The 69,943-nt window shown below is 52.7% G+C and overlaps 1 protein-coding gene across 2 annotated transcripts; it reads left to right on the plus strand.

Moving 5' to 3' along the window:
- Window positions 1-11,514: 11,514 nt before the first annotated feature.
- Window positions 11,515-37,710, plus strand: LOC146766952 (uncharacterized). Of its 2 annotated transcripts, none has more exons than XR_014956820.1 (2): window positions 11,515-25,626; window positions 37,354-37,710. XR_014956820.1 is itself a non-coding variant. In XM_085585497.1 (2 exons), the coding sequence occupies exon 2, from the start codon at window positions 30,948-30,950 to the stop codon at window positions 32,037-32,039; it is 1,092 nt and encodes a 363-aa protein (XP_085441623.1). In that variant the 5' UTR covers window positions 19,658-25,626; window positions 26,062-30,947; the 3' UTR covers window positions 32,040-34,253. The 2 variants fall into 2 exon arrangements, 1 of the variants encoding a protein (XP_085441623.1); XM_085585497.1 differs by lacking the exon at window positions 37,354-37,710 and adding an exon at window positions 26,062-34,253 and having other exon boundaries at window positions 19,658-25,626.
- The last annotated feature ends 32,233 nt before the right edge of the window (window positions 37,711-69,943 follow it).

Below are 69,943 nucleotides of genomic sequence, written 5' to 3' on the forward strand. Positions count from 1 at the left end.
TTTGGGGCAATTTCAGCTACTCTGAATATGAACACCATGTGAGCCAAGGGCAGTGATTTACAACTGAAGCAACAGAATTGTCTTACCAAATTGTTTATTGCCTGTCAGAAAGCTGGAATAAATGTGTCTTCTTCATCCAATTCTGTTGTGAAGTAGAACTCACTAGCTTAAGCCCCCATTTTGGGATGTGTCTGCCACCAGCTTACCTGCTGGGTGATGGCTCATTAAGCCATGAAACCTTAATTAGATTAAGCCAAGAGAACCAACAGCAATGACTTGCTAAAAGAGTTGCTGCTCTCCCAGAAGCTTTTCTGTTGCTTAGATAGGAAACTACTGGTTCACTTTTGTGGTGTGAAGCCTCTTCCTTAAACCAGTCTCTGTGCTGGAAGTTTGGAGTGTGCTAAATATATCTCCAGTTCCTAAAACACCTCCTTGGACCCACAGACAAGGAATCCTGATTTGTCTGTCAGACCGGCTGGCAGAAATGTTAGAATTAGTAGGCATTTGGTTGAAACTGATAGACTGGGGAGGAGCTAGTTTGGCATTTGTAGGGAGAAATCACACTTCACAAATCTATTACAACTATTTGAAGCGTCAGACAACTCTTAGCTAAGGCTGACAGAGTCAGTAGGCTTTTAAAAAGCCCCCTCCCCAGGAAGGAATGATTTTTCATCAATTACAAATGTGTAATAATAAGCAAACAAAGGACAAGAGGAAACACTTAGATTTTACAGAGAAGTGTTTTCCAAACATTCAGGAGGATTAGCTAGAGTTAAAGCTGACTGCAAAGAGATGTAGAAGGATGTCTTGGTACTGAGGGGTATTTGGGAAAATGGCAGATGAGACTGGATTTTGTCAAGTGCAAGGTAAAGCACACAGCAGAAAGGGAACCCAGCCACAAGAACACCCAGTTATCACTGCTCCAGAGAGTTTACTGTGGATCAGCCTGTACAAACATCAGCTTAGTGCTCACCAGAGACCAAAAGGCAGGACTTATCACAGACAAATAGTGAACAGCACAGAAAACACTCTATGTGATTAAATAAATCCCTGGGGTCAGGATTCTGTGTGCAGTCCTATTCATCTTCCTCAAGAAGCCTATAGAAAGCTATGGAGGAGGAAAACAAGTAAAGGAATAACTGCCCTAAGGGCATATGAGAGAGGTCTTTCAGTCACACACAGCATGGAGGAGATAATACCAAAACCCCTTGTCAGAGACTGAAAATTAAAGAGGATTCAGGTTTGGGAAGTGTCATTCATCCATGCTGCTGGCAGTCCCTGACCTGCTGCAAGGCGGCTGCAAGGAGAAGGACAGGGAGGGAGGGATCCCTGCAGGCTCCCCTCTTCCTACCTATGGTGTCTGGCTTTGGTGGTTTTCAACTTAACCTCCAAAGGACCTGTTCCCATGATACTTCCTATCCTCTGATATATTTTTAGCTGCCGCCAGGGTCCATTCAAATCTCTCTTCTAGCTGAAGACCTGACTGGCTTGGCCTGCTACAGCAGCATCTCCTAAAGATGATCCTCCCTTTTTCCAGCCCAAATTGCCCTTGGTCCTTCTTAGTCAGAGCCAGTGTCAGTGAAGTCACTTTAAGCCAAAGGGGCATTTTGCATGGAAAAGCCTTTGGGAATCAGCAAGCAACCTGTGCTAAAAGGCAGGTGGTGAGAAGCTAAAGGTAGTGCTGCCTTTTTGTGCACAGCTACAGGATGAAAGAGAGTCCCCTGGAGCAGGTATAGAACCTAGACTGATTTATAAATCAATCCACATCTTGGTTGGAATCACCTTTTCTGGTCAATGAGTTTTGGGTTAATTTAAATCTGGGCCCAGCCAGTACTTTTGTTTTATGAAACAAAAGCTGGATAAGGTTATCTACCCTTGTTCTCAGGCCAGTAGTTTAAACTCCCATCAGAGATCCTAGTGGGGAACTCTTCCTGAGAAATCCTAAAATCTGGTGATGGATGAACATATGCCATGAGCTGAGGATGGTTGTTTGTAGAGCAGTGAGTGAAATGTCTTTTGTGACCAATCACACTGTGAAAATCCATCAAGGCAAGCAGTAGATACTGGAAGAAGATCTGACCACATAGAAGAGTATTTGATGATGAGGGAGAGGTTTGGGGCTGTAATGGGGTGGGAATACTAATGAAACACAGTACCAGAGGAGAGAGCTGTCTTTCTGCAAGGATTCCAGCTATTTTTGTAGTGTGTCACCCACATCAGTGTTCACAGCATCCCAGCTGTGTCCTTACAGACCTCCAAAATCTACCATATAGAACCTTATTTTACAGAGCTTTTTCTAGTCCTTTTAAAAGAGTTGTTTACTTTTTCCAAAGAAAAATTCATACAAAATTTCACCACGGATATCCAAAGCCCTGAAATCCAAGGTTAAACGGCCAGGAAGCCTTGTTCCCAGCAAGCAGGTGCTTCAAGGCAGCAGAGGAAAGTATCTCAAACCATGAGCTAAGCTGGAGCACTGAGGCTGCACGGAGGAGGAAGGTATCCAGTGATTGTTGGAGAACAGCTTGTCTTGGTCACTGCCCAGGATGATTGCATGTTCAAGTTATTGCTCTTCCCAGATATGCAGCACGCACAGCCAGTCCCGGCCAAAATCAATTAGGGGCGATCACATCACACCACAGAAGGCACACACACTGTCAGCCTTCACTGAGGAGCAGAGCTGCTGATTAGCTCACGGAGGGTTTAGCAGGGAGAGCAGCGGGTGAAGAGTTCATGACAGATTATTTATGCATCGGATTTCCTCCCGTTCGCTGTTTGCAAATTGACCCTGACTTTCCCCAATCCTTTCATAGCTCACAACTACTTGGTGGCACAGCTCATATGAAAAGGCTCCATTTCTGAGCTGTTTTTTTTTTAATGACTCTTAATTCCTTCCACCCAAAGGTTTCAAAGGGTCTTGTACCATGATGGAGATGCTTAAGGAATCGAAATGATGAAATACATAAGGACCCAGCAGCCAAATGACAAGAACAGAACCACTCTACTGCTTTCTTTTGAGCCCCAGGGCTTTCACCCCTGCACTGGGCACCCACAACCCAAAAACATCCTTCAAGTGCCTTCCCACTGACCCCTATAGGTTTTGGGTCAAGGCTGGACCTCCTCACTTTGACACCACAACCTGCTTTCATACAAATGGGTGCTGAATTCACACATTCAGGGCCCCAGGTCTGAAAGCACTTCGGTCAAAACCCATTTCAGTCAGGAGAAATAGAGCAGAAAATCCTTTGGCCCTACTCAGAGATGAGGGAGAAGAGAGGATGAGCTGGGCAGGGACCCACATGTGCTTGAACAGAAAGCTCTGATGTTTCACAGACGTGGGGAGGAATTCTCTGAGACATGCAAGGCACAGCCTGGGCTGGGTGAGCTGCTCCAGCTCCTGCCTCAGGATAAATGCTTGCCTGGGAATTCCATGTGTTCATGCAGAAGGGACAGGAAAACCAGCCCTTTATCCTAAAGCCTGCCTGGGTTATCACTCATGATAATGTCACCTAATCCTCTGAAATCAGGATAAATAAAGCCTTCTAACGCTGACTTTGTGGTGTTAGTGAGTCAGGCATTACTTTATTCTTGGCCAAGGTTTGTGTGTGGGCCAACAAAATTCTGGCCTCCACACAAACACTGATACAAAACTTTTCCACTTATTTATACATTTCTGGCAAATAAAAAAATTAATGTTCATTGGTTCAAAATGACATCATTTATTAATTACTATTCTGTCCTCTATTGGTTATTGATTTTTCACTGTTCATGCTAATTACTCCATATTTTTAGTATGCTTTTCCTCCAGCAGGGACTTTCCAGCACACATATAGTGAGTCTTTATTAATATTTTCTATATATTCTGGTTTCTGCAATATGTCCTTGTGGTCCATAATTCTGCACTCCTTGTATCCAGTTTCAACAACACACCTCTCTTCTCCCAGGCTTTGTTCATTGAAGCATATCAGAGTTAGTTTATCAAAACTCTAAGTTTAAGTAGTTTTCCCCAAGCTCCAAAAGTAGCTTATGACAACTTTGCTAAATGCTGGCTAAGAGTAATTTAAGACTAGCACACTATTTTAAATTAATATAGACTGGTTATTAATAATTAAAACAATTACTTTGAAAGGTCACTAAAACCATTAATTAAAATTATTTTAAAGTTCTACTGTTTCTAACAATAATGCCCTTCTTGGCAGCACTGAGGAGTGACACCTGGGACAAAGCAGCTCCAAGGCTCCTGGCAGGGGTAGAGTGGCAGCTTCTCTTGGTGCTCCAGAGAAATTATGGACTAGACACAGCCACCTTTGTGGAGTGTCACAGTTGGGGGTCATTTTGATGAAAGTCTGGTTGCATCTGAGAAGTTCTAACTATCCCTGTGATGTGAAGGAGCAGCACACTGCCTGCAGCATGAAGAGAGTTCAGGCCACCCTGCCGCTAGCCCTGACTGCCCAAAAATTGTCCATCTCCATGGACAATGTATCTGTGATTGCCCTAACCCAGCCCTGAAGGCAAGGAGGTGCTGGAGACAGTCCTGGGGAGGCAAATTGCCAAACACAGCCCACCTGAGATGTTTTCTGAGGAGGTCTGGAGGAGCAGGAATGTGTTTGAGGACACCTGCCCTGGCTGCTAACTGGGGAGTTGATTCAGCTGTGTTGGGACCAGCATTCCCCAGCTGCTCCACCAGCACTTAGGCAGCTCTTCTGAGAGGGTGGGCCACCCTCTAATCCTTGCATCCTGCCTGTTCCCAGGAGCAGAGGGAGGAAATAACTGTCCCCAGTGGCACAGCTATGAGCAACAGCATGGGGATCATTGAGGTGTTGGAATTTCCATTTGTAGCAGGTATTCATCATCCTTCCGTGTTGGTTTTCTTTCTGTTGATAAGCAGGTGCTTTTAGTTTTTCCTGCTGCCTTTCTTGCAGAGGTCTGCCAGTCTTTAATCTGATGCTGAATTGCTGGTAACCAAGTGGCCAGTGTCCTGCTTGGACATTTAGGTGGTACAATGAGGCTGCTAAGGATAAAGGACTGGAAACTATAATTTCACTGTAAGAAGGTGGGGGAAAAGCCTTTTTGGTAGGTTGTGTGAGATCTCGGAGGCGTTTGCTGGGCTAAGGGGTCTTGGAGCACCTGGACCTGACCCCCCCAGAGGGTTTGAGTGGTGAGAGTGAGGTGTTCCCACCACTTTTGGGGTGCTGAGGGTGCCTCTTTCAGCCTCCCATGGAGGCAGAGCTGCTGTGTGGCTGGGGATGGTGCAGTTTTCCCAGATCCTCTGTAGGCATGGAGTGGTGTGTGAGTGCCAAGGAAGTGGAGTAAACACAGTAAAAGGGGCTGGCTGCTGTGGGAGGTGGGAACCATAGCCAGCCCCTGGGAGATGGCAATGTTTTCCAAAAGGGAAAGTTTTCAGTAGGATTTAAGAGCAAATAAAAGGAGCCCTTGAGGACTCACGAATCCTACAGAGCTGCAAGGTCAGGGAGAGAGAAAAGCAAGTTCTTGTATATTGTGGTGATAAATCAGATATAGGGAGGTGGAAGAAGTTGCTCATACTGGCAAGCCCTTCAAGGGCAAAGATTGCCCAAGTTCTTCTTAAAATATAAATAAGTTGTGTGGTTTTTTAGTGGATTTTTTAAAAGTATCCCAGCTGTTTTTGCAGGGAGTTCCTCTGTCAGGAAGTAATGAGATCTTGCTGCCTGATTGGTAAAACACACATAGTAAAGAGGTTTCATCTGTTGTGGTCTTCAGGGCATCACTGCTCTGCAATATACATATATATTAAAAAAAAATAAAATACTCTGCTGACTCATGCTCTGCTCTCTGGAAACTGCAGCCCTCTTGGCAATCCCCTTCTTCTCCACCCTCCACCCCTGGCATTATTTCCCTTTACAGCCATTTCCCAATTTTATTATTTTTTTTTTTTAAATCAAGCTACATCCAAAAGAGTATAGCTTGTGGAAAGCAGTGTTTGATCTCCTCTAATCCTATTTGGAACATATGGAAGACAACAGAAAAATCATGCCTGGATAAAAACCTTCCAATATCTCTAGCTGCCCGTGTTCTGTTGTACTGCACACAAATCTAACCATGTGCAAGGCAGACCTGAATGTGATTCTCCCTAATTACTCTTGCAAAGGGACTCAAAGAGAGTTCTGGTAAGAATCGTGAATGTTTCAAAGCTACTTCTATTTCAAAGCTTTCTGAAAAACAGTACAACTTAAAACATCCAATTGCTATTTTTCCTAAACAATACTATTTTGGAGTGGTTTTTTTCCTATTGAACTGCTGTTTTAACTTGGAATTTGTTTGCAAGATGAAGGCTAATCTATCCTAAGAGTTGCCAAATCAAGGCTTCTGATATTTTTTCCATTTGGAAGATTCTTTTCCCCCTTTTTTTCTGTGTTCTCAGTGCAAGCTAATGTGGAAAGTGCTCTGAGCATCTTTGCAACGTGGTTTGCTCAGAGGAGAAAAGACTTTCAGAACCAAGTTGTCTTTCCAGTGTCCTCACATCCATCATCTCTTTTCAGTCTGGTCTTCCATGTCTGTTCTAGCCACTGACTGCTGTTTCCAAAACAACAAGCCCCTTGGTGGTCAGGAATTCCTGGTCTGACTTGGTGGCCTCAGGCATCTCTGCTGGAAGCAGGATGGATAAGTGGTGGGAGGGGACAGTGCACTCTTAATCCCACCAAACATTAATAATGCTAGGTTTTTTATGAAAACATGAGAAAAAAACACAATAAGACTTATCATTTAAGAAGTGTGGGCAACAGGATAAGGGAGGGGTTTCTACCCCTCTACCCTGCTCAGGTGTTGCCAATAAAAATCCCTCATGTATTTTCTTCTAATAATGGCTAGAGGCTGTCCATTCTGTTCCTTGCCTACTTGGTTGTTGTGGGTTTGTTCTCTTAGACTTGTGATGTCCATGAATTCAGTTGGAAAGAGGAAAGTGATGCTCTCCACAGTATTTTGTGAAGTCAAGTACAAGCATATCCACTGACACCCCTGTTGCAAGTGTTTATATGTGCTCTTTGGGGCTATAATTCCGTTTCCTGAATTTTTCCCTTACTTAGGACCTGGAAATCACAGGATATCAAGGTAGGGGTTGTATTTCTCGTAGGATGCTTAGTATAGACCAATTTGTCTCTTAGTGCAGGTAATGAGGGTGAGTGATTTTAGAGGGGTTTGGGGAAGGCTTGTCAGGACTTTTTTGTATTTGTTTTGTTTTCTGTGGTAGTTGAGATTTGTGATGTTATGTAGACCTATTTGGCTGCTGTCCCCATCTTGTGGGGACATCTTGTCCCCATCTTTGTTGTACTTAGCTTGGTAAAAAAATTCCCATCCTGACAGAAGCAAGGAGGATTGGCAACAAGATTGACAGAAGCTGTACCTCCTGCCTTGTCTCAGAAAGGCTTCTTGTGAGAAACTGGGAAGAAAACCAAAGAGAGCCAGAAGTGCAGCTTCCAACCTGAGCACCCATAAACTGATCAGCAGAGTTCTTCCAGCTCATACAGGTTTGGACAGCTGGGAATTCTGGCCCCACACCTCCCTTCTGGAGCAGCAGCAAGCAGCCCCTTCAGCACTCCCTTGCCTGGGAAATTACAAGAACTTGGGCTCCCTCTGCACCCAAACACGTGGCTCCTCACAAGCATTTCAAGGGAAGGCAACTTAGGGAACACTGAGAGACTACTGAAATACTTCTAAACCTTTTTAGGTCTTTACTGGAGACAGAAGTGCAACAGCTCTGCAAGATCTTCCTCCATTTCTCAAAAACTTGGGTGCATCAAGCCTTACGTGTGGGACTGTGTGAAGCTGTCACAGTCTCCTGGGAAAGTCACTATTTTTCCATGACCTGAAGCACTTTTCATCTCTCTGCTTGCTGGGTTGTGAGTGTTCTAGGGCAGGCACCATATTGTTTTGTTCTGTTTCTTACAATACTTGGCAAAGAGCAAAGAGAAGGCTGTCTTGGCTCTTTACCAGGTCCCCAAAGTGCTAAAATATTACTAACCTTGTAATAAATCTCAAATTTTTATTATTGTCTCACACTCCACAGCTTATTTTGGCTCTGGAAATGTGCAAATTTGGACCAAAAAAATGTAAAAACTTGTTGAAGTGGAGCAAATGAGAGCACCCAGCTTCAGTCTCTTTAGCAAGACACAACTGTGAATCACTGTTCCTTGGGGAGAAGAGCACAGGATTTCCTGGAACCAAATTCAGGACTTGAGAGAGCTGTTTGATCTTCAACTGATGTTTTGTTTTTGTTTTCTAAGCAGCAATAACATCATTTTAAGCTATAAACAGACCATTTTCCCTTGTCCTTGAAGTGAGTCATTAATTAGTTAAGAACATGAATTAATTACTGCCTATGAATAATTAAAGGGGCCATATTTGTTTTATCTACAATGTTGTTTCTAGTGGTGCATTTTTATTAACAGTCTCTCAATATCCAGTTTTCCTTGTCCCCTTCAGGGTCAAAAATTCTCCTTAAAGTCTGGCATAACACCTGTGCCTGGGATGTAATGAAATGCAATCCTCAAGCTCACCCAGCCTGAGATATGCAAAATAATTACTCTTGGATGACAAAGAGAAGCCCTGAGGGCTGCGTTCACAAAAGGATGCCTTGTTTCTCTGGAAGGTTGGATCCCAGCCTGCCCTGCTCACCAGGAGCCACGCTGTTATCCTGGGCTGGGAATTGCAATGCATTGCCTGAAACTTTTGACAACTGCTTGGTCAGATTTGGTGGCTAAATAAATGGTTTGTCTAGTTAATTACTGGGATCTTGCTGATGGGGCTGTGCACGGTTCATGGTGAAAAGTTTATGTGCATGTTTCAAACTGCTAAAAGAGGACACTTCAGATGTCCTCAGATAAAAAATAACTTCTTTGATGGATATTCTCCTGGTAGACAAGCAGAGAAGAAACAAAAGCTAAGCCTGTGTGGGAGTGCCTGTCCTCCTGGGAAGACAATGCTTAGCTGGGCTCTTGCCTCTTCCCTCAGTGGCCACTGTCCTCTGTTGGGGCATATGACCCCAATCAGGCACCATGGTTTGTCCTTGGCATTAGATTTCTGTTACCTGGGAGTAGCAGTGAGTGAGATGTGCTGCACAGACAAGCAAACTTGCAGGAATAGATCCCTCTGCCACATCCCTTCACCAAACCTGAGCTGGAGAAGACCAGTGCTGGGTGAATAGAAAAGCTATTCCAGGTGTCACAGCATCTCTTAGTACCTCATCTTTATTTCTTTATCACAGCATGTTAAAAATGCTTCCCCCCACCCAAACTGGATATAAATCTGACAAATCCAAATGGGAAAATTAATCTGTTGGTTTCCTTTACTGAAGTGTTACAACTGCCTTGGTGATTGCAGATTGCTCTGGGTATTTTAGGGACTGGTTCTTGGCTGGTCTGGGCTATTCTTGGGCATTTGTCCTGTGTGCAGTCTGACCAGGTAACTGGGCAGCCTGGGAAAGTCCAGACACTTCTTTTTAAAAATGCAACTTTATCAGCTTTTCATCACTATGTCCTTGCCCCCTCTGGGTGCAGCTGGGATCTCAGGAGTGCCTGACTGCAGCTCATGTTCTGCAGCACAAGGATTTCTGCTCTTCAAGGGTGATGCCTTGGGGTTTGTTTGTGGTTTTGCTTCAGCCTTTGTCAACTTGTTCAAATGACATGTGGAGAACTATTTACCTTAAGTCCAGGCTGAATAGTAGATATTAAAATTTCTCTTTCCATTCTTTGGATTAACCTCTCCTCTTTCTTTCTTGTTCTGTCTCTGAAGTGGAACTATTTGGAGCTCTTTCCTGGCCTTAACTTGTATTTTCACAAAATTACAAAATGTTTCATTTCATGATGTATGTTTGGGAGGTGTGTTTTATTTTGGTTCCTTTTCTCTGTGACCAAGTGTGATCTGATTGTAATTTTGCGAGTGATGAGCTAAACCAGAGCTCCCTTCTCCCTTGCTGCCAGTCTGTGAAGGATTTGTTATGCCCAAGTGTCTGACAAATCCAGCCACTGCAAACAGGAAAAACTCCTTCCTTCCCATTTCTAGTGTCTCCCCTGGCCCTTTGTAATCACAGCACTTTGGATGTTTTGTTAAATGTAAATGTCAAATACACCCCACCCCAGCAGCCAGCCGAGACAAACATCTGGACAGAGCTTGCACAGATGTCCACTGGGCCTTTTTTGCTGAAGGTTTTTTTTCAGAGTAGTTTTTTCTTTTTCATATCCACTCTAAGAATTGTCAGGCTGGAAGTAGTGAAACGTGGCTGCCTGTCACCGTGTGTGATTTGTGTGGGCCTTGGTGGGACCGCAGGGAGCTCAAGGAGCGAGATCCTCCCTCCCAGTGACAGATCCAGCCCTTGCTCCAGGGTGTGCAGCTCTCTGGAAGGGCTGGGGAGGGCACTGCCCCTGGGACAGTGCCATGGGGCTGGGGAGGGCACTGCACTGCCCCTGGGACAGTGCCTGGCATGTCAGCACTGTGAGGTTGATCCAGAGGAGGTCTCGGGTAGCGAGGAGGCAGCAGAGCAGCAATCCAAGCAAATTTGAGACTCTGCCAGCTACTAGCAATGGAAGCCTTGCTGATAGGTGGCTATCAGCCCATCCTGCCTGGGTCAGCTTCCTGCAGGAGTGAGTCCTCCTTCCTGCTCCTGGCCCCAAGCACACTGCTCCCAAGAGAGCTGATTGCAGCTTGGCCCTAGAGGTGAGGAGATTACTCCAGCATCAGCTGGTGTCATGAGCTCACTCCCTAATACTTTTCCAGAAGCTTGAGATGTGTTTAGCAGGTAAGGGAGTGCTGGTGATTGCCATGATTTGCAAAACAAAAATATTCCTCTGCTGTTTAGTTCCTTCCACTTTGTTTGACTTGGAACTCAAGCCATATCAGCATCTCTTCATCTTCACCCTGGCTTTAAACTCACCCTATGAAATGGTAATGCTGGCTTTGCTGCCTGAGTTTGGGATCAGGGAAGCCAGAAGAGTCAAGGCAATTGAAAGCGTTCTGGAGAGCTTCCACAGCCCCAGAGGTCCAAAGGCCACTGACTCACCTCTGAGTGTGGGGTGGAAGAGCATTTGAGGCAGTTAAGGAGCTGGCTGTTTGGGCTGGTTTTTCTGCTGCTGTCTCCCTGGTCTCTTGGCAGATGTACTGACAGCCACTCAAGCAAAGGTTGTGACCTCTCTGTCCTCTCTCAGAGGTGTCTATGCTGCCAGGAGTCAATGTGGACTTGACCTCTGACTGGGAGCCTTGAATGCACAAGTCCTGAGAGCTGCACAGCAGATACCAATACCTGTTCTCAGCTGCAGCTTCTTCCTCCTCCCCCTCACACCCTCTTTGCTCTGGAGAAATTGCCTGAGGCCTTGAGCCAGAAGTGAATATTAAGAACAACAGCCCAGCAGCATGCTATGTGTTCCTGCTGTGCCCCAGGCCCTGGTGACAGTCCTTTGGGCCAGGGGAAGCACTGCTCAGGGCTGTATTTGCTGCTGTGTAGTTCAGTCTGGTGAGAGCAGATCCTTATATCCCAACCAGGAGGATGTGAAAATCACACCCTCCTGATGCCTCAGGTTTTAGCTATTATATTTTTCAGATTCTGTGCTGCTTTAGTGTGTACTTCTGAGCTTCATATTTGGGGATGATGAGCTCTCTTCATGGAGTAGGGCGACAAAACAATTCTTTCTCTAGCTGGGGACCAAGGACAAATGATCCAAATTTCAGGCCCAAGAACATAAACAGTGGTGGAAGGAAGCGAGAAAAACAAGCAGGATGGGACTTCATAGGCTAAAGCTGTAATTGGACTCCAATTAACTCCAACTAATTCCAATATGCAAACAGACCAGAACTTATAAAAGTGAGAGACCCTGTGACCAGTTGTCCGTTTTGTGACTATTTTGGATTTACCTGGGGTTTAGCCCTGGCCGGGCTCTTGCACTGTCCAAGGTGGATCCATTGAGGCCTTTTAATAAATCCCTGCTTTATTCTTTAACTGTCTGGCCTCTGTTCAAGGTCAGCCTTCACAAGGCATCATCCCCATCCCCTTTTGTCTAATGAAAGCTTCCCAGTAGCTTGTGTGGGATGTGAGGAGTTTGACAGGGACTCCCAGGTGATGGTTGCTGCCTGACACTGTCCCAGCTCTGCTGTCCCAGCCAGCCATGACCCCCTCAAGCTGCATGTATGTGTTGGGGATGTTCCAGCCTCTGCCTGGGAAGAACCTCTCCCATTTATCACTGTGGAAAATATGTGCTTTTCTTCCTGAAAGCAACACTTTGCTGCTCTCTGGGGAGAGCTGAGCATGAAGGGCTGTTGACAAGTGTGAGCAGTGATATTACTGCCTTCCTCCTCCTATGGAGGAACGTGCTTGGGCTGGACTGAGTCTGGACACAAGAAATGAGGATGGGCCTTTTCCTTGTGTTCTCTGAGTGGCTGGGGAGGAGACGTGGCTGCACTCCCTTTATCCAACCCAGTTGTCAAACATTATTACCTCAGCCCAACTTCCAGAAAAATGCATCGTTCCCATGGGGCTCCACGGAGCACCTTGGCCTGAGCACAGCTGAAAACACGTGAGCATCTGCTTCCAAGAGACTCTTGGACCTTCTGTTTCCTCATGTGCTACTGCAAGCACAAATGAAAAAATAATTTATGAAATCCTTCTTTAAAATCTTGTTTTAATGTGGTATTTGTAGGCTTTACCCAGCATTTAGGAATAGCAGAAACTGGGGATGTTGCCCTAAGTTTTCTTCTTTATCACAGATTTCCTTGGTAAACCTGCTCAATTTTGCTTCCCCTATAAAATATGAGGAAGGATAAATGCTTTCTCTTCTTACAGATACTGTAAGGCCCCACACCAGGAGATACTACAGGCTGTGACAACCAGCTCTGTGTGCTGAGAGGTTCCTAAACAAAGCAGCTTGTCCCACCCTGGGACAAGGGGAAGCAGAAATTACACTGGCCTGGAAAGCAGGACAGGGCTGGCTGCCATTTGTGTGGGGCCTCTGCACTTGGTGTGAGTGCAGCTGACAAAATTCATGCAAGGACTGGGCTTGACAGCTCCTACAAAGCTCTTCAAATGAGGAAGTGAAATGAAAAAACTGGGTGAGGGAGGTTAGATTGAAAACCATCACTTATTTCTGTCCCCGGTTCAATGTGGATCCAACATAGGGTGGTTCTTACATCCTCTAAAGCTAAGGTGCTTCCTATTCACCACCTTCAATGCAGTTCTGAGAAGGGAGTCACCAAGAACCTCACTGTAAATCAATAAACTGTGAGTATCCATTTGATCATGACTTTTTGGTCTTCAGTGGGACTGGCCATGCAAGTAAAACTTCCCTGAGAATCACAAGACCTGAGGCTGAAAGTGCTCTATCACAGAACAGTGTTTCTATTGTGAGTGCAACCACAAAACAACATGAAACTCATCTCCTGATGATGAGCTGTGTGGGTGTTCTTGTTTTTAAACACAGATTTCCATATGCAAGAGGTGTGGGCAGTTCCCACTTCATTTATCTTTGCTATTGAGTTCATGTGCAAACAATCCAGATTCCAGATATGTTATTTCATGGTGATAACAGGAATAGGTTCCCAAAGTACAGAACTCCTTAAAGCAGGGTTAAGTGACCCTAAAACTTTGAGGAGCACATTCTGAACTGGTGCAAACTGAAATGAATGGGATTTTTCCTGACTCTGGCTATATGTTGATTAAACAAGCAACTGCAGTCAGAATTTTCAGTGTCCTTTGCAAAACTAAGGGATTTTTTTGGGAGGGAAACAATGAAAGGTCTCATTTTCCACCATGCTTTTCAAACAATTGGGTAAAACATCTGAAAAGTGAAGATTTTTATCATAAACTATTGTTCTTGGCTGATTCTCGTATTCTCCTTCCAGCATGTAGCTCTTGCTCGGTGTTTTTTCCTGTATCTGTGCTATGCAGATGACGTTATTGTGATTAAATGAGAGAACACAAGGAAAAACTGAGTTAGCTGAGTAGGAAATTGTGTGTCTGCCCCTATGTGCCAGGCAGGTCTTAGTGAGCTTTTGGATCTTCTTAGTCCATGGTTCTCCAAGGCTGAAGCTTCCAACAATACCCACTCTTGCTGTTGTTCCAATGGTGAGTAACTCTAGGGATGGATGTATGGGGGAAAATCAGTTGAAAATCTACTCAGGAACATCTTGTGTGTTCACGTTGTGGGTACAGGACTCATCAAATGTGTCCCAAACACAAAAACCATCTCTCCAGTTGTGTGTCCTATCCCCTGGAAGCTTTCTCTGAAGCTAGAGGAACCTGGATTCGATCTATGATTTAAAGGAGTCTTTTCCAAAGCTTGGTGGAAAGGCAGAGGGGCACGTGGGGGAGGAAAGGAAGGTTCTGGGTATGCTGAACCTGAAGGGGGAACCCAAAGCTTCAGGGTGCCCAATTTACTGTCACGAGAGGCTGCTTTTGCCAGAGCAGTTTCCCCATCTGTCAGTGAATCTGGGGGCTGCTTCTCTGCCCTCTAACTCCTTCTACCAACTTGTCCAGCCCACCTGATTTCATAATCAGCCCTCTGCATGTCCAGCCCTGTCTGTGGCACTCCTGGGAAGGATTAATCCTTATTGCCTTCCTTCTGCTCACAGCAGCAGTGCCCAAGGAAGGACAATTTCAAACAGGCTAAAAGGGAGAGGAGATTGTCACAATTCAGATGTCCAACTGCCCTTCTAGGCAGCTCAGCTGAAGAGTGGAAAGGGTTACAAGAGCAGCAAGGAAAGCTGTGGAGTAGTTCCCTGGCACTTTAAAGCCAGGCCTATCACAGAGTTTAAGTCCTGGCTCTCAAGCCCTTTGGAGGAACAAAGAAGACCTCCACCAGCAGTGGATCAGCTTTCCATATGTCCAGGCAACAGCCACAAGTTCATGGGCAGAAAGGATCTTTCCTCTGTAGCAAAAGCTTAAGAACAAAATGCATGAGTGAGAAACATAAGGTTTTTCAAACTTAAAGCTTTTCCTCTACTTTCAAAACTAAAACTAAGCCAAGTGATGAATTTTTTCCACTGTATTTTTAAATGGATCCCTTTCTCATAGCTCCATTTCCTGAACTGATTCAATTTCTCAGGGTCATCCTAAGGCTGCGGATCCTTGTGGTATCACTCTTCCAAGCAGCCTCCCTGGCCCAGTGGGCCTGCATCTGAAATTTGGGATGGAAGCCAAGAAGCAGTGATAGCTTGTCCCTGTGCCAAGCTGTGATTTTCTTATTATTGCCAGTACCTGCAGCTATCCCTTCCTGTGCCTTGGGCCTCGCAGACCAGCACTTGTGACTCTCAACTGAAAATGGAAATTTGACCTCATGGTTCAAGGTTCAGAAGTTAATCCTGAGACACCATGATTGTATTTGCTGTCTCAGGGTCTGTGGAGCACCTGGCAGGATGGCATTCGCTCCTTGGCTGGGTAACTTTAGCTACTGGGTAGTTTCTCTAACTCATTTAAGAGGTTGGAGCTGCCCTTTGCAAGTGCCAAGCTCCATTCAGAGCACCAGAAATTGGTGTGACAGCCTTAAAGAGCCATGGGATAAATTAGTCCCTCACTGCAGAGAGGGGCTGAATGATTTCTTTGTACTGGTTAACTCTAAACACTTCTATTTATTCTTTACTGACCCTCTTCTCCCCATTATTCTCCCTTGTTCTCCAAATGAGTCCAAAACAAAGACTCAAACCAGGAACTGCAGCAGGGGTGAAAGCTGAGAGCCTGGGTCTGGCTGTCATGGAAGAAATCAATTGGCCTTTGTACTCCGGAGATAAATAGCACAGGGGGATAAGGCTTTGTAGCTGAAGATTGTAAGTTCACAAACATTATCTGCTTTGAGAAAAGCAAATATTTGATCAATCACACTGGATGGAAACTTGGGGGGGTATGTACACAATCTTGAATTTGTGCTGTCATTGTTAGATGTGGTCAGGGCTGTCTCTGGCTTGAACTGGTGTGTGAAGGGTCGAGTCAGCAGGATGTGAACTGCCTCTGATAGAGGAGGGTAAAATGTTCAGCATTTAGAAGGCCAACAAGCCCAAAATTCCTCAAAGGAGAAGCTCTTAGCTTCCACTTCCTCAGAGGTCTTCTGGAGGTAGATAATCAGTGGTAGGTCTATCAGGGAGAGCAGGTAGGAAGAAAGGGAAGGTGATGGGGTAAATCCTGCTTGTTGCAGCATTTCCATGGGCTGGGAAGCACTGGTGGTCAGTCCTCAGGGCTCCTTGCAGTGGGAGAAACATTTTGAAAAATGCACAGAATTACAAAGCAAGAGAATTTTCTTGTGCTTTGTTCCATGTTTTGCTGCTGAAAAACAAGACAAGGCTGCTCCTTGTAATTTATTTCCTAAGGCTATTTCTGTAATGGTTACTTTATTAGAAGGGAAGCAGGAAAATTTAGAGGAAGGGAAAAAAAGTTCAGGCTAATCATCATTGTTTACCAAATGTAGGCACATCTCTAAGTGGTCCAAAGCAAAGGTTCATTTTGCTCAGCATCCTTCCTCTTCAAGTGACCAGTGTTGGGTGCAGAGGGGAAGCACCCAAGGCTTAACCCACCAACAGTCCCCAGCCCAGCCTGGGAGCCTCCAAAGGCTGTGTCTACACCTTTAATCCAGTTTAGTCTCCTCTGAGATGGCTACCCCATCTGAGAAAAATTTTATTATGTTCCTTTTCTTCTTGACAATTTTCTGTTCCAGAAATTCTTTTGATAGCTTTCTTTAATGAAGCTAAATATATAAAGACATCAATGACACTGAAATAAGTTTATTGTCAATGTATGTTCTCCACAAAGCAAGAAATGCCCGCTTTTATTATTGCAATAGATCTCAGAGACCGGATCACTCATGGTCTTAAATCAGGGTGTTTCCATTCAGAATGAGTTGTTCCTTGCTTTTGTCAACAAACCAGCTGAGAATTGGCTCATGCACCAAACCAACAAACCCAAATGTGTGGGTGTAAACCAAGACAGGGTAAAAATAGCCTTTGCTACCTCTTGGTGTGTGATTTCCCAACCTTCCCTTAGCCCCTGCTGAGAACCAAAATTTGACCAAACACTGCTGTTCTCAGGAGAGTTTGATGTGCCAGACAACTGCTTATGAAGAATGGCAGGCGAGGTTCCTTCTCCACTTGCAATAAGTCTGATTTCAAAGGTGTTTTCCTGCCAAGTGTGAACTCTGTCCTACTGAAAAGCAGTGCCAGATCAAACCTCTCCAGTCTGAGGTCTCAGCCAAAAAAAGGCTCTTTTTCATTCAGCTCCCACATCAGAAAAATGTATAATATTCCATAGTGCCTGCTACAGGACATCAAAGAGTTAAGCTGTTGCTTTGGCTAAAACCTATCCAGGAAAAATGCAATAAATTTAATTCTGCTGTCTCTGGTCTTCTGTAATGGCAGGAGGTGTTGGGCTGTTCATCCAGGCTGGTGGCTGCTCTACGTTCTGAATTACTGGTAGTGAGTACAAACACATGCAGTGCCTGGTATATCTTATTCTAGCACTTGTGTGATTTTTGTTAATAGACTTCTCCCTTTCACCACCTTCATCTTGCTTTCACCACTTGGTGTGTCTCACACCTTCAGAGCGTGGGCAGCTCCTGAGGCAGGCTGTCAGCCTGGAGACCAGGGTGAGCTGCTCTGAAAAGGGAAAGGATTCATGCAAATGGCTGAGTGGCTGGGAGAGATTCCTCTTTTAACACTGAAATTGTGGATTTGAACCACTGAGATTGTCACTTAAGGTACTTGTTCATTGGTTTCCATTGTCCCTCCAAAATCTTGTGGTGGTGAGTAAAAGATGGAGGGACCCAGACCTGCTCTGGGACCAGGGGAGACTTGAAGAAGAGTTTATTATGAGGGTGGTGAGGCCCAGAGCAGCTGTGGCTGCTCCTGGATCCCTGGAAGTGTCCAAGGCCAGGCTGGACAGTGCTTGGAGCAACTTGGGATATGGGGAGGTGTCCCTGCCCATGGCAGGAGGTGGAATAGGATGGGCTTTAAGGTTCTTCCAACCCAAACCCATCTGTGATTCTGTGATGCAGACGAGCAGTGCCAGCATCACAGTCCTCATCCTCATGTGTGAATGAGGACTGGGGCTGCTGCTTGGCTTTGGTTTTTGTTTTTTTGTCTTTGGAGGTTTTTTTTTTTTTTTTTTGTGGGTTTTTTGTTTTGTTTTGGTTTTTTTTTTGTTTGTTTGTTTAGTGTTTTGTTTTGTTTGATTTTTTTTTTTTAATTCAAATAAACATTGTAGTCCTATTCTTTGAACGGTTGAAGGACATGGGAGCCTCTTTTTCCCAGACACTTCTTCCGGGCATCTGTGCTCCCTCCACAGAGTGCAGGATAAACAAACTAGAAATTTTGGGTTTTCAAATCAAGTAAATAACTATTGTTCTGCCAGCCCCTGCGCCTCCTTCCCTTCCCACCATCTCCCCATCTGCCTTCCCTCCATGAGAGCATCCCTTGGGAATTCCTCTGTCCCAGATGAGGACAGAGACTCCTCTGTCCCTGTGCAGTCCTCAGATAGCACATCTCCTGCTGAGGCACAAGGGCAGCACTCATTATGTCTTTCCCTCTGTGTCCACGGCTCCAGAAACCAACCCCAAATCAGAAAAATGTTGGTTTGTGGCTTCCAGGGCCTCTGCAGCCCCTGAGTAACCAATGCCATGGCCTGAGGTGGGCTGCAGCCTGGTTAGATCTGGGTGCCACTGAACTCCTCTGTTTTGCACTTTAATAGGATCCCACCAGCTTACACTGCAAAAGCTTCATCTTTTCAGTGTTTCCCATCAGGGGCTAATTTTATATAGTCCCTGCTATAACAGATCTCTCCCAGGCCTCTGGGACTTGGACAGAATTTGTGTTCATCAGCTGTTGTGACCTGTGGTTAAAATAGGAGAAGCAGAAAATGAGGGTGTCTGGTGTGGCAGGGGGTGGAAAATCTCTTTGCCAAAAGAAAAAGCTATCCCAAACCACTGGATCTTGCCCACTAGGAGAAGAAGAAGAGGTGGTAGCATCCTCAGAATCTTAGGAAATGCTACTATGGCATATAGGGTGTAGATATGATCATAAATTGATAAGGCAATGATAGCTGTTCACCAGACAAAAAAATCCAGTAGGGCCTTTGGCTAACTATAATCTCTCGGGCAATTTTGGCAGGGGCAAGACCAGCAAGTGTGGCTCTGCATCCCCCATGGTTCTGGGGATTACAGGGAAGGAGAATTTATTTGGAGTGGGTAAATGGGATGGTGCTCCCTGCCTCGTCCTCAGTGAGCAGCTGCTTCTCTTGGAAGTGGAAATAGCTGTAAGAGGCCTCAAGGGCATTGAAGGCAGGTGATCCCAAAACAGAGAGAAAGTAGAAAATTGCTGGGAATCCCAGGTACAAGCAGCACTGCTTAGATCCTCCCTGGAGCACTGCAGGAGCCCAGTGTGATGTTCCTGAAGTGCAAGGTGCTTGAGCCCTTATCCAGCTGTGGCTTTGTGCTCTCCTTGAGAGAGGCATCTCCCCTGAGGAAACTGAGAGTTGGGAGTGTTTTCTTCTCATAAAGGAGCCTGTTTTGCCCCAAAATAATAATGGGCTGTAATCCCCAAACCCCTTCCCACATGGGGACTCCTCCCATAACAAAACCAGATTGGTAAATGGGGGTTGCACTGGTGCTATTAATTAAAAAATTAAAAAAAAAAGAGGGGGGGGGGCTGGGATTTGGCCCCTAGTAGGGGCAAATCAACCAATAAATGGTTACAAATAATTTATTGGTTATTAATAATTTATTGGTTAATAAACCAATAATTATTGGTTCATAAACCAATATAATGGTTATAAATAATGTATTGGTTATATATTAACCAATGAATCCCATTCTCAGAAGTCCAGGGAGGAAGATTCCACAGGTAAGTCTGGAGAGCAAGCATAGGAAAGCATGAAAGTATTGCTTAATACACAACCAAAGTCCTCCTTGATGCAGCTTAAAGCTTCTCTCTTACTACTTCTACTATCCACCACAACCTCTGGGAAAGGATGAATCCATTCCTCTGTCCTGAGTGAATCTGAAGGTCATGATCATCCATCTTCTAGACTAAACAATCCTTATTCTTTCACTCTTTCCACATAAATCATGTTTTCTTACTCTTCTCGCTGATCCCTGTTGGACTCTCTCCAGTTAATTCCCATCCTGCTTCCTGGGAGAAGTCACCATGTTCCCAGTTTCCTCTTTGATGTGAAATGACAGCCTGTGGTGTGGAACTGCTGGGTGAAAGTGAAGGGCTGGGGTTACCCGGGGTGGGATGGAAATTTGCCTCTTGGAAAATGGAAGGAACGGACAGGACATGCGAGCAGCTGTTCACGTGTTATTCCTGTGCTGGATCAGGGGGTGCTGCTGGCTGATATGGGGAGCAGAATTCCCAGGAGGGAGGGGATGCCTGAGTGCCAGCTCAAGAGAAGCTGTCCCATAGCAAAACAAACTAATCAGATCCCATGTGTGCTGCCATCCCTCTTCAACAAGCACCCCCTTTCTGCTTCCCAACATCTTGCACCCAACATGTATATTCTTTTGAGATCAGAGCTGCTTTACTGCTGAACCCTGAGGACATTACTAATAAAATCCTTTTTTCCCCAGTTCCTAGTACTTAAGGCAAGTTCCTTCTTCCTTCCTCCACTTCATCTGGCCATTTTTATCTATGAGGTAAGTATGTGTTAAAGAGACTGGTTTGATGTTTCACTGTGGGGCTCATGGTTCTGAGTCCTGGATCAAACAGACACTTGAACATGAGCTTAATTGCTGCACTTGCAAATAGAGAGCAGACTTGCTCATGCATGAGAAAACAGCAGGATACAGAGGTGTTGTGAGGTGCCAGGCATTTGCCTGATGCTGATGTGCACCTGGATTTACTGTTCCTGGAGCTGGGCAGTGATATAAAACACCACCATGGTGCAGCAGTGGCATGGCCAGTTGTCCCACTGTCCTTGCTCTGGGAGCATCCATCCTATGGGGCAGCTCTATGGCAGCAGCAGCTCTGGCCTCTTGCAGGATTAGGCTTTGTCCCAGTTTGACCAGTGCCTTTTCCCACTGCAGGTCCTCCAGGAGCAGACAAAGCCCAGCTTTTGTGTCCAAGGTGGCTAGGCCCTGTTTATAATTCACTCTCCTTCTCAAGGAAAAGTGCTGATAAGACATGTTTGCTCTGTGGATATCCCTACCTGGCTGCTCTGCAAAGCCCCCAAGAGCAAACAGAAGAGAAATGGGCCATATTTGGGACTGCTGGAATAAAAGCAGGATGGTCAGGCTGTGTGTGGAGCCAAATGCTTTGCATAGTTGTGCTGTCAGCAAACACAGGCAGCCAGAGCAGGGAAGCAGGCACTGGCACAGCTTCTTTCTTAGCTCCTATTTGCCTTTGCATTTGTTATCTTGGACATAAAGAGCTCTGCAAGCCAGAGATTTGGGCAGTTAACCTCAAATAAACCCCAAAAGACCTACTTCAGTGAAGTGTAACAGAGCCTGTTGAACCTAATGGAGCTGGGCATGCTCTCACCAAGGGTGATTTGAACTCTCAAGGTTTTTACTGTTTCCTGGAAATTAATGGCATTTGGGGGCATTTTTTGCTTTGTGTGCAACTTTGATTACTGCTTTTTCACCTTGCCTTTGTGTCTGGCTCCTCTGGACAGCTGAGTGTGTGTGCACATGTGTGAGGGAGAATAGACAGCAGTGAAAGGATGCACCACTACCAAGACAGATATTTGAGCTTGCTGAGAAATAGCCTTTCTACTCAGACAGACAGCAAATATTTGACACTGAGCAAGAAAATCAGGTGTGCTGTTTGACAGGGAGAGTCCCTGCAAAAAGAGATTTGACCCACCAGCAGATTATTTTCAGTAGCTTTACCCAGCCCCAGTACTTAAAAATACTGTTTAGGATCAAAGTACTCTGCAGACAGCTGGTTTTGTTTCTTTAAACAAAACCCAGTCATGCTTTATAAGGTCATCAAGCTCCCAAAGAGTGACTTGGGGAATACAGCTGCAGATGGATAGTGATGGGCTTAAATGGAACTATTTGGAGAGACCACTAGCAGCTGATACCCTTCACAGGCAGAGCCAGTGCAGGAGCTCTGCTTCCACTCCTAGAGATTGTGATTCACTGGTGGGTAAAGGGAGCTTGCAGCAATTACAAGTGCTGCCCTCAGCTCCTGGCAGGCACAGGGACTTGGATAATTTCCAGCTTTAATGTTGGTTTCTTGAGGACTTTTGGGTGTTCAGGTGTTGGCTGGAAAATAAGCTTTATCATGGAGTGCTGGAAAGGGAGACAGGAATTGAGGTTCAATACAGGCTTTGACCAAGCAGGAGTTATCCAAATGGGTCTATTCTCCTGCTCTATGTAATCACCAGCAATTGAGAGATCATTGAAATAAAATACAGATTCAGTCATTTGGAGGCTCTGGAAGATAAAAGCCTGACTGCATCTGCTGCATCTCCTAGAAGCATCAACAGAGCTTCCAGGACTTGTGATGTGCCCTGACTATGAGCAGCACACCAGAAAGAAAGCATCCCCCACTTGGCGTGCCTTCTGGTCCCATCTCCTGCTGGAAAAACGTGGCCAGAGGCAGGCAGGGACAGAGAGAATTAAAGCCCTCTTGAAACCCTCTTCTTAATAGGATCAGATCCAAGCCAGAGTTTGGAAATTCAGGAGGCTATATCCCATTCTCTCATTGTCCTTGTTGTCAAGCAGGATTTCTTACTCTTTAATTCCTTTAGAAAGATGAAGCAGCACTATGTGTTTACAGCTCTCCTGGTGACTTCAGTAAGCCTGACTGACATCTCCTAGGAGCAGAGTGGAACCTGACACAGCTCAGCTCCAGGCTCTGCTGTGCACTCTTCAAACACACACAGTCCATCCTGAGCCCCTGCTGGCTTTCTGCTGCCCCTGGTTTGTGACTGCTGGGCACACGGGGAAGGGAGAGGTGCTGATGGTTGTGCTTGTTGGGGAAGTCTGAGAGCTCTGATTTAACCCAGACGGAGCCCCCAAGGTACAGCGGTTTCTCCTCCCCTCCCTGCTGAGGAGAGGGCAGGATGTTTATGTGCTGCTCAGCCAAAGGTACCCAGATCCTGAAAATCTTACTCAATTTTGCCTGGTACTTGGGATTTCTCGTTGGCACGTCCGGTATCAGTGGATCCAGCTGAAACCTGACGTCCCTAAACAAACCCTGCCTTCAAAGCCCGACTTGCAACACCCTCCGCAAGGTTTCTGGCTTGGCATCGCCCCGCTCGGAGTTTCTTTGAAACACTCCCTTGTTAGCCCGGGAACAGGATGCAGCGCTCGGATGGGTGTTCACAGCCCCCAGGGCTGCCCGGGGATTAATGAGACGCGGAGAGCAGAGCCCGGAGGAAAACATTGGGTAATCGGAGAAGCGGCCTCGAGGAGCCAGTCGGGCTGTTTATCTCCCCCCAGCCTCCCCGGGGAAGGCAGCTGGACCATGTCACCTCCGACGCACAAATCCCTGCCCAGCCTCGTTCAGAATTCCCACAGGAATTCTGGATTTGTGCGGGAGCCCTGCCCAGGTCAGCCTGGGACTCGGCGCAGGCGGGTTCGCTTATCGGAGGGCCTGTGGCCAGGGAGGAGCACAGGGAGCTCCTTCACCCCTGCCTGCTCCTTCATCCCTCCCCGGCTGCCCGCGTCTGGAGGAAGGAAACGGTGCTGGGAAGCTGCCTGCCCCGCATCAGCTCCGTGCGGTTCCATTTCCAGAGCGGCGCTTTTGGGATGCCATCCCCCAGAGCCTCAGCCCGTGGCAGCTCAGTTCTGACGGGAAGCACGATCACCACCTGCCCGCTGCCTTACCTGGGCCAGCCATTTACAGCCACTTACTCTTTTATGGCTTCCGTGTCTGGTTTTCCAACAGAATTCTTCCTTTCCCTGTCTCAGACTCTGTCGAGTCTGGCCCCTCGCACTCTGTAATTGAAATATAAGCATTGCTGTGCATCAGACAGACCTGGGGTTTCTTTCTGTGTTTCTTCCATCTTTTTTGTTCTTACAATTTCTTTCATAGTGGCCCATGGGATTATGGCTGTAACTTTAAATACCTTCCACCACCACCAGCTGAAATGAGGCTGGGGAACAGGGAGAATTAAAATATGCTTCAAAGGACTACACAGGAGGAATACAAATAGAAACAGATAGCTTGAATTTAATATTTTAGCAGCTATTTCATAGAGAAAAATACCAGCTCAGGAGGGGTTAGTACCTCTGGTAAGGGCAGAAGGAGAGCTTCCTGCTGCCCCTCCTCTTCCCAGAGTCTTTTTTGGGGAGGTTTCTGTGCTCTACAGTGGCCAAATGCAGGATCACACCTTTTTTTCAGCTCTCCCATCAAATGTGATGCCTAAACGTCCACCTCTGCCTGGCAAGGCATCCTTCATTCCTTTCAGTGCAGGACTGTGGTCCTAAAGGAGACTAAAATGCAATAAAATCCTCCGTTGGAATGGTTGCTGTGGTTGTACCCACTGATGGTCTCCAGCTGTGTCTTAGGTTGGAATGGGGGTGTGTATTCTATCTCCATCTGTTAGAGTTATCTTCTCTTAATTGGGCCACCTGTTAAAACCAGGTGGGGCAGTTTTTTTCTTTATCTCTTCCACAACCAATCCTCTCTCCAGGAGATCTCTTCTGTTCATGGCCAGTGAGTGTCCCTGCATGGCTGAGAAAATTCCATCATCCCATGGGGAGATGCTCTGCCCAGGGGGAGTTGCCAAGCATTCTTACCTGGAAATAATCTGAAACTTGGAACACCACAGCAGCCTTTTCCCACTGCATTCCCAGAGGAGCAGCTTTCTTCCCCACTGCATTCCCAGAGGGAGCCCAGGCCCATCTCGCCCAGCCCTGGAGCTCCAGAGGAAAACTCCCCCCTTGTGCAGGATCCTGCTCCAGCAGAAGCACAGCTGGCACTGCAGGAGGGCTGAGCCACCCTGGGATGGGGCTGAGCCACCACCCTGACCCACAGGGTGCCAAGTCCTATTCTCACTCTGTCAGTGTTCTTTTGTTTTACTGCATTTTTATTTCTCCTAACAAAGAACTATTATTCCTACTCCTGTATCTTTGCCTGAGAGCTCCTTAATTTCAAAATTATAATAACTTGGAGGGAGGGAGTTTACATTTTCCATTTCATGGGAGGCTCCTGCCCTCCTTAGCAGACACCTGTCTTTTCAAACCAAGATAACCTGAGCAAGGTGCTGACCCATACAGGGCAAAGCAAGCACAAAGCACTTGCAGCCTGTGAAAACATCACCTCTGCCTCTTTCTGGGGTGGGAAATTATTCCAGAAAAAGGCTGTAACAAGTGCTGGAAATTCAAACTGAAAAGTTAATAGCAGGTTAAAATGCAGAATGTGTGTTTGCCTCCACCCCTTGTTTACTGAAGACATATGTGAAAGTCAAAGTAGCTGCTCTTCCTTCTTCGCTGTCACTTATCACGTATCAACCCCAGTAACAGGTCACTGGCCCTGGCTAGGGCTGGAGTCTCTTCTGCATCTTCAAAAGGCACAAATCATTCCAAGACAGCCAGAAGAAGTTGTACAAGCCCAGTGTTTAGGGCCAGGCCCCAGGACACCTGGGCTCAGCAGAGCTGTGGTGATTTATGTGAGGAGCTCCAGGGCACAGACCCTCTGCTTGTGCATCAGTCGGAGAGTTGATGTCACCAGGAGAGCTTCCCTGTGGTAAGCACATTTCTCTCTCTCTCAGGATTTTTCATAGAGGTGCACAGAGAGAAGAAAGAGAAAACTATTTCTATTTCTGCTCCTTGTTTTTCCCATGTGGAATGTGTTTGGAGAATTGTTTACCTGGAGTGAGTGCTTGATTGGATTCTGGTGAGGACTGTTTGAGCCTGATGGCCAATCCAACCCACCTGTGGCTGGACTCTTGAGAGAGGGTCACAAGCTGTGAGTTAGTTATGGTAGAGAAAGTAGGTTTGTAGTTTTAGTCTCTTCCTTTAAATAGTATATTAATGTATTTTAGCATAGTTATAATAAAGAAATCATTCAGCCTTCTGGAGTCGGACATCGTCATTTCTTCCTACTGGGTTTGCCTGTATTTACAATACTTCCCCAAGCCACTGAGGGCTGTGTCCTGAGCAATATCCATCCTCACTGCAGGACAGGAAGGAGCAAGATGGGATGGCACCCTGGGAGCCCTGGCACATGGATGTTTGGGCAACATTACACCTGCTGCTGCTCACCCACATTTGAAGCTGCGGAAATGTCTCAAGTGTGCACTTGTCATGAGTGATGGTGCTCTGTTGGCCTGGAGCATGTGGGCTCACATCCTGCTGAACCAGGGAGGTGTTGGACAAAGGAATCCAAGTGAAAAATAGTGTTCTGTGCACTTAAAGCGGGAAGATAAACTGCCTCAATCAGGTGTGTTTACAGCTTAGTCCCATCATGTACGCTGACCTCTTCCTTACCCATAATTATCCTCCCTGCACATAAAACCCCTTTTGTGCAAGGCTGTAAGATTAAATGGGTGCATTATGGCCTTTTTTTGTATTTAGAGGGATTACCCTGCAGTGCTGGTTCTCCAAGTTACAGCTTAGCAAGGGAAAACCCAATGTCAAAATACTCAGGACTTCAGGATCACAACCACCCCTCTCCTTGTTCATCTTCATTTTATCCCCTACCTTTTTATCCAGTGCTAGTTCACCAAGTTCAACAGGTCTCTAATCTAAAAGAAATGAAAAAAAAAAAAGGAGAATAGCATCTCCAAAAGAAGCTGCAAACACAGGAAAGAAAGCTGGGTAGAATGGCTACTCACCTCTTCTGGATGATCCTTTTTCAGTGTTGGGAAATATGTTTATTTTTATCTAGAAACTGCTCAGTGACTACCCAGGCCCCCCAGATTCAAACCTTGAGCTCTCTCCCCTCGTGTCAGTGTCTGTATTTGCATGAATCATTAAAAAAGGGAAGAGTTCTGGTGTCTCCAGCAAGTTCTCCTGCACATGTGTGGGATGTGTGGGAGACTCAGTCACAGGCTGGTGCTTACGTCTGTGCACATATTTCACAGCAGAGCTGTAGGTTTGCTGACTGTCACCTCACAGAGTTCCATGGTTACATCTTTTCCTAAATATAGAAAAAAACCTGGTAACCACTGCCATCAGGAGGTCCTGTTCCCAGTCAGCCCCTACCACCTCATCAGCTTTTAAACTGTGCAGATTTACTATATACAAATTTGCAATATTGCAAACTAGGAAATAGGGAGGGAAGGGAAGGCTCAAAGGTAAAAAAAATGCAAATATAAACATAATATGAAATAAGAATAATAAAGGTAAGGAAGGAATCTGAAAAAAAGGTGGTGGGTGGTGATGTAAATTGTCATTGCTAAGAAAAATAAGGGCTGGGGAGGATGGAAAAGGGCCCTCTGGTCCTGCATATGCCCTGCAGTGGTGTGAAGCATGGGCACTGCTGTGAGACTTCTTGAAACTCTTGATAATATGCACTTCATAGAGAAATCAGTGTTATCAAGGGGTATTTATGAGCACAGGAATAAAAACTACACTGAACTTACCTTGAGACATGCTGCTTGTCTGCCAGGCCTGCCTGGAGGGGTTTGTGCTGGCTCACATCCAGGGGGGCTGATCCATGAGCCGGTTGTTTGCCTCTGGAAACAGAGCTTTCTGTGCTCCGCTGCTGTTCAAAGTGTTGGAGTTCTGGAGGCTGAGAGTTTTAGACTTTCTGTGTGACAGACTCAGACCCCCAAGAGGGCACTACATTTAACCTGAAACCTACATTTAACCTGAAACCGAAGAGAAAACTTCCAAAATTGATTAATAGCACATACACTCGTAATGTATGGTGTATGGTTTGATTAGAAGTGTGTAATATCACAAGGTAGAAAACGTAGAGGTTGGGATTTTAGAATATAGTAATATTTGGAATATACTAATATATATAGAGCAAGATAGAAGTTTTAAAGCAGAGGCTAGTCCTTCTTCTTCAGAGCGGAGAGGAGCTGACAGTGTTTGACCTCTGATGTGTGTCTGGGTCAAGTTTGGCTTATGGGTGACACGAGAGCTCTAGGGAAGTCTGGAGTCTTTGCTTCTTTTTTGCCAGGGTTGGGATTAAATGCTTAAGACAGAATTTCTTGCTGGGACTCAGATGTTTATTAGTTCTTATCTATGTTACCTTCTCACAAACCCTGAGTCCTACAGTACTTCTCTCTAACAAAGTAAAAATGGAGCCCTCTCTCTATAAGGCCTTTTAAGCATAAACTGTACAATTAAGAAATGACACCTAAATTATTTTTACTTTTAACTCAATAACCAACCACCCATGCCCCCACTGCAGACTTTGTTATCCAGTTACACAAAACCATCCAAAACCATAGAGAAGAAGGTGAGGAAGAAGAAGGACCAGCCACCACCCTAAAACCTCCATCTTGTTTTATATATATTACTATATTCTAAACCCTTAAACTCTGAGTTTTCCACCCTGTGATATCACTTCTATTCAAACTCCACACCCATAATCCCAGTTCTATCATTCCATTTTGGAAGCCTTCTCCACGGCCTCAGGTCAAATGCAGTGTTCTCTTGGGGATCAGTGCCTGTCAGCATAGAAAGTCTAAAATTCTCAGTAACCAGTGTTCCAACAGGGGAGCTGGTCAGGTCTTGCTGTCTTCTGCTGTCGCCACTCCATCAAAGCTGCAGCCTGGGCAGCTTCAGCAGGCACCTGAAGTGCTCCTCAGCAGGGCATCCCCAGCCTTTCACCATGGCAATGGTGCTCACATCCAGTGAACTCCTTGGGTATTTGAGCAGGAGGCAGATTTTAGTACCTGCCAGGCTTTCTGAGCCACTCACCAGCATTCCCAGTATGTTTGCAGCTACTTCAGGGAAGCTCCTTCTCATCTGCAAAGCAGAACTGCAGCCTAAGCCACTTTTCCCATCCTGTAATTCCCCTCTTTAGCCACAGACTGGGGAGAAGTGACAAACTGCAGCTTGATTACCCAAACTTGGGTGATCCCTGTCCAAGGAGGTAGGAAGGAAAACTGAAAATATTCCTGCAGTTGGGCAAGTTGGAGCCAAACAGCACTGTAAGAATGTGTGTGATTAGATCAGGACCAGTTGCTGTGTGTGAGCTCTCTCCCTGTTAGCACATCTACCAGCTCATCAATGTCCATGAAGCAAAAAGCTGCATCTGCCTTTAATTGGGACAGATAAACTGCAGGCAAGCCAAATTCCTAGGCATGCCTGCACATGTCTGTGCAGAGCTATAGTCTCTCTTGGTGATCTCATTTAAACATAGTCAAAATGATTAAAATATATCCTTCCCTTTTGTTTTGAAATATAATTTTCCCTCAAAAAATAATTGGGATGCTCCTGACGGCTGTGCTGCACACTGTGTTTAGTGCATCCCCAAGCAGATCACAAAAATAATTAAGTATTGGGCAGGGTTAGGACTTAAAACTAAACTGACTGCTCTTCTGTCTGGAAATTCTGATTTATCAGAATTGAAACTATTTGGGGGAATAGGTATTCCCCTGAATTTAGAAAGAACCCAATGGGTTCAGTACTGCTGTGATCTAAATTTGAAACATTATTTTCTGGATAGAAACAATGCTTGATTTGGCTTATATTAAAAAGCTGGAGAAAAAAAAAAAGGCAAAATTGAAGCAAAACATCTTGAAAGTATTATAGCAGAGTCTTTTGGATAATAGCATTGTGAACATTTTAGAGATACAAAGCTTTACTTGAAGACAGATGCAGAAATATCAAGACCTTGACAATACCTCCAAGCACAGGAAGAGAATTTTGCCACCAGTTCTAGGAGGCACAACCTGCCCATCGTGCTCTTGGGTGACCTGTGGGGCAGAGGCAGATGGGGCATGTCTGGGAATGGCAGCTGAGTTTCCAAATCCTGGCCCAGCTGCCAGTCACAGAGATAACAGCCATGCCTTCCCTTCCTTCCCCTTCATCCCACAGGAGCAGCTGACCCTGTGGGTGCTGCTGGCTCCCTGCTGACCACATCACCCCTCTGGCCATGTCTCAGGCTGGCTGAATCGCCCTGGGTGGCTCCAGACTTCCATCATTCCTCCCTCCAGCTCCCCTACCTAAGGAGGAATGGGAAAATGCACATTGAAAGCTACCTGTGATCACTTGAGTTACAGGTATCAAAGCAGTGTTTCATGGAGGGATTAATCCATTCCAAACCTGCCATCCAGATGGGTTTCACAGATCTTCTATTTCTCTTAAATTAATCAAAAAAGAAATTTATTCTTTGTACTAACCAGTATTGCTTTGGAGAGATGAAACACTGTGCATGCAACAATGTTTTCCATACAAGTTTCTCATGCCATTTTCAAAAGGGGAGAGAAGATGATTTCAAGCAAGGAGGAGGTTGGCTGAGAGAACTTCCTGAGGTCTCCTCCAACCTGAATTTTCCTTATGATCCCTTGGCTGTGAGAAATGCTTTAGGCTTGATTTTTGTTCTTTAGGGAAGTACAGGTGGATCCTCTCATCACTTGTAAAAAGTCTTCTCAGGAACCATATTTGTTATTTTTGTGACTTTGATGCAGAAGAAGAGTAGATGAGCAGCTGGCAGGAGGTTTGTTTATGACTCCAGTGGTGTCTGGACTTGCTCTGCTGTTTGTGTCTCCAAGGTCTGACTCAAACCCAGTTCAAGCCAGGGGAAAGAATCCCAGCAGTTTAGCAGATATAAAGCTGCCACTCTGGAAAGGATAAACTTTTGGTAACACATCCTTCTCTCTTCTTTCTGACGTGCTGGTGACTCTCCTCAGGCTGGGGTTTTGCTGGTGGTTATTGGGGCATGCACAAACACATTTCATCCTGTTGGTGCTACTCACAGGACACTGCACCATTGCAAGAGATTCTGCCAACAGTGCTGTACCCTCTGCACACCCAAATAAATGCTCTGCCCTCCTCTTGGGCAGTGCCTGGGCCTCTTGGGCCTCCATTTGCTGCCCTTTTGCCTTTGCTTTGAGATCACAGAATGGTTTGGGTTGGATTGGGCTGCCAAGCCCACCGCCTTCCATGGGCAGACACCTTCCACTAGCCCAGGTTGCTCCAAGCCCCATCCAGCCAAGTGGCTCTATCTCTGTCTCTATCATCTCTATCTCTGTCTCTATCATCTCTATCTCTATATCTCTATCTCTATCTCTATCTCTATCTCTATCTCTATCTCTATCTCTATCTCTATCTCTATCATCTCTATCTCTATCTCTATCATCTCTATCTCTATCTCTATCTCTATCTCTATCTCTATCTCTATCATCTCTATCATCTCTATCATCTCTATCTCTCTCTATCTCTATCTCTATCTCTATCTCTATCTCTATCTCTATCTCTATCTCTATCTCTATCTCTATCTCTCTATCTCTATCTCTATCTCTATCTCTATCTCTATCTCTATCTCTATCTCTATCTCTATCTCATCTCTATCTCTATCTCTATCTCTATCTCTATCTCTATCTCTATCTCTATCATCTCTATCATCTCTATCTCTCTCTATCTCTATCATCTCTATCTCTATCTCTATCTCTATCTCTATCATCTCTATCATCTCTATCATCTCTATCTCTCTCTATCTCTATCTCTATCTCTATCTCTATCTCTATCTCTATCTCTATCTCTATCTCTATCTCTATCTATCTCTATCTCTATCTCTATCTCTATCTCTATCTCTATCTCATCTCTATCTCTATCTCTATCTCTATCTCTATCTCTATCTCTATCTCTATCTCTATCTCTATCTCTATCTCTATCATCTCTATCATCTCTATCTCTCTCTATCTCTATCTCATCTCTATCTCTATCTCTATCTCTATCTCTATCTCTATCTCTATCTCTATCTCTATCTCTCTCTATCTCTATCTCTATCTCTATCTCTATCTCTATCTCTATCTCTATCTCTATCTATCTCTATCTCTATCTCTATCTCTATCTCTATCTCTATCTCTATCTCTATCTATCTCTATCTCTATCTCTATCTCTATCTCTATCTCTATCTCTATCTCTATCTCTATCTCTATCTCTATCTCATCTCTATCTCTATCTCTATCTCTATCTCTATCTCTATCTCTATCTCTATCTCTATCTCTATCTACCTCTATCTCGACTGCCTAAATCTGTTTATTCTAATGCTGCTGAGATCCTATGGAGGGCACTCATGGCCTCCATGGTGCCTCCCTTTCCTAATCCAAGTCCAACAAAATATTCACTTAAATTTATTCTCACTCTGGAAGACCTGTTCTCCCCAAGAGTAAGGGCAAGGCTTACAGAGAGAGGTGTAGCACATTTCATCAGACCAAACAAGACAGGCCAAACAGCCAGGCTTTTGCTCTGCCAGTCCTTCCTTAGGGTTTTATTAAGAGATTTCTCCACGGTCTCCCCTGTGCAAGGACAGCTTCCTGGTGGATGTGTCCGCAAGGTCTGCGATTTGTAAGTCAAAGAAATGGTTTTGATAATCCACAACTTGCTTAACAAGGACTCCCCACACAAAAATGGTTGCTTGTCTTCAAAGGAATGCTTCTGGAGAGCTACTTGGTGGCCAGTCACTCAGCACTACTGATGCTCATTAGACCAGAAAAGCACACGCTTTCCCTCCAGGGAGAATGTGTAAGTGTTGGAATGTCTAACGTTAGAAATGATTGAAACTGAGCAGTTTGAAATGGTAATTTTTCCTACAGCTGAAATTGAAAAGATGACAGTTTTCTTTCCCGTGTACATTCTCGTTATTTATCAGAACTTTGGCTGTGATTTTACATCCCTAACAAGTAAAATGGATAAGCCAGACCCCTTCCAGGCCACCGCATCCCATCTCCTTTGCCTGCTGCTGCTCCAGCCTTTACCAAACACCTGCACTGCCACCTTCTGCCTGGCTTACATCTCACAGCTGAATTTCCACCACACTTTTGGTTTTTCTTTTGCTCATCCTGCCAAATTCAGGATGTATGTCCTAGGAAAGCTTGGAATACAAAGAAGAAACAACACATGAATATGCACAATCAACACGGTCTGTAAACTGATTTTTTTCCCTAGCTGGTCTCTATTAAATTGTGCTGTGCTTACTTCCTAGCTTTAATTTGGAGGAAGGGAACTCTCCAGTGCTGCTCCCCATGACCCAAAAATATGAAAATATTTTGCCCAGAGAAACTGTGGCTGCCACATCGCTGGAAGTGCTCCAGGCCAGGTTGAGCAGGACTCGGAGCAACCCAGGATCGTAGAAGGTGTCCCTGCCCCTGGCCAGGGTCATCTTTCAGGTCTCTTCTAAACCAAACCATCCTGTGATTCTAGGAGAAGAAATCCAAGTGAAGCATAACCATGGCTTAGGTTAAAAACTAAACTCCCTTTTTTCTTTCTTTCTTTCTTTTCTGATGACATATTAGCTAAACGCAATGTCAGGCTGAGGGGGAAGAAATATCTGAAAGCCAAGTGAACCCAGATGTACTTTAAACCCTCCCACATCACTAATTTTAAAGAATTCTTGGTCTTTTTCCTTTTCTGATTGAAGGAAGGGATACCAAAACCACCCTCTACTTAGAAAAATAAATGCTCTTAGTGAACATGCTAATCCCTGCAGCAGCCAGCCTCAGAACAAGTGGCACTTCCAAGCAGGAGCAGGCCCTGGAAGAGAGATGGGCTGGGCACCGTCTCCTGGAAAGCACCAGAGTCATTAGTGAATGTCTAAACCCCAACCTTTAACAGAAAGCCAGCTCTTGCAGGCTCCAGAGACCCGATGCATGCAGGAAAAGGTTGGGAATATTTCCCCTGCATCGTAAACGGGATTTTTCCCATGCTGAGGGAACAGTGGCATCTGGTGTTCGCTGGGCTCTCCTGCAGCCAGCGCTTCCCGGGAGGCTGATGGACATTCCCTGGACATGGGCAGGGTTTGGCTCCCCAGCGGCACCTGGGCCATGCAGGATGCCCGTGGGAAATGGATTTGTAGAGAATTCTCCAAGCCTGACGGAAGGCTCACAGATCTGTATGTAAACCTTGAGATAAGAAATGCTGACTTAGAAATGCCATGGAACAGGACAGACATTCTTGAAAGAGAAATGGAACTAGAAATGAGTTCAAAGGATGGCCTTGCAAATAAACTAGATGCTTTGGAGAAATAGAACTATGAAAGATGCATTGGAGTAGGACCCACAAGGGGTAATTTTAGATGATTGGCTTTAAGGCATTTACAGCGAGGTGTGGCAAAAGCTGATAGGCCAAGAAACACTTATAGGGTATTGTAATTAAAAAAGAGCTTCTGATTGTCTTGGGTGAATTATAACATCTGTATTGTCTCACCCTTCTCATGAGACTGAAAATGAAATAAAAGTTTTTAAAACACGTCTCAGTTGCCCCATCTCTGGGTCAGAAAAGAACTGAATCCAACAGGGCCTGGCTCCCCAGTGGCACCTGGGACATGTAGGATGCCCAAGATGTCTCAGGTGGGGGGCTCAAGCCCACCTGAATGGCAGCTGGAGGCCTGGGTGGTGCATCAAATCCCAAACCGCTTCTAGTGAAGAAGGGAATCGCTCTGTCAGGGCAGGAATTCCAGGACCCAGGACTGTTGTGCATCTCCCTGGTATTTTCTATGGAATTTAGAAAAGGCAAACTGCTCTCTGCATTTTGCTAATTGAAATACAGTTTATTGGTCTCCTATCTCAGTGCATGAAAGGACATTTCCTACAGAGGTGGACACCATGACCAAGTTGAGCCTGGATCTATATGGAAACAATTTCTGCTGGTTCCTATCATTTTTCAAGTTGCAGATTTTCCAAAGCTCTGCATCCTTCTACTTCACCAAAGGCTGTTCTGCAATATTTTCAGGATACCCCATGACCAGTTTTAGCTGAGTACTGGGACTGACAGGCTTTTTTCTGTTCCTTCTGTGATCAGTCCACAAGCAGAAGTTCTGAGCCGGTTACTCCTCCTGAGTGTGGAAAGGAGCAGCTCCGCTCTCATCCAACAAATCCCAGCTCCTCCTTGTGGCTGCACTCAGAAACTCGGTGCTTTCCCCGCACGAGGCTTTACTCAGCAGCTAAACTCACTCAGAGATACTGATTATTGTCCCTTTTGGGCAGTCTGCCCTATGAAGTTACAACAAAACGCATTTCGGTGACCGAAATCAGAACCGCTCTGACAGCCGTGACAGCGAGGGGCAGCTCTGCGAGGCACTGCTGAATGCTGACCTCCGTGGTCAGACAAGCAGCACAGCTAAAAGGATTCCTCTTCTTGCCTCTGAGGTTTCCAGACTCATCAGGTGGCTTTAAATAACAGCCTGCACTGTAAGTGACAATGTGCCAAGGGCTGATTTTGGGTGGCATTGGGCACCTTGGCACGGCGCTTCTCAGAGTGTGGATCTCTCTGTTCCACGACAATTTGTTCAAATCAAGCCCTGGATTTGTCGTGGACCAAAGTTTATTTTCTATAAAAACACGTGAGGTTTTCCAAACAGCAGCTGAACTCCTGCTAGAAAAAAACAAATCAGTAGGAAATTGGTACCTAATGCCAAATCCCACTGAAATGAAATTTGATTCCCCATCATCTCCTACAAAGACTTTGGTCTTAGGCTGGCAAATGTAACTCTCCTAAGTCAACAGGCAATTTAAAGTGTGTAGAGAACAAGCTGCAGAGGCGCTACAAATATCCCAACCCTTTTGCTATCAGCAGTCAACATAAACATTGTTACCTGAGTAGGTTCACAGAGAGAGTAAGAAAGGCTGGTTTTGGAATGTTTTCTTTATTAAACTCAGCTTTCGCTGCTGTTCTGAGTTGACAAAAATGTTTCCCAGGATGACTGGCAAACAAAACCAGCTCATAAATACTTCTTTTTCAAACACTGTAGGTACAAATAAATAAAAGCTCTGGTTTGCTACTTTGGGAGGCCCTGTGCAACCAGCACTTTCAACTGGCCAATTAACAGCATGTGTGTTCATCAGTGAAGAACTTCCACTTGTTTTTAAATTATCAAATCCAGTATTTAAAAATTATTGCTCGTTACCAGAAAAAAAAAACAAGATTAAAAAGATGTTCATTATACCATCCCTGCTGGTAATGAGGATTTTTATATTGCCAGTACATGCAGCTTTGTGGTGGGGTTTTTTTAGGCAATTAAGACCAAAACTTTTCAAAATAGGTTGAGATGCTGGGCAACCAATGTTCCAGAAACCAAATTCTCAGCAGCTCTGAACTTGGCACCTTCCTAAACTCTACCTTCGTTTAAGATGTCAAGCTGATCACCCCTGATAAAAACATCCCTCAACCACTAAGGGCTGGGGATGGAGCACCCAGCTGTGACACTGCTGCAAGGCTTTGCTGCCTGGAAGTAAATCCTGTCCTGGCACGGCTCCTGCCTCTTTCCCAAATCCCCTGGGACCTGCTCTTGCTGCTCTTTTCACCATCAGATCTCAGATTTATTTTACCCTACAACATGATCAATGAAGCTGCAGAGCCAGAGTAGGGAAAAAACCTCCCATTTCCCCCATATCTGAAATATGATCCCAACCTTCAAAAGCTGTGATGACAGCTCTCATCTTCAAAGGCTGCATCTGCGTGACCAGCTCCTCAGCAATGGCTTTCCTGGTTTTCTCTGTGCTAGCTAAGGACACACTGAGTTTGGGCTGGAGCTGCCAAATTTCCCAGAGCAGAACTGCCAGCAGGGACAGCAGGAAGACACAGGTCCACATGGATCAGGTGTGGGTCCTGCCCCATAATGGGGGCAAAGAACTGACCCCAGGGGAGGGCACCAACACTGCCAAGACGGGGCCATGCAGATCAGGAACACATGATGGACAGCAGCCCGCTCTTTGGGATCCTTCCAAAGGCCTGTGCTGGGAAATCCCTGAGATACGGGTGGGGAATGGCAAAGCACATAGTGAGAGCACACCAGAACTCCTTTGTTAAATGAAGGAGCAGAAATGCAGCAAGTTCTTCTTTCAGACAGTGTTAGGCACAGCAAGTACCTATGGTTTTCTAACACTTGTGCACTGCACAAGAAAACTGTGCAGAGTGCAGGACTTGCTGTCCTGCAGCCTTCCTGAGGCTCCTCTGTCTCAGGTGCCTTCAAGGCACAACTGCTGACTTGGAGATACTCTGAAGCATCTCTCTAGAAGGTGACTTCAAGATGCTGGAATGGTGGGGAGATTTCTCAGCCAGCCCAAAGTCTTCAGGGGGAAAAATAAGAAAGACCCTGGACCTGCTCCGGCACAACAGCACGAAGAGCCAAAGCAGATCCAGATATGGAAGGATGGCGAGTGGCAGAGGGGGACGACAGGGCTGATGGCATGGACAGGATGGAAGAGCAGGCGTGACCAGCACCTTGTGGCTGATCCCCTTGGGTCCTCATCTCTGATAGGCATGGCGAGTGCTGGGAGAGATGGCCTTAGCAGAAGAATCACCGGGTGGCCCTCTGGGCTCTGACTGTGCCACTTTATCTGTCTTCCAGCCCTTGAAGCCATGAGCGAAGATGACAGCCCATCCTCCACTAACCTGGAAATTCAGGCAATTTTTGGACAAAGATGTGCAGAACTAAGGTCATCTGCTGGATTCAGAGAACCAGGGTCCCAAGCAGAGTACCAGGAGACAGTGAAGAGAGCACCAGGACTCAATGTCACTGGACGTCCAGGAACACCTGATGCTGGCTACAGCTGAGCCTGCTTCCAGATCATGAGCTGCTGCCTTCCCCCTCCCTGTTGACAGCTCCCTCCCTCCAGCCCTCAGACCCTGCCCATCCCCTTTCTTTTCCCTCCATCTCATCCCTTCCCTTTCCCTTCCATTAATAAAGTTTGGTTTCTCCCCCTTACCTGCATCTCTGTGGAGCTGAATTGGCACAAATCCCGGGCCCTGGGACACGCAGGCCCCTGCTGCTGTTCTCTTCCACGCCGTGTTCTGTGCACCCACACACAGAGGAACGAGGGCAGATCAGGCTGGAAAGGTGCCTGTGCTGAAGGTGCACTTCCACAACTCTGTGGAATTGCAGATCCTGCTGAGCAGTCTGGAGCCCCTGGAATTTGGAAGAGCCAACCTGAGTATGCTCGGAAGCCAGCTGTGAGGGATTCCATGGCAAGCTTCCAGGGAGGGCAAAGGAGCTTGGAATGCTGGAAGTTTTCAGGAATAGCTTCCTGAAAGCTCAGCAGTGCTCCATCCCTGCACAGGATCAGGGAGAGGGCAGAACCAGCGACCATCCGGGCTTAGCAGGGAGCTTTGGGTGTGCCTGAAGGCAAACGAAGCAGCAGAGCGGTGCCCGAGACTGGGACGCACAACCCTGCCAGTGCCCGGAGTGCTGTTAGGCAGTGCCGGGATCCCGGCTGTGGTTCTGGTGCCCACAAGTGAGGAATGGCCGCCCCAGGCTCGGAGCCAGTCAGCAAGCCAACCAAGTGAGAGCAGAGGGAGGGCACCCTTGCAGTCTCTCTTGGGCATGGCCGCAAAACAGCCCCTGCTGCTTCTTCCTCCGCCTGTGTTTGGGGCGTGCTGGTGGCAGAGGCAGCCAGGCTGTGCTCTGCCTTCCACAGCCTGTTGGGAGCGGGCATGAAAAGCGCTGCGTGCACAGCGGAGAGGTCTGGAAGGTGCAGGCAAGAACGTCCTGCGGGAGCAGGGCTCTGGGCTCTGGCTGGGAGCAGCCTGGTCTTGGTGCCGGGAGCGCAGGCTGGAGTTGAGGCAGGTGAAGAGGCAGTGAGCAGCTGGTGTTTGTAGAGGGCCTGGGGCTGCACGTCTGAGCCTCCACCTGGAAAGGCACTTGGGAGAATACCAGCTAGAGCTGGAGTGCCTGTCCTGAAAAGACATGAAGTCCTTCAGCCTTGCCAGCGTTTCTTGAGGGTGTGTTGGTGTTGAGCAGAAAAGCTGCACATTTGGGGTAATGCATTTGGACAGGGGCTTGCTTCTCAAGGAAAGTGCTTCCCAGGGAGCTCCCAGTGAGGCAGGTGCAAGTGTCCCCCTTTGGCTCTCTGTGCTCCTTTCGGTCCTTGAGGCCCGCTGGACTTGGCAGAGGGGCAGGGGAAGGGAGAAGCCTGTGAAGAGCAGGTTTGGCATCCACCTGGACCTGCAGAGACCAACCCAAGCACCTGCAGCAGCGTGTGTCATCCCCCTTTGGACAGAGGGGTGAGCAGAACCATGTCTATCCATCTGTGAGCCCCAAAGCTCTCTGTGGGAGCTGTGAATTAAAAGGCCTTTACACGCTCACTTTTCACATCTTCCCTGTCTGCTGTGTTGCATCTCTTGGCAAGATGCATTTGCCTCCTGCTTGCTGGGAGCTGCTGTGGCCCAGGGCCAGCACAGAGCTGGGCTGGGTGGGCCAGGCAGTGTGGTGGAGAGTCTTGGCTGATCTTGGTGTGTGCCTGGCCTCAGAAAAGGCTTGGAAGGTTTGCCTGCCAAGGTGTCCTGCTCCTTGGCTCTCCCTGTGCATCTTGGAGAGCACAAGGTAGGCATTTCTGGCAGCTGGGCATCAGCAGGCCTTCCAAGGGGGGCGTGTGGTGGAGCGAGCCCAGCTGAGATAGCCCGAGAGGAGCCCAGGGCTCCTTGCTCCTCTCTGCTGGCCCGTGAGCGTCTGTCTGCTCTCGGGATGGCCCTGGCTGTGTCAGGGCTGCTGCGTGGACACGAGACAGCCGGTCCTGTCCCGCTGGGTCCCAGCAGTGCCTGGCAGCCGTCCTGCATCCACGTCAGGATGCTGGCCAAGAGAGGCCCTGGAAGCTGAGGCAGCTGATTTGAAGCTTTTGCAGGTGCCCACAGGTCAAGGCCAACAGTGTTCCCTCAGGAAGCAGCATTCCTGAGGGGCTTCCCCTGAGCTGCCTGATGCCACCCACTCCTTGTGGCACCAGTTGCTTTCCCGTGGAATGTTCTACCTTCCCCAAGAGCACAGAGGGAGCTGGAGAAAGAGCTTGCCAGGCCGCTCTCCATCCTTTCCCAGCAGCCCTGGGTGAGCGGAGTAGTCCCAGCTGAGCGCAGGTGTGCCAATGGAAGAGCCGTGCCAATGGAAGGCTCGGTGGGAAGGATGACCCAGGATCCATAGGCCTGGCAGCCTGAGCTTGCTGCCAGGGAAGGCCTTGGAGCAGATCCTCCTGAGTGCCATCCCACGGCACGTGCAGGGAACCAGGGGGTCTGCTGGAGGGAGGGAAAGCTCAGTGGAGGGGACAGCTGGGGGTCCTGGCGGGCTGTTGAGGGCTTTGGTGCGGTGTTTGCAGGGTGTTGGTGTTGGAGATGGGTTGGGGAAGGAGTTGCCTGGGAGGTGAGAGGTCTTTGCTGCAGTTTGAGTCCATTTGAAGGCAGCATCTGTAGTTTGGCACAGCCTTGGTTATGGGGTGCAGAAAGAATATCTGTGACTGTGTTCATGGTCCTGATTGTGCTGCAGGGAACAAGAGGGGAGAGCTGTACTTTATTGGCCACTTAGATCTCTATACCGGGGCAGGGTTAACCATTTTGCCATCTGCTCATTGTTGCCCGCAGTTGCTCCAGGTTCTCTTGCCAACAGCCCCTGCAGGCAGGAGCACAGCCCCCAGTGCACGTGGGTGTGGCCCCCTCTGGCACAGAAGGCCCCAGGGGCACAGGTCTCTGGGGCAGGAGACGGGCACCAGCCCTGCCAGGGCTCGGGGGCTGGCAGGTCTGCTTGGGCGGGGACTCTGCCACAGCTGCTGGTGTCAGTGTTCCCAGGCCCCAGGGCTCAGAGCAGCATTCCTGCCCTGGCCCACAGTTTCTTGTGCGTGCCACACCCGCGGGTTTAGGATGGCCACGGGCCGGGATGCGTACCGAGGAGGCCATGGCATCTTCCATGGAATGTCCCGTGCACTTCCCGGTGCGGCTGCATCGGCAGCCCTGGGCGCTGCTTCTGCTGCCCTGAGCCCGCAGAGCAGGGCAGCGTTTGCTGATGGTCTGAGCCCTTCCTAAAGATCCTGTTGGGCTGTCTCGGACAATTGGGGCCAGGGATTCCTGCCAACCTGGGCCACTTTGGCTGGGCAGGGGGTGGCCCCAGGGCAGGCGGCAGTGTGTGCAAAGGGCCCCTTTGTGACATGGTGCAGCACGGTCACTATGGCATAGACCGGGACAGGATGGCCTTTGTGACACGTGCTGACATAGGAGCTGGCAGTGACCAGAGCACGCCACTCTGCTCGGAGCAGGCGACCGGAGAGGACGGGACAGAGCGGTGCCGTGAGGAGCCCCCGCACAGCGCGCTCATTCCTGCCTGACCCGGAGCTTTTCTGAGGCTTTACTCCTACAGGTGACCTCGTGGCAAGACCACAGGACTTGGCAGCCCGTGGCCTTCCCGAGGCTTTTCTTTTGCAGGTGCCTTTGAGGACTTGTTGACTTGGAGCTTTCCCGAGCCATCTCTTTCAGGTGCCCTCGATACCAGACTCTGGCATGGCGAGCAGATTTCTCGGCTTGTTCAGAGTGTTCAGGGGGAAAAAAAAGAAAAGCCCTGAAGGAGCTCCAGCACAACTGCATGAAAACCCGGAGCAGTTCCAGCCACTGGAGGACGGTGAGTGGCAGAGCTGGGCCACAGGGATGATGCCTGCAGCCAGCTTGGCCCTGCCCCATCCCGTCCCATCCCGTTCCATCCCATCCCCTGGGGATGTGCCCTTGGAGGAGGGAAGAAGGCCCGGGCAGACGTGGCCGGGGCTCCATCCCCTGGGGCATCCTGGGGCTGTCCCTGCCTTGGGCGCGCAGGGCTGGGCTGTGTTCTCTGGCCTGTCCCGCAGCCCCTCAGCTCTGGCTGCGCTTGCTCTTTGTCAGATGCACCCCTGGATTGCACAGAAGAGAAGAAACCTGCCCGTGGCCGCTTCCGCAAAACCCTGAAGGTGCCTGCAGCCATCCCCACCTGGGCTGGGCCTGCTGTCACTGCTCAGCCCAGCACCATGCCTGGAGCACTGCATGGAACATCCCTGGCTTCCATTTCCTTTGTTCTCCTGCAGACTTTCTGGAAGTCCCCGCGCATTCGACATAGAAAGACCGGCAGCGCAGCAGCTGAGGGCCCGGCCGAGCCTGACTCGGGGCTGACCGAGCTCCAGGCTGAGCCTGATGTCAGCCCAGATTCGCCTGAGCGCTCAGAGAACTCTGACACCTCAGTGACTGAAACCTGGACAAAGGTTCTTCTCCCGTCACTGACTGAGGATGTGGCCATCACAAACACCGACAGTGAAGAGACTCCGGGCATCACAAATACTGCCACCAGCCCAGATCCAGTGGAGCCCTCAGAAGACTCTGAGGCTGCAAGGAATGACCAGAGGGCAAAGGCTGACATGGCACTGACTGAGGATGTGGACATGACAAACGCCAAAACCAGACACACTCAGGGCATCGCAAATGCTGACACCATGCCCATGCCCTCTCCCACTCTGAGTCAGGAACTCATATTCAACTATTTCAAGGACCCTTGTGTTTCTTCTCAGCCACAGCAGGTAAGCAGCCTGGGGCCAGGCCTGGAGGCCTCCCAGGATCGTGTGTCCCCTCAAGCCATGGTCTCTGGGCCCCCTCAGCCTTTGAGGCCAGCACAGTGTGGAAGAAGGGAAGCACTTCTTTGAAATAGTTGGGGAAGTTGTTCCCTTGGACAACGCTCCATCTCTCCCCCATGCTTCCTCCAGGTGCCAGCCAAGGTGAAGAACATCCACCAAAGTCTCATGTCCCAAGTCACTGTGGATGCCTGGCTGCACGTTGACATTGTGAAGCTGGCAGAAGAACACCCTGCTGACGTGGTGCTGACCCTCCTGCGCTGTGCCCCAACGTGTGACAGGTACGGGGCCCACGAGCCTTGAGAGCTCAGGGCTCAGCAGCCCTTAGGGCCCACGGCCCTGCACAGCCTGTCCAATGGGCTCTGCCAGACAGGCAGAGAGGCCCAGGAGCCTTGGGCCCCTCTGTTTGCTGAGCCTGCTGCCAGTACTCCCCCCCTGCCCTTCAAGGCTCTGTCACCTGGGCCCCCACGGGTGCACAGGGCATGGTGCTGTGACTGAGATGCCCCTGACACAGAGCTCTGATCCCACAGAGCCGCTGCAATGATGTGGAGAACCATAGGCTCGTCGAGTGCCACAGTGCAAAAGGTGCTGCCAACGCTGCTCTGTGTGATGGAGAACTGGCCTCTGCACAGCATGTGCACCTCTGATGGGGATGGCAAAGATGTCTTTGCCCTGGCTGTGAGTTTCTGGAACTGGCCTTTGCTCACCCCCAGGTTGCCAGCAGCTCTCCATCCTCTCCATGCCTCAGTTGCTGGGCTGAAACCTGGGCTAGGGGCAGGCTCAGGGGGCACCAGGCCCGCTGCTCCCCCTGTGCCGGCTCTTGGGCCCTGCCCCATGGACACCTCGGCTCTGAGCGCTGCCTTGGGCTGCTTCTTTTGCAGGCAACTCTGGTGCTCTGGGTGATTCTCCAGGTGCCCAAGTGCCACGAGGCAATGGACCTTTATTCCTCCCGCCTCTTTGTGGCTCTGCTCTTCCATGTTGTCATCACCACACAGCAGATACCACCAGAAGAAGTTGCTACATTCTGGAGAGCATGCTGGGAGGAACACCGCCTTCCCAGCAAGCCCAACAGGTCCCAGTCCCCCTGTCCTTCCTGTGCCCTTGTGGCCAGCGCCAGCACTCCCAGTGTGACCTGGGCTTTGCTCTGCACACAGGTTTGCAGTGCGGGCCATGAAGGCTCTGCTCTGCCGACTGCAGTGGGACCAGGTGCTGATGGATATGGAGCGCAAGCGTGGCTGGGACACGCTGCTGTGTGCTGACACACAGCACTATGCCGTGGGTCTGCTGGCCAGGTGAGACCCCCTGCTCCCCACGGTCCCCAATATTTGTGGCCTGTGCCCAGGTGCCCCTCACAGTCCCTGCGGTCATGGGTCAGAGGGCCTTTTCGCCGAGGGACGGCCAAGGAAACTGGAAAAGTCTTGGAGAGGAGGGTGCCCAGAAGGGGCCGCCTCACAAAGCGCCCACATCCTCTCCAGGGATGCTGGGGAAAGACCAGACCTCTGTGAGTCACTCCTGGGAGGGGTTTGTCCTTCCCACCTCACGGCCTTTTTCCCCCCTGCCAGGGAGTTGTGCCATGTCTTTGTCCCCTTCTGTTCCTGCATTGCATTCCGCCTGTTCCGGCCACACACCAGGGCAGAGCCGTGCTGGGATCTGCCCTTCCTGGCATTCCTGGTGGAGGTGAGCCTGTTGGCCAGCGCTGCCTGGCTCTGCTGCCTCCCAGCTCTCTGCCCTCTCGCAGCCGCAGCTGCCTGGGACGGTGCCCACGCCCTGTGCTGCTGCCTGGGCCCGCCCTGTGCGGTTCTGGGCTCCTGCCAGCCGGGTCCCCTGTCACTGCCCTGTGCCTTTCAGGTCCTCGGGTGCCTGGACTTGAGTGAATGTGGTGACAGCCTTCTGGAGATGATGTCAAGGTACCTGCGGAGCGAGTGCAGGGAGCGGTGTCGCCTGGCGCTCCGAGGCCTCGTGGTGCTCACCAAGGATCCCTCGATGGTGAGAAGGAGGCAGCGGCTGAAGCTGCGCTGGGCAAAGCAGCCCCTTGGGCTGGCAGGGCTTCAGGAGCTGAGGCAGCTGCTCCCAGCTCTCCTGCCTCACCTGCCCCAGTGCTTTGGGACAGGCCTTTGGCCTGTGGGCCCTGCAGCAGCGGGGTGGGCTTGCAGTGCCAGGGCGGTGTTAGCCGTGCAGCCGGCCACGGCTTCCCAGCCCCGCCTTGTATTCCGCACAGGCCAGAAGAATGCACCCTCTGTCTCCAAGGCTTCTGGAGCTGCTGGGGGATGCAGATGCAGAGGTGGTCAGCATGAGCCTCTGTGTGTTCACAAATGTCCTCCAGCACAAAGACATCCTGGTATCCAGCACCACTGCCCCGAAGCTCGCTGAGGCACTCCTCCTGCTCTTTGACCATGTAAGGCTCTGTGTCCACAGCCATGGGCACAGACTGCCCGCATACCCTTTTCCCTTATGGATTTTCAGACTTTTTCTCTGGTGAGCCTGGAATGATTGGTCTTAATGGTCTTATCCTCTTCTTTTCTAAAGGACAGCAGCAATGTGCACTTGCTCTCTATTCAACTCTTTGACAAGATGATGGACTTGGTAGTGGATGAGGGAAAAAAGCCCTTGAAGAAGATTTTGTGTCAGAGCTTGCTCCCACTTTTCTTGTATTGCTATGAGGAGAACTGGCGTGTGGCGAAGGTGAGGTTTTGTGTGACGCTGCTGGATCTCTGGGAGGGGCCTGGGCTGCCTCCTGCCCTGGCGCCTGGCGGGCTGCAGCCTCCTCCAGGCCCTTGGCACAGGGACGCGGGTCCTGTGCCAAGGGCTGTGGAGCCATCTCTGGGTCACTGCTGTTCTCCAGGCTTCTCGGGAAACGCTGCTTGGTGTGGCTGTGTTTCTGAAGAAGAGGAATCTCGAGAAGCTGCTGAAGAAGGAGCAGCTGTCACAGTTTGCCGAATTCCTGGTAAGAAGGGCCGGGAGGCCGCAGCCCCAGCCTGGAGAAGCCCCCTGAGCGCGGTGCTCGGTGTGCGGGCTGGCAGCTGTGCCCCTGCCCGCTGCTGCAGCCCGAGGCCGCGCGGGCTCTGCTCCAGGCTCCTGCGGGCCCAGCCGGGTGCCGATGGATTCGCGGCCCGGCGGGGCTGCGGGGCGGCACCGCGGCTCCCCGGGCAGCAGCCGGCCCTCTGCCCCCTCCAGAGCCCGGCGCCAGCGGCTGCTGGCCGGGCCTCAGGGCAGTGCGGGCAGGGGAGGCCGGGGCTGGTGCGGGGAGCGCCCGGCCCAGGGGCTGAGCCCGCGCCAACCCTTCTCTGCTGCCGCTCTCTCCAGCTGGCAGAGGACAGCAGCAGCGCGGCCGAGCACCTGCGCCGGGCCCTGCCCTACCTGGAGAGCCCACAGGAGCCCCTGCGAGAGGCGGCCCTCAGGTTCATGGGTGAGCCGCGAGCCCGGGCTCCCTCCCCGCCCCGCCGCAGCTCGGCCCCAGCCCCGCCTGCTGCCCCGGCAGCGCCACCCGGGCCCGGCGCCTCTGGCAGCCGTGCCCTGTGTTCGGCAGCGAGCGGCCAGGGCCCGGGCTGAGCCCTGCCGGACCGGGAGGCCGTGTGCGCACAGGGCTGGCAGCGCCGCTGGCAGGAGCTGTGCCGCTGGGCCTGACAGGCTCTGTGTTCCCAGGGACGGCCGGGCGCTACCTGAAGGGACAGCCAGCCGAGCTTCATGTTCTCACTCAGGGTGAGTCAGGGCAGCGGGCAGTCAGCAGGGGCTGACCGGGAGAGCTGCATTGATGGCCAGGGAGCTGCAATGCCTGTCCCGGCTGCAGCCAGCTTCGCTCCTTGTGTGGATGAGGCCTGCTGTGGGCAGGGCACAGAGAGATTTCAGGGACACCAGTGGGGGGATTCGTGACCAGCGCCTTGCGGCTGTTCCCCTTGGTTCCTCATCTCTGTTAGGCATGGCAAGAGCTGGGAGAGATGGCCTTAGCAGAAGAATCACCGCGTGGCCCTCTGGGCTCTGACTGTGCCAGTTTATCTGTCTTCCAGCCCTTGAAGCCATGAGCGAAGATGACAGCCCATCACCCACTAACCTGGAAATTCAGGCAATTTTTGGACAAAGATGTGCAGAATTAAGGTCAGCTGCTGGATTCAGAGAACCAGGGTCCCAAGCAGAGTACCAGGAGACAGTGAAGAGAGCACCAGGACTCAATGTCACTGGACGTCCAGGAACACCTGATGCTGGCTACAGCTGAGCCTGCTTCCAGATCATGAGCTGCTGCCTTCCCCCTCCCTGTTGACAGCTCCCTCCCTCCAGCCCTCAGACCCTACCCATCCCCTTTCTTTTGCCCCCATCTCATCCCTTCCCTTTCCCTTCCATTAATAAAGTTTGGTTTCTCCCCCTTACCTGCATCTCTGTGGAGCTGAATTGGAACAAATCCCGCGCGGTGGTGTGTTTTTCTTTCATTTGATATTTGTTCAATATCTGTTCACCCCCCCCATCCCTAATCTCCTCCTCTCCCCAGTTGTCAATCTTCCCTAGCTCTCCCCTAACCCCCTCATCTCCAAGTTGTCAATCCTCCCTTTCCCTGCCCCTTTCCCTGGAACCTTCCCTGTCATTCATCCTAGCCCCCTCCTCTGCTTCCAGAGCATTCCCTGTCTATTTAGTGAGGCTCAACACCCTATTGATTACTTTGTGCTATTCCACTCCCTTGCTTCCCCTGATAGGTTTGTCATATGTTAGTCCTGCCCTAAACTCCTCCCCTGCTATTCCCTTATTGGTTGCTGTTCCTATACCCCTCCTCCTGAATTCTTGTATAAAACCTCTGCTCCCGCTCCCAAAGAGGTCTTGGGGCTCACTGAATAAAAGCATCCTGTTCATCCCCAAGTCCCGTGTCGCCTTCGTCTGTTCCCGCGCCACCAACTGGGACAGCAGAGCTTCGCAGGGGGAGCGGCCGCCCATTCTCTTCCCTCTCGCAGCCCAGCACGGCACCGCTCGGGGCACCGCGGCGAGGGGCGTGCTTGTCGCGCCACGACAATCCCGGGCCCTGGGACACGCAGGCCCCTGCTGCTGTTCTCTTCCACGCCGTGTTCTGTGCACCCACACACAGAGGAACGAGGGCAGATCAGGCTGGAAAGGTGCCTGTGCTGAAGGTGCAGTTCCACAACTCTGTGGAATTGCAGATCCTGCTGAGCAGTCTGGAGCCCCTGGAATTTGGAAGAGCCAACCTGAGTATGCTCGGAAGCCAGCTGTGAGGGATTCCATGGCAAGCTTCCAGGGAGGGCAAAGGAGCTTGGAATGCTGGAAGTTTTCAGGAATAGCTTCCTGAAAGCTCAGCAGTGCTCCATCCCTGCACAGGATCAGGGAGAGGGCAGAACCAGCGACCATCCGGGCTTAGCAGGGAGCTTTGGGTGTGCCTGAGGGCAAACGAAGCAGCAGAGCGGTGCCCGAGACTGGGACGCACGACCCTGCCAGTGCCCGGAGCGCTGTTAGGCAGTGCCGGGATCCCGGCTGTGGTTCTGGTGCCCACAAGTGAGGAATGGCCGCCCCAGGCTCGGAGCCAGTCAGCAAGCCAACCAAGTGAGAGCAGAGGGAGGGCACCCTTGCAGTCTCTCTTGGGCATGGCCGCAAAACAGCCCCTGCTGCTTCTTCCTCCGCCTGTGTTTGGGGCGTGCTGGTGGCAGAGGCAGCCAGGCTGTGCTCTGCCTTCCACAGCCTGTTGGGAGCGGGCATGAAAAGCGCTGCGTGCACAGCGGAGAGGTCTGGAAGGTGCAGGCAAGAACGTCCTGCGGGAGCAGGGCTCTGGGCTCTGGCTGGGAGCAGCCTGGTCTTGGTGCCGGGAGCGCAGGCAGGAGTTGAGGCAGGTGAAGAGGCAGTGAGCAGCTGGTGTTTGTAGAGGGCCTGGGGCTGCACGTCTGAGCCTCCACCTGGAAAGGCACTTGGGAGAATACCAGCTAGAGCTGGAGTGCCTGTCCTGAAAAGACATGAAGTCCTTCAGCCTTGCCAGCGTTTCTTGAGGGTGTGTTGGTGTTGAGCAGAAAAGCTGCACATTTGGGGTAATGCATTTGGACAGGGGCTTGCTTCTCAAGGAAAGTGCTTCCCAGGGAGCTCCCAGTGAGGCAGGTGCAAGTGTCCCCCTTTGGCTCTCTGTGCTCCTTTCGGTCCTTGAGGCCCGCTGGACTTGGCAGAGGGGCAGGGGAAGGGAGAAGCCTGTGAAGAGCAGGTTTGGCATCCACCTGGACCTGCAGAGACCAACCCAAGCACCTGCAGCAGCGTGTGTCATCCCCCTTTGGACAGAGGGGTGAGCAGAACCATGTCTATCCATCTGTGAGCCCCAAAGCTCTCTGTGGGAGCTGTGAATTAAAAGGCCTTTACACGCTCACTTTTCACATCTTCCCTGTCTGCTGTGTTGCATCTCTTGGCAAGATGCATTTGCCTCCTGCTTGCTGGGAGCTGCTGTGGCCCAGGGCCAGCACAGAGCTGGGCTGGGTGGGCCAGGCAGTGTGGTGGAGAGTCTTGGCTGATCTTGGTGTGTGCCTGGCCTCAGAAAAGGCTTGGAAGGTTTGCCTGCCAAGGTGTCCTGCTCCTTGGCTCTCCCTGTGCATCTTGGAGAGCACAAGGTAGGCATTTCTGGCAGCTGGGCATCAGCAGGCCTTCCAAGGGGGGCGTGTGGTGGAGCGAGCCCAGCTGAGATAGCCCGAGAGGAGCCCAGGGCTCCTTGCTCCTCTCTGCTGGCCCGTGAGCGTCTGTCTGCTCTCGGGATGGCCCTGGCTGTGTCAGGGCTGCTGCGTGGACACGAGACAGCCGGTCCTGTCCCGCTGGGTCCCAGCAGTGCCTGGCAGCCGTCCTGCATCCACGTCAGGATGCTGGCCAAGAGAGGCCCTGGAAGCTGAGGCAGCTGATTTGAAGCTTTTGCAGGTGCCCACAGGTCAAGGCCAACAGTGTTCCCTCAGGAAGCAGCATTCCTGAGGGGCTTCCCCTGAGCTGCCTGATGCCACCCACTCCTTGTGGCACCAGTTGCTTTCCCGTGGAATGTTCTACCTTCCCCAAGAGCACAGAGGGAGCTGGAGAAAGAGCTTGCCAGGCCGCTCTCCATCCTTTCCCAGCAGCCCTGGGTGAGCGGAGTAGTCCCAGCTGAGCGCAGGTGTGCCAATGGAAGAGCCGTGCCAATGGAAGGCTCGGTGGGAAGGATGACCCAGGATCCATAGGCCTGGCAGCCTGAGCTTGCTGCCAGGGAAGGCCTTGGAGCAGATCCTCCTGAGTGCCATCCCACGGCACGTGCAGGGAACCAGGGGGTCTGCTGGAGGGAGGGAAAGCTCAGTGGAGGGGACAGCTGGGGGTCCTGGCGGGCTGTTGAGGGCTTTGGTGCGGTGTTTGCAGGGTGTTGGTGTTGGAGATGGGTTGGGGAAGGAGTTGCCTGGGAGGTGAGAGGTCTTTGCTGCAGTTTGAGTCCATTTGAAGGCAGCATCTGTAGTTTGGCACAGCCTTGGTTATGGGGTGCAGAAAGAATATCTGTGACTGTGTTCATGGTCCTGATTGTGCTGCAGGGAACAAGAGGGGAGAGCTGTACTTTATTGGCCACTTAGATCTCTATACCGGGGCAGGGTTAACCATTTTGCCATCTGCTCATTGTTGCCCGCAGTTGCTCCAGGTTCTCTTGCCAACAGCCCCTGCAGGCAGGAGCACAGCCCCCAGTGCACGTGGGTGTGGCCCCCTCTGGCACAGAAGGCCCCAGGGGCACAGGTCTCTGGGGCAGGAGACGGGCACCAGCCCTGCCAGGGCTCGGGGGCTGGCAGGTCTGCTTGGGCGGGGACTCTGCCACAGCTGCTGGTGTCAGTGTTCCCAGGCCCCAGGGCTCAGAGCAGCATTCCTGCCCTGGCCCACAGTTTCTTGTGCGTGCCACACCCGCGGGTTTAGGATGGCCACGGGCCGGGATGCGTACCGAGGAGGCCATGGCATCTTCCATGGAATGTCCCGTGCACTTCCCGGCGCGGCTGCATCGGCAGCCCTGGGCGCTGCTTCTGCTGCCCTGAGCCCGCAGAGCAGGGCAGCGTTTGCTGATGGTCTGAGCCCTTCCTAAAGATCCTGTTGGGCTGTCTCGGACAATTGGGGCCAGGGATTCCTGCCAACCTGGGCCACTTTGGCTGGGCAGGGGGTGGCCCAGGGCAGGCGGCAGTGTGTGCAAAGGGCCCCTTTGTGACATGGTGCAGCACGGTCACTATGGCATAGACCGGGACAGGATGGCCTTTGTGACACGTGCTGACATAGGAGCTGGCAGTGACCAGAGCACGCCACTCTGCTCGGAGCAGGCGACCGGAGAGGACGGGACAGAGCGGTGCCGTGAGGAGCCCCCGCACAGCGCGCTCATTCCTGCCTGACCCGGAGCTTTTCTGAGGCTTTACTCCTACAGGTGACCTCGTGGCAAGACCACAGGACTTGGCAGCCCGTGGCCTTCCCGAGGCTTTTCTTTTGCAGGTGCCTTTGAGGACTTGTTGACTTGGAGCTTTCCCGAGCCATCTCTTTCAGGTGCCCTCGATACCAGACTCTGGCATGGCGAGCAGATTTCTCGGCTTGTTCAGAGTGTTCAGGGGGAAAAAAAAGAAAAGCCCTGAAGGAGCTCCAGCACAACAGCATGAAAACCCGGAGCAGTTCCAGCCACTGGAGGACGGTGAGTGACAGAGCTGAGCAACAGGGATGATGCCTGCAGCCAGCTTGGCCCTGCCCCATCCCGTCCCATCCCATCCCGTCCCATCCCGTTCCATCCCATCCCCTGGGGATGTGCCCTTGGAGGAGGGAAGAAGGCCCGGGCAGACGTGGCCGGGGCTCCATCCCCTGGGGCATCCTGGGGCTGTCCCTGCCTTGGGCGCGCAGGGCTGGGCTGTGTTCTCTGGCCTGTCCCGCAGCCCCTCAGCTCTGGCTGCGCTTGCTCTTTGTCAGATGCACCCCTGGATTGCACAGAAGAGAAGAAACCTGCCCGTGGCCGCTTCCGCAAAACCCTGAAGGTGCCTGCAGCCATCCCCACCTGGGCTGGGCCTGCTGTCACTGCTCAGCCCAGCACCATGCCTGGAGCACTGCATGGAACATCCCTGGCTTCCATTTCCTTTGTTCTCCTGCAGACTTTCTGGAAGTCCCCGCGCATTCGACATAGAAAGACCGGCAGCGCAGCAGCTGAGGGCCCGGCCGAGCCTGACTCGGGGCTGACCGAGCTCCAGGCTGAGCCTGATGTCAGCCCAGATTCGCCTGAGCGCTCAGAGAACTCTGACACCTCAGTGACTGAAACCTGGACAAAGGTTCTTCTCCCGTCACTGACTGAGGATGTGGCCATCACAAACACCGACAGTGAAGAGACTCCGGGCATCACAAATACTGCCACCAGCCCAGATCCAGTGGAGCCCTCAGAAGACTCTGAGGCTGCAAGGAATGACCAGAGGGCAAAGGCTGACATGGCACTGACTGAGGATGTGGACATGACAAACGCCAAAACCAGACACACTCAGGGCATCGCAAATGCTGACACCATGCCCATGCCCTCTCCCACTCTGAGTCAGGAACTCATATTCAACTATTTCAAGGACCCTTGTATTTCTTCTCAGCCACAGCAGGTAAGCAGCCTGGGGCCAGGCCTGGAGGCCTCCCAGGATCGTGTGTCCCCTCAAGCCATGGTCTCTGGGCCCCCTCAGCCTTTGAGGCCAGCACAGTGTGGAAGAAGGGAAGCACTTCTTTGAAATAGTTGGGGAAGTTGTTCCCTTGGACAACGCTCCATCTCTCCCCCATGCTTCCTCCAGGTGCCAGCCAAGGTGAAGAACATCCACCAAAGTCTCATGTCCCAAGTCACTGTGGATGCCTGGCTGCACGTTGACATTGTGAAGCTGGCAGAAGAACACCCTGCTGACGTGGTGCTGACCCTCCTGCGCTGTGCCCCAACGTGTGACAGGTACGGGGCCCACGAGCCTTGAGAGCTCAGGGCTCAGCAGCCCTTAGGGCCCACGGCCCTGCACAGCCTGTCCAATGGGCTCTGCCAGACAGGCAGAGAGGCCCAGGAGCCTTGGGCCCCTCTGTTTGCTGAGCCTGCTGCCAGTACTCCCCCCCTGCCCTTCAAGGCTCTGTCACCTGGGCCCCCACGGGTGCACAGGGCATGGTGCTGTGACTGAGATGCCCCTGACACAGAGCTCTGATCCCACAGAGCCGCTGCAATGATGTGGAGAACCATAGGCTCGTCGAGTGCCACAGTGCAAAAGGTGCTGCCAACGCTGCTCTGTGTGATGGAGAACTGGCCTCTGCACAGCATGTGCACCTCTGATGGGGATGGCAAAGATGTCTTTGCCCTGGCTGTGAGTTTCTGGAACTGGCCTTTGCTCACCCCCAGGTTGCCAGCAGCTCTCCATCCTCTCCATGCCTCAGTTGCTGGGCTGAAACCTGGGCTAGGGGCAGGCTCAGGGGGCACCAGGCCCGCTGCTCCCCCTGTGCCGGCTCTTGGGCCCTGCCCCATGGACACCTCGGCTCTGAGCGCTGCCTTGGGCTGCTTCTTTTGCAGGCAACTCTGGTGCTCTGGGTGATTCTCCAGGTGCCCAAGTGCCACGAGGCAATGGACCTTTATTCCTCCCGCCTCTTTGTGGCTCTGCTCTTCCATGTTGTCATCACCACACAGCAGATACCACCAGAAGAAGTTGCTACATTCTGGAGAGCATGCTGGGAGGAACACCGCCTTCCCAGCAAGCCCAACAGGTCCCAGTCCCCCTGTCCTTCCTGTGCCCTTGTGGCCAGCGCCAGCACTCCCAGTGTGACCTGGCCTTTGCTCTGCACACAGGTTTGCAGTGCGGGCCATGAAGGCTCTGCTCTGCCGACTGCAGTGGGACCAGGTGCTGATGGATATGGAGCGCAAGCGTGGCTGGGACACGCTGCTGTGTGCTGACACCCAGCACTATGCCGTGGGTCTGCTGGCCAGGTGAGACCCCCTGCTCCCCACGGTCCCCAATATTTGTGGCCTGTGCCCAGGTGCCCCTCACAGTCCCTGCGGTCATGGGTCAGAGGGCCTTTTCGCCGAGGGACGGCCAAGGAAACTGGAAAAGTCTTGGAGAGGAGGATGCCCAGAAGGGGCCGCCTCACAAAGCGCCCACATCCTCTCCAGGGATGCTGGGGAAAGACCAGACCTCTGTGAGTCACTCCTGGGAGGGGTTTGTCCTTCCCACCTCACGGCCTTTTTCCCCCCTGCCAGGGAGTTGTGCCATGTCTTTGTCCCCTTCTGTTCCTGCATTGCATTCCGCCTGTTCCGGCCACACAGCAGGGCAGAGCCGTGCTGGGATCTGCCCTTCCTGGCATTCCTGGTGGAGGTGAGCCTGTTGGCCAGCGCTGCCTGGCTCTGCTGCCTCCCAGCTCTCTGCCCTCTCGCAGCCGCAGCTGCCTGGGACGGTGCCCACGCCCTGTGCTGCTGCCTGGGCCCGCCCTGTGCGGTTCTGGGCTCCTGCCAGCCGGGTCCCCTGTCACTGCCCTGTGCCTTTCAGGTCCTCGGGTGCCTGGACTTGAGTGAATGTGGTGACAGCCTTCTGGAGATGATGTCAAGGTACCTGCGGAGCGAGTGCAGGGAGCGGTGTCGCCTGGCGCTCCGAGGCCTCGTGGTGCTCACCAAGGATCCCTCGATGGTGAGAAGGAGGCAGCGGCTGAAGCTGCGCTGGGCAAAGCAGCCCCTTGGGCTGGCAGGGCTTCAGGAGCTGAGGCAGCTGCTCCCAGCTCTCCTGCCTCACCTGCCCCAGTGCTTTGGGACAGGCCTTTGGCCTGTGGGCCCTGCAGCAGCAGGGTGGGCTTGCAGTGCCAGGGCGGTGTTAGCCGTGCAGCCGGCCACGGCTTCCCAGCCCCGCCCTGTGTTCCGCACAGGCCAGAAGAATGCACCCTCTGTCTCCAAGGCTTCTGGAGCTGCTGGGGGATGCAGATGCAGAGGTGGTCAGCATGAGCCTCTGTGTGTTCACAAATGTCCTCCAGCACAAAGACATCCTGGTATCCAGCACCACTGCCCCGAAGCTCGCTGAGGCACTCCTCCTGCTCTTTGACCATGTAAGGCTCTGTGTCCACAGCCATGGGCACAGACTGCCCGCATACCCTTTTCCCTTATGGATTTTCAGACTTTTTCTCTGGTGAGCCTGGAATGATTGGTCTTAATGGTCTTATCCTCTTCTTTTCTAAAGGACAGCAGCAATGTGCACTTGCTCTCTATTCAACTCTTTGACAAGATGATGGACTTGGTAGTGGATGAGGGAAAAAAGCCCTTGAAGAAGATTTTGTGTCAGAGCTTGCTCCCACTTTTCTTGTATTGCTATGAGGAGAACTGGCGTGTGGCGAAGGTGAGGTTTTGTGTGACGCTGCTGGATCTCTGGGAGGGGCCTGGGCTGCCTCCTGCCCTGGCGCCTGGCGGGCTGCAGCCTCCTCCAGGCCCTTGGCACAGGGACGCGGGTCCTGTGCCCTGGGCTGTGGAGCCATCTCTGGGTCACTGCTGTTCTCCAGGCTTCTCGGGAAACGCTGCTTGGTGTGGCTGTGTTTCTGAAGAAGAGGAATCTCGAGAAGCTGCTGAAGAAGGAGCAGCTGTCACAGTTTGCCGAATTCCTGGTAAGAAGGGCCGGGAGGCCGCAGCCCCAGCCTGGAGAAGCCCCCTGAGCGCGGTGCTCGGTGTGCGGGCTGGCAGCTGTGCCCCTGCCCGCTGCTGCAGCCCGAGGCCGCGCGGGCTCTGCTCCAGGCTCCTGCGGGCCCAGCCGGGTGCCGATGGATTCGCGGCCCGGCGGGGCTGCGGGGCGGCACCGCGGCTCCCCGGGCAGCAGCCGGCCCTCTGCCCCCTCCAGAGCCCGGCGCCAGCGGCTGCTGGCCGGGCCTCAGGGCAGTGCGGGCAGGGGAGGCCGGGGCTGGCGCGGGGAGCGCCCGGCCCAGGGGCTGAGCCCGCGCCAACCCTTCTCTGCTGCCGCTCTCTCCAGCTGGCAGAGGACAGCAGCAGCGCGGCCGAGCTCCTGCGCCGGGCCCTGCCCTACCTGGAGAGCCAACAGGAGCCCCTGCGAGAGGCGGCCCTCAGGTTCCTGGGTGAGCCGCGAGCCCGGGCTCCCTCCCCGCCCCGCCGCAGCTCGGCCCCAGCCCCGCCTGCTGCCCCGGCAGCGCCACCCGGGCCCGGCGCCTCTGGCAGCCGTGCCCTGGGTTCGGCAGCGAGCGGCCAGGGCCCGGGCTGAGCCCTGCCGGACCGGGAGGCCGTGTGCGCACAGGGCTGGCAGCGCCGCTGGCAGGAGCTGTGCCGCTGGGCCTGACAGGCTCTGTGTTCCCAGGGACGGCTGGGCGCTACCTGAAGGGACAGCCAGCCGAGCTTCATGTGCTCACTCAGGGTGAGTCAGGGCAGCGGGCAGTCAGCAGGGGCTGACCGGGAGAGCTGCAGTGACGGCCAGGGAGCTGCAATGCCTGTCCCGGCTGCAGCCAGCTTCGCTCCTTGTGTGGACGAGGCCTGCTGTGGGCAGGGCACAGAGAGATTTCAGGGACACCAGTGGGGGGATTCGTGACCAGCGCCTTGCGGCTGTTCCCCTTGGTTCCTCATCTCTGTTAGGCATGGCAAGAGCTGGGAGAGATGGCCTTAGCAGAAGAATCACCGGGTGGCCCTCTGGGCTCTGACTGTGCCAGTTTATCTGTCTTCCAGCCCTTGAAGCCATGAGCGAAGATGACAGCCCATCACCCACTAACCTGGAAATTCAGGCAATTTTTGGACAAAGATGTGCAGAATTAAGGTCAGCTGCTGGATTCAGAGAACCAGGGTCCCAAGCAGAGTACCAGGAGACAGTGAAGAGAGCACCAGGACTCAATGTCACTGGACATCCAGGAACACCTGATGCTGGCTACAGCTGAGCCTTCTTCCAGATCATGAGCTGCTGCCTTCCCCCTCCCTGTTGACAGCTCCCTCCCTCCAGCCCTCAGACCCTACCCATCCCCTTTCTTTTGCCCCCATCTCATCCCTTCCCTTTCCCTTCCATTAATAAAGTTTGGTTTCTCCCCCTTACCTGCATCTCTGTGGAGCTGAATTGGAACAAATCCCGCGCGGTGGTGTGTTTTTCTTTCATTTGATATTTGTTCAATATCTGTTCACCCCCCCCATCCCTAATCTCCTCCTCTCCCCAGTTGTCAATCTTCCCTAGCTCTCCCCTAACCCCCTCATCTCCAAGTTGTCAATCCTCCCTTTCCCTGCCCCTTTCCCTGGAACCTTCCCTGTCATTCATCCTAGCCCCCTCCTCTGCTTCCAGAGCATTCCCTGTCTATTTAGTGAGGCTCAACACCCTATTGATTACTTTGTGCTATTCCACTCCCTTGCTTCCCCTGATAGGTTTGTCATATGTTAGTCCTGCCCTAAACTCCTCCCCTGCTATTCCCTTATTGGTTGCTGTTCCTATACCCCTCCTCCTGAATTCTTGTATAAAACCTCTGCTCCCGCTCCCGAAGAGGTCTTGGGGCTCACTGAATAAAAGCATCCTGTTCATCCCCAAGTCCCGTGTCGCCTTCGTCTGTTCCCGCGCCACCAACTGGGACTGCAGTGCTTCGCAGGGGGAGCGGCCGCCCATTCTCTTCCCTCTCGCAGCCCAGCACGGCACCGCTCGGGGCACCGCGGCGAGGGGCGTGCTTGTCGCGCCACGACAATCCCGGGCCCTGGGACACGCAGGCCCCTGCTGCTGTTCTCTTCCACGCCGTGTTCTGTGCACCCACACACAGAGGAACGAGGGCAGATCAGGCTGGAAAGGTGCCTGTGCTGAAGGTGCACTTCCACAACTCTGTGGAATTGCAGATCCTGCTGAGCAGTCTGGAGCCCCTGGAATTTGGAAGAGCCAACCTGAGTATGCTCGGAAGCCAGCTGTGAGGGATTCCATGGCAAGCTTCCAGGGAGGGCAAAGGAGCTTGGAATGCTGGAAGTTTTCAGGAATAGCTTCCTGAAAGCTCAGCAGTGCTCCATCCCTGCACAGGATCAGGGAGAGGGCAGAACCAGCGACCATCCGGGCTTAGCAGGGAGCTTTGGGTGTGCCTGAGGGCAAACGAAGCAGCAGAGCGGTGCCCGAGACTGGGACGCACAACCCTGCCAGTGCCCGGAGCGCTGTTAGGCAGTGCCGGGATCCCGGCTGTGGTTCTGGTCCCCACAAGTGAGGAATGGCCGCCCCAGGCTCGGAGCCAGTCAGCAAGCCAACCAAGTGAGAGCAGAGGGAGGGCACCCTTGCAGTCTCTCTTGGGCATGGCCGCAAAACAGCCCCTGCTGCTTCTTCCTCCGCCTGTGTTTGGGGCGTGCTGGTGGCAGAGGCAGCCAGGCTGTGCTCTGCCTTCCACAGCCTGTTGGGAGCGGGCATGAAAAGCGCTGCGTGCACAGCGGAGAGGTCTGGAAGGTGCAGGCAAGAACGTCCTGCGGGAGCAGGGCTCTGGGCTCTGGCTGGGAGCAGCCTGGTCTTGGTGCCGGGAGCGCAGGCAGGAGTTGAGGCAGGTGAAGAGGCAGTGAGCAGCTGGTGTTTGTAGAGGGCCTGGGGCTGCACGTCTGAGCCTCCACCTGGAAAGGCACTTGGGAGAATACCAGCTAGAGCTGGAGTGCCTGTCCTGAAAAGACATGAAGTCCTTCAGCCTTGCCAGCGTTTCTTGAGGGTGTGTTGGTGTTGAGCAGAAAAGCTGCACATTTGGGGTAATGCATTTGGACAGGGGCTTGCTTCTCAAGGAAAGTGCTTCCCAGGGAGCTCCCAGTGAGGCAGGTGCAAGTGTCCCCCTTTGGCTCTCTGTGCTCCTTTCGGTCCTTGAGGCCCGCTGGACTTGGCAGAGGGGCAGGGGAAGGGAGAAGCCTGTGAAGAGCAGGTTTGGCATCCACCTGGACCTGCAGAGACCAACCCAAGCACCTGCAGCAGCGTGTGTCATCCCCCTTTGGACAGAGGGGTGAGCAGAACCATGTCTATCCATCTGTGAGCCCCAAAGCTCTCTGTGGGAGCTGTGAATTAAAAGGCCTTTACACGCTCACTTTTCACATCTTCCCTGTCTGCTGTGTTGCATCTCTTGGCAAGATGCATTTGCCTCCTGCTTGCTGGGAGCTGCTGTGGCCCAGGGCCAGCACAGAGCTGGGCTGGGTGGGCCAGGCAGTGTGGTGGAGAGTCTTGGCTGATCTTGGTGTGTGCCTGGCCTCAGAAAAGGCTTGGAAGGTTTGCCTGCCAAGGTGTCCTGCTCCTTGGCTCTCCCTGTGCATCTTGGAGAGCACAAGGTAGGCATTTCTGGCAGCTGGGCATCAGCAGGCCTTCCAAGGGGGGCGTGTGGTGGAGCGAGCCCAGCTGAGATAGCCCGAGAGGAGCCCAGGGCTCCTTGCTCCTCTCTGCTGGCCCGTGAGCGTCTGTCTGCTCTCGGGATGGCCCTGGCTGTGTCAGGGCTGCTGCGTGGACACGAGACAGCCGGTCCTGTCCCGCTGGGTCCCAGCAGTGCCTGGCAGCCGTCCTGCATCCACGTCAGGATGCTGGCCAAGAGAGGCCCTGGAAGCTGAGGCAGCTGATTTGAAGCTTTTGCAGGTGCCCACAGGTCAAGGCCAACAGTGTTCCCTCAGGAAGCAGCATTCCTGAGGGGCTTCCCCTGAGCTGCCTGATGCCACCCACTCCTTGTGGCACCAGTTGCTTTCCCGTGGAATGTTCTACCTTCCCCAAGAGCACAGAGGGAGCTGGAGAAAGAGCTTGCCAGGCCGCTCTCCATCCTTTCCCAGCAGCCCTGGGTGAGCGGAGTAGTCCCAGCTGAGCGCAGGTGTGCCAATGGAAGAGCCGTGCCAATGGAAGGCTCGGTGGGAAGGATGAGCCAGGATCCATAGGCCTGGCAGCCTGAGCTTGCTGCCAGGGAAGGCCTTGGAGCAGATCCTCCTGAGTGCCATCCCACGGCACGTGCAGGGAACCAGGGGGTCTGCTGGAGGGAGGGAAAGCTCAGTGGAGGGGACAGCTGGGGGTCCTGGCGGGCTGTTGAGGGCTTTGGTGCGGTGTTTGCAGGGTGTTGGTGTTGGAGATGGGTTGGGGAAGGAGTTGCCTGGGAGGTGAGAGGTCTTTGCTGCAGTTTGAGTCCATTTGAAGGCAGCATCTGTAGTTTGGCACAGCCTTGGTTATGGGGTGCAGAAAGAATATCTGTGACTGTGTTCATGGTCCTGATTGTGCTGCAGGGAACAAGAGGGGAGAGCTGTACTTTATTGGCCACTTAGATCTCTATACCGGGGCAGGGTTAACCATTTTGCCATCTGCTCATTGTTGCCCGCAGTTGCTCCAGGTTCTCTTGCCAACAGCCCCTGCAGGCAGGAGCACAGCCCCCAGTGCACGTGGGTGTGGCCCCCTCTGGCACAGAAGGCCCCAGGGGCACAGGTCTCTGGGGCAGGAGACGGGCACCAGCCCTGCCAGGGCTCGGGGGCTGGCAGGTCTGCTTGGGCGGGGACTCTGCCACAGCTGCTGGTGTCAGTGTTCCCAGGCCCCAGGGCTCAGAGCAGCATTCCTGCCCTGGCCCACAGTTTCTTGTGCGTGCCACACCCGCGGGTTTAGGATGGCCACGGGCCGGGATGCGTACCGAGGAGGCCATGGCATCTTCCATGGAATGTCCCGTGCACTTCCCGGCGCGGCTGCATCGGCAGCCCTGGGCGCTGCTTCTGCTGCCCTGAGCCCGCAGAGCAGGGCAGCGTTTGCTGATGGTCTGAGCCCTTCCTAAAGATCCTGTTGGGCTGTCTCGGACAATTGGGGCCAGGGATTCCTGCCAACCTGGGCCACTTTGGCTGGGCAGGGGGTGGCCCCAGGGCAGGCGGCAGTGTGTGCAAAGGGCCCCTTTGTGACATGGTGCAGCACGGTCACTATGGCATAGACCGGGACAGGATGGCCTTTGTGACACGTGCTGACATAGGAGCTGGCAGTGACCAGAGCACGCCACTCTGCTCGGAGCAGGCGACCGGAGAGGACGGGACAGAGCGGTGCCGTGAGGAGCCCCCGCACAGCGCGCTCATTCCTGCCTGACCCGGAGCTTTTCTGAGGCTTTACTCCTACAGGTGACCTCGTGGCAAGACCACAGGACTTGGCAGCCCGTGGCCTTCCCGAGGCTTTTCTTTTGCAGGTGCCTTTGAGGACTTGTTGACTTGGAGCTTTCCCGAGCCATCTCTTTCAGGTGCCCTCGATACCAGACTCTGGCATGGCGAGCAGATTTCTCGGCTTGTTCAGAGTGTTCAGGGGGAAAAAAAAGAAAAGCCCTGAAGGAGCTCCAGCACAACTGCATGAAAACCCGGAGCAGTTCCAGCCACTGGAGGACGGTGAGTGGCAGAGCTGGGCCACAGGGATGATGCCTGCAGCCAGCTTGGCCCTGCCCCATCCCGTCCCATCCCGTTCCATCCCATCCCCTGGGGATGTGCCCTTGGAGGAGGGAAGAAGGCCCGGGCAGACGTGGCCGGGGCTCCATCCCCTGGGGCATCCTGGGGCTGTCCCTGCCTTGGGCGCGCAGGGCTGGGCTGTGTTCTCTGGCCTGTCCCGCAGCCCCTCAGCTCTGGCTGCGCTTGCTCTTTGTCAGATGCACCCCTGGATTGCACAGAAGAGAAGAAACCTGCCCGTGGCCGCTTCCGCAAAACCCTGAAGGTGCCTGCAGCCATCCCCACCTGGGCTGGGCCTGCTGTCACTGCTCAGCCCAGCACCATGCCTGGAGCACTGCATGGAACATCCCTGGCTTCCATTTCCTTTGTTCTCCTGCAGACTTTCTGGAAGTCCCCGCGCATTCGACATAGAAAGACCGGCAGCGCAGCAGCTGAGGGCCCGGCCGAGCCTGACTCGGGGCTGACCGAGCTCCAGGCTGAGCCTGATGTCAGCCCAGATTCGCCTGAGCGCTCAGAGAACTCTGACACCTCAGTGACTGAAACCTGGACAAAGGTTCTTCTCCCGTCACTGACTGAGGATGTGGCCATCACAAACACCGACAGTGAAGAGACTCCGGGCATCACAAATACTGCCACCAGCCCAGATCCAGTGGAGCCCTCAGAAGACTCTGAGGCTGCAAGGAATGACCAGAGGGCAAAGGCTGACATGGCACTGACTGAGGATGTGGACATGACAAACGCCAAAACCAGACACACTCAGGGCATCGCAAATGCTGACACCATGCCCATGCCCTCTCCCACTCTGAGTCAGGAACTCATATTCAACTATTTCAAGGACCCTTGTGTTTCTTCTCAGCCACAGCAGGTAAGCAGCCTGGGGCCAGGCCTGGAGGCCTCCCAGGATCGTGTGTCCCCTCAAGCCATGGTCTCTGGGCCCCCTCAGCCTTTGAGGCCAGCACAGTGTGGAAGAAGGGAAGCACTTCTTTGAAATAGTTGGGGAAGTTGTTCCCTTGGACAACGCTCCATCTCTCCCCCATGCTTCCTCCAGGTGCCAGCCAAGGTGAAGAACATCCACCAAAGTCTCATGTCCCAAGTCACTGTGGATGCCTGGCTGCACGTTGACATTGTGAAGCTGGCAGAAGAACACCCTGCTGACGTGGTGCTGACCCTCCTGCGCTGTGCCCCAACGTGTGACAGGTACGGGGCCCACGAGCCTTGAGAGCTCAGGGCTCAGCAGCCCTTAGGGCCCACGGCCCTGCACAGCCTGTCCAATGGGCTCTGCCAGACAGGCAGAGAGGCCCAGGAGCCTTGGGCCCCTCTGTTTGCTGAGCCTGCTGCCAGTACTCCCCCCCTGCCCTTCAAGGCTCTGTCACCTGGGCCCCCACGGGTGCACAGGGCATGGTGCTGTGACTGAGATGCCCCTGACACAGAGCTCTGATCCCACAGAGCCGCTGCAATGATGTGGAGAACCATAGGCTCGTCGAGTGCCACAGTGCAAAAGGTGCTGCCAACGCTGCTCTGTGTGATGGAGAACTGGCCTCTGCACAGCATGTGCACCTCTGATGGGGATGGCAAAGATGTCTTTGCCCTGGCTGTGAGTTTCTGGAACTGGCCTTTGCTCACCCCCAGGTTGCCAGCAGCTCTCCATCCTCTCCATGCCTCAGTTGCTGGGCTGAAACCTGGGCTAGGGGCAGGCTCAGGGGGCACCAGGCCCGCTGCTCCCCCTGTGCCGGCTCTTGGGCCCTGCCCCATGGACACCTCGGCTCTGAGCGCTGCCTTGGGCTGCTTCTTTTGCAGGCAACTCTGGTGCTCTGGGTGATTCTCCAGGTGCCCAAGTGCCACGAGGCAATGGACCTTTATTCCTCCCGCCTCTTTGTGGCTCTGCTCTTCCATGTTGTCATCACCACACAGCAGATACCACCAGAAGAAGTTGCTACATTCTGGAGAGCATGCTGGGAGGAACACCGCCTTCCCAGCAAGCCCAACAGGTCCCAGTCCCCCTGTCCTTCCTGTGCCCTTGTGGCCAGCGCCAGCACTCCCAGTGTGACCTGGGCTTTGCTCTGCACACAGGTTTGCAGTGCGGGCCATGAAGGCTCTGCTCTGCCGACTGCAGTGGGACCAGGTGCTGATGGATATGGAGCGCAAGCGTGGCTGGGACACGCTGCTGTGTGCTGACACACAGCACTATGCCGTGGGTCTGCTGGCCAGGTGAGACCCCCTGCTCCCCACGGTCCCCAATATTTGTGGCCTGTGCCCAGGTGCCCCTCACAGTCCCTGCGGTCATGGGTCAGAGGGCCTTTTCGCCGAGGGACGGCCAAGGAAACTGGAAAAGTCTTGGAGAGGAGGATGCCCAGAAGGGGCCGCCTCACAAAGCGCCCACATCCTCTCCAGGGATGCTGGGGAAAGACCAGACCTCTGTGAGTCACTCCTGGGAGGGGTTTGTCCTTCCCACCTCACGGCCTTTTTCCCCCCTGCCAGGGAGTTGTGCCATGTCTTTGTCCCCTTCTGTTCCTGCATTGCATTCCGCCTGTTCCGGCCACACACCAGGGCTGAGCCGTGCTGGGATCTGCCCTTCCTGGCATTCCTGGTGGAGGTGAGCCTGTTGGCCAGCGCTGCCTGGCTCTGCTGCCTCCCAGCTCTCTGCCCTCTCGCAGCCGCAGCTGCCTGGGACGGTGCCCACGCCCTGTGCTGCTGCCTGGGCCCGCCCTGTGCGGTTCTGGGCTCCTGCCAGCCGGGTCCCCTGTCACTGCCCTGTGCCTTTCAGGTCCTCGGGTGCCTGGACTTGAGTGAATGTGGTGACAGCCTTCTGGAGATGATGTCAAGGTACCTGCGGAGCGAGTGCAGGGAGCGGTGTCGCCTGGCGCTCCGAGGCCTCGTGGTGCTCACCAAGGATCCCTCGATGGTGAGAAGGAGGCAGCGGCTGAAGCTGCGCTGGGCAAAGCAGCCCCTTGGGCTGGCAGGGCTTCAGGCGCTGAGGCAGCTGCTCCCAGCTCTCCTGCCTCACCTGCCCCAGTGCTTTGGGACAGGCCTTTGGCCTGTGGGCCCTGCAGCAGCGGGGTGGGCTTGCAGTGCCAGGGCGGTGTTAGCCGTGCAGCCGGCCACGGCTTCCCAGCCCCGCCTTGTATTCCGCACAGGCCAGAAGAATGCACCCTCTGTCTCCAAGGCTTCTGGAGCTGCTGGGGGATGCAGATGCAGAGGTGGTCAGCATGAGCCTCTGTGTGTTCACAAATGTCCTCCAGCACAAAGACATCCTGGTATCCAGCACCACTGCCCCGAAGCTCGCTGAGGCACTCCTCCTGCTCTTTGACCATGTAAGGCTCTGTGTCCACAGCCATGGGCACAGACTGCCCGCATACCCTTTTCCCTTATGGATTTTCAGACTTTTTCTCTGGTGAGCCTGGAATGATTGGTCTTAATGGTCTTATCCTCTTCTTTTCTAAAGGACAGCAGCAATGTGCACTTGCTCTCTATTCAACTCTTTGACAAGATGATGGACTTGGTAGTGGATGAGGGAAAAAAGCCCTTGAAGAAGATTTTGTGTCAGAGCTTGCTCCCACTTTTCTTGTATTGCTATGAGGAGAACTGGCGTGTGGCGAAGGTGAGGTTTTGTGTGACGCTGCTGGATCTCTGGGAGGGGCCTGGGCTGCCTCCTGCCCTGGCGCCTGGCGGGCTGCAGCCTCCTCCAGGCCCTTGGCACAGGGACGCGGGTCCTGTGCCCTGGGCTGTGGAGCCATCTCTGGGTCACTGCTGTTCTCCAGGCTTCTCGGGAAACGCTGCTTGGTGTGGCTGTGTTTCTGAAGAAGAGGAATCTCGAGAAGCTGCTGAAGAAGGAGCAGCTGTCACAGTTTGCCGAATTCCTGGTAAGAAGGGCCGGGAGGCCGCAGCCCCAGCCTGGAGAAGCCCCCTGAGCGCGGTGCTCGGTGTGCGGGCTGGCAGCTGTGCCCCTGCCCGCTGCTGCAGCCCGAGGCCGCACGGGCTCTGCTCCAGGCTCCTGCGGGCCCAGCCGGGTGCCGATGGATTCGCGGCCCGGCGGGGCTGCTGGGCGGCACCGCGGCTCCCCGGGCAGCAGCCGGCCCTCTGCCCCCTCCAGAGCCTGGCGCCAGCGGCTGCTGGCCGGGCCTCAGGGCAGTGCGGGCAGGGGAGGCCGGGGCTGGCGCGGGGAGCGCCCCGCCCAGGGGCTGAGCCCGCGCCAACCCTTCTCTGCTGCCGCTCTCTCCAGCTGGCAGAGGACAGCAGCAGCGCGGCCGAGCTCCTGCGCCGGGCCCTGCCCTACCTGGAGAGCCCACAGGAGCCCCTGCGAGAGGCGGCCCTCAGGTTCATGGGTGAGCCGCGAGCCCGGGCTCCCTCCCCGCCCCGCCGCAGCTCGGCCCCAGCCCCGCCTGCTGCCCCGGCAGCGCCACCCGGGCCCGGCGCCTCTGGCAGCCGTGCCCTGGGTTCGGCAGCGAGCGGCCAGGGCCCGGGCTGAGCCCTGCCGGACCGGGAGGCCGTGTGCGCACAGGGCTGGCAGCGCCGCTGGCAGGAGCTGTGCCGCTGGGCTGACAGGCTGTGTGTTCCCAGGGACGGCCGGGCGCTACCTGAAGGGACAGCCAGCCGAGCTTCATGTTCTCACTCAGGGTGAGTCAGGGCAGCGGGCAGTCAGCAGGGGCTGACCGGGAGAGCTGCAGTGACGGCCAGGGAGCTGCAATGCCTGTCCCGGCTGCAGCCAGCTTCGCTCCTTGTGTGGACGAGGCCTGCTGTGGGCAGGGCACAGAGAGATTTCAGGGACACCAGTGGGGGGATTCGTGACCAGCGCCTTGCGGCTGTTCCCCTTGGTTCCTCATCTCTGTTAGGCATGGCAAGAGCTGGGAGAGATGGCCTTAGCAGAAGAATCACCGGGTGGCCCTCTGGGCTCTGACTGTGCCAGTTTATCTGTCTTCCAGCCCTTGAAGCCATGAGCGAAGATGACAGCCCATCACCCACTAACCTGGAAATTCAGGCAATTTTTGGACAAAGATGTGCAGAATTAAGGTCAGCTGCTGGATTCAGAGAACCAGGGTCCCAAGCAGAGTACCAGGAGACAGTGAAGAGAGCACCAGGACTCAATGTCACTGGACGTCCAGGAACACCTGATGCTGGCTACAGCTGAGCCTGCTTCCAGATCATGAGCTGCTGCCTTCCCCCTCCCTGTTGACAGCTCCCTCCCTCCAGCCCTCAGACCCTACCCATCCCCTTTCTTTTGCCCCCATCTCATCCCTTCCCTTTCCCTTCCATTAATAAAGTTTGGTTTCTCCCCCTTACCTGCATCTCTGTGGAGCTGAATTGGAACAAATCCCGCGCGGTGGTGTGTTTTTCTTTCATTTGATATTTGTTCAATATCTGTTCACCCCCCCCATCCCTAATCTCCTCCTCTCCCCAGTTGTCAATCTTCCCTAGCTCTCCCCTAACCCCCTCATCTCCAAGTTGTCAATCCTCCCTTTCCCTGCCCCTTTCCCTGGAACCTTCCCTGTCATTCATCCTAGCCCCCTCCTCTGCTTCCAGAGCATTCCCTGTCTATTTAGTGAGGCTCAACACCCTATTGATTACTTTGTGCTATTCCACTCCCTTGCTTCCCCTGATAGGTTTGTCATATGTTAGTCCTGCCCTAAACTCCTCCCCTGCTATTCCCTTATTGGTTGCTGTTCCTATACCCCTCCTCCTGAATTCTTGTATAAAACCTCTGCTCCCGCTCCCAAAGAGGTCTTGGGGCTCACTGAATAAAAGCATCCTGTTCATCCCCAAGTCCCGTGTCGCCTTCGTCTGTTCCCGCGCCACCAACTGGGACTGCAGTGCTTCGCAGGGGGAGCGGCCGCCCATTCTCTTCCCTCTCGCAGCCCAGCACGGCACCGCTCGGGGCACCGCGGCGAGGGGCGTGCTTGTCGCGCCACGACAATCCCGGGCCCTGGGACACGCAGGCCCCTGCTGCTGTTCTCTTCCACGCCGTGTTCTGTGCACCCACACACAGAGGAACGAGGGCAGATCAGGCTGGAAAGGTGCCTGTGCTGAAGGTGCACTTCCACAACTCTGTGGAATTGCAGATCCTGCTGAGCAGTCTGGAGCCCCTGGAATTTGGAAGAGCCAACCTGAGTATGCTCGGAAGCCAGCTGTGAGGGATTCCATGGAAGCTTCCAGGGAGGGCAAAGGAGCTTGGAATGCTGGAAGTTTTCAGGAATAGCTTCCTGAAAGCTCAGCAGTGCTCCATCCCTGCACAGGATCAGGGAGAGGGCAGAACCAGCGACCATCCGGGCTTAGCAGGGAGCTTTGGGTGTGCCTGAGGGCAAACGAAGCAGCAGAGCGGTGCCCGAGACTGGGACGCACAACCCTGCCAGTGCCCGGAGCGCTGTTAGGCAGTGCCGGGATCCCGGCTGTGGTTCTGGTCCCCACAAGTGAGGAATGGCCGCCCCAGGCTCGGAGCCAGTCAGCAAGCCAACCAAGTGAGAGCAGAGGGAGGGCACCCTTGCAGTCTCTCTTGGGCATGGCCGCAAAACAGCCCCTGCTGCTTCTTCCTCCGCCTGTGTTTGGGGCGTGCTGGTGGCAGAGGCAGCCAGGCTGTGCTCTGCCTTCCACAGCCTGTTGGGAGCGGGCATGAAAAGCGCTGCGTGCACAGCGGAGAGGTCTGGAAGGTGCAGGCAAGAGCGTCCTGCGGGAGCAGGGCTCTGGGCTCTGGCTGGGAGCAGCCTGGTCTTGGTGCCGGGAGCGCAGGCAGGAGTTGAGGCAGGTGAAGAGGCAGTGAGCAGCTGGTGTTTGTAGAGGGCCTGGGGCTGCACGTCTGAGCCTCCACCTGGAAAGGCACTTGGGAGAATACCAGCTAGAGCTGGAGTGCCTGTCCTGAAAAGACATGAAGTCCTTCAGCCTTGCCAGCGTTTCTTGAGGGTGTGTTGGTGTTGAGCAGAAAAGCTGCACATTTGGGGTAATGCATTTGGACAGGGGCTTGCTTCTCAAGGAAAGTGCTTCCCAGGGAGCTCCCAGTGAGGCAGGTGCAAGTGTCCCCCTTTGGCTCTCTGTGCTCCTTTCGGTCCTTGAGGCCCGCTGGACTTGGCAGAGGGGCAGGGGAAGGGAGAAGCCTGTGAAGAGCAGGTTTGGCATCCACCTGGACCTGCAGAGACCAACCCAAGCACCTGCAGCAGCGTGTGTCATCCCCCTTTGGACAGAGGGGTGAGCAGAACCATGTCTATCCATCTGTGAGCCCCAAAGCTCTCTGTGGGAGCTGTGAATTAAAAGGCCTTTACACGCTCACTTTTCACATCTTCCCTGTCTGCTGTGTTGCATCTCTTGGCAAGATGCATTTGCCTCCTGCTTGCTGGGAGCTGCTGTGGCCCAGGGCCAGCACAGAGCTGGGCTGGGTGGGCCAGGCAGTGTGGTGGAGAGTCTTGGCTGATCTTGGTGTGTGCCTGGCCTCAGAAAAGGCTTGGAAGGTTTGCCTGCCAAGGTGTCCTGCTCCTTGGCTCTCCCTGTGCATCTTGGAGAGCACAAGGTAGGCATTTCTGGCAGCTGGGCATCAGCAGGCCTTCCAAGGGGGGCGTGTGGTGGAGCGAGCCCAGCTGAGATAGCCCGAGAGGAGCCCAGGGCTCCTTGCTCCTCTCTGCTGGCCCGTGAGCGTCTGTCTGCTCTCGGGATGGCCCTGGCTGTGTCAGGGCTGCTGCGTGGACACGAGACAGCCGGTCCTGTCCCGCTGGGTCCCAGCAGTGCCTGGCAGCCGTCCTGCATCCACGTCAGGATGCTGGCCAAGAGAGGCCCTGGAAGCTGAGGCAGCTGATTTGAAGCTTTTGCAGGTGCCCACAGGTCAAGGCCAACAGTGTTCCCTCAGGAAGCAGCATTCCTGAGGGGCTTCCCCTGAGCTGCCTGATGCCACCCACTCCTTGTGGCACCAGTTGCTTTCCCGTGGAATGTTCTACCTTCCCCAAGAGCACAGAGGGAGCTGGAGAAAGAGCTTGCCAGGCCGCTCTCCATCCTTTCCCAGCAGCCCTGGGTGAGCGGAGTAGTCCCAGCTGAGCGCAGGTGTGCCAATGGAAGAGCCGTGCCAATGGAAGGCTCGGTGGGAAGGATGACCCAGGATCCATAGGCCTGGCAGCCTGAGCTTGCTGCCAGGGAAGGCCTTGGAGCAGATCCTCCTGAGTGCCATCCCACGGCACGTGCAGGGAACCAGGGGGTCTGCTGGAGGGAGGGAAAGCTCAGTGGAGGGGACAGCTGGGGGTCCTGGCGGGCTGTTGAGGGCTTTGGTGCGGTGTTTGCAGGGTGTTGGTGTTGGAGATGGGTTGGGGAAGGAGTTGCCTGGGAGGTGAGAGGTCTTTGCTGCAGTTTGAGTCCATTTGAAGGCAGCATCTGTAGTTTGGCACAGCCTTGGTTATGGGGTGCAGAAAGAATATCTGTGACTGTGTTCATGGTCCTGATTGTGCTGCAGGGAACAAGAGGGGAGAGCTGTACTTTATTGGCCACTTAGATCTCTATACCGGGGCAGGGTTAACCATTTTGCCATCTGCTCATTGTTGCCCGCAGTTGCTCCAGGTTCTCTTGCCAACAGCCCCTGCAGGCAGGAGCACAGCCCCCAGTGCACGTGGGTGTGGCCCCCTCTGGCACAGAAGGCCCCAGGGGCACAGGTCTCTGGGGCAGGAGACGGGCACCAGCCCTGCCAGGGCTCGGGGGCTGGCAGGTCTGCTTGGGCGGGGACTCTGCCACAGCTGCTGGTGTCAGTGTTCCCAGGCCCCAGGGCTCAGAGCAGCATTCCTGCCCTGGCCCACAGTTTCTTGTGCGTGCCACACCCGCGGGTTTAGGATGGCCACGGGCCGGGATGCGTACCGAGGAGGCCATGGCATCTTCCATGGAATGTCCCGTGCACTTCCCGGCGCGGCTGCATCGGCAGCCCTGGGCGCTGCTTCTGCTGCCCTGAGCCCGCAGAGCAGGGCAGCGTTTGCTGATGGTCTGAGCCCTTCCTAAAGATCCTGTTGGGCTGTCTCGGACAATTGGGGCCAGGGATTCCTGCCAACCTGGGCCACTTTGGCTGGGCAGGGGGTGGCCCCAGGGCAGGCGGCAGTGTGTGCAAAGGGCCCCTTTGTGACATGGTGCAGCACGGTCACTATGGCATAGACCGGGACAGGATGGCCTTTGTGACACGTGCTGACATAGGAGCTGGCAGTGACCAGAGCACGCCACTCTGCTCGGAGCAGGCGACCGGAGAGGACGGGACAGAGCGGTGCCGTGAGGAGCCCCCGCACAGCGCGCTCATTCCTGCCTGACCCGGAGCTTTTCTGAGGCTTTACTCCTACAGGTGACCTCGTGGCAAGACCACAGGACTTGGCAGC

The sequence above is a fragment of the Lonchura striata genome, chromosome 7 (genome assembly GCF_050655825.1).
Source record: "Lonchura striata isolate lonStrDom1 chromosome 7, ASM5065582v1, whole genome shotgun sequence".
Lineage (NCBI taxonomy): Eukaryota > Metazoa > Chordata > Aves > Passeriformes > Estrildidae > Lonchura > Lonchura striata.

What these genes read in the sequence shown, in the direction of transcription:
- LOC146766952 (XM_085585497.1), top strand. Translation starts at nt 30,948, where the DNA reads ATGGGCAGACACCTTCCACTAGCCCAGGTTGCTCCAAGCCCCATCCAG.